Below are 72089 nucleotides of genomic sequence, written 5' to 3' on the forward strand. Positions count from 1 at the left end.
CTGATTTGTTTTTACATTTCAAATGCCTTATGGACAGAATTTGATTAAATGTTGTCATGAAAGTTGTATGTTTATGCCTTAGCTTTCTAACAAAATATGGTACACTTAATTCTGACATTCCTACTTCAAGTTATAAAATTTTTTTTGAAAGCTACCCAATTAGGTATTAACCAATCCAGTTTTGATACTTGTTTTTAGTCTAAAAAAACACATTAGATTCATATCTTTGCATGCTGATTCAAATTTAGGTGCTCTCTACAAAGTTTTAGCTATATTTCTCAAGGTTTAGTTGGTACTGGTCTTAAATCATTTCACTAAGTATAAAATTAGTTATGGTATAAGAAATATAAGTTGTTCTGAATGCAGTATTCCTATGACCAGTATAGGTTCATTTACATTTTACATACACCTAGCTACATATTCAGAATTGGTCACTTTATGAAAATTTTAGCTCTTCATCTCAACTTTTGTTTGATATATGTTAGGCCTAATTTAGACGACTATATAATGAGTTATGAAACTACCAACACAGGTTGCCCTGTTAAAACTTATTCTGTCAGGTATGCACTTTTAACTTCCATATTAAATTTCTTTGCTTTAACCCTTCTAAACACCACCACCATTCATATTATACATTTATACAACCAAAGAAACATTTTCAATAATCAAAACTAATCCTTAATTTTACATGTTCATGAGAAAATCAAAGAAAAATATAAAATTATACAAACACCAAAACTTTTGTATAATTCTTTCTATAAGTTTTAGGTACACTTGTTCTTTTTTCTTGCCTTTGTCCTTTGATATACCTTTCCCCTTCTGAATTTATTCTTTAAAAATAATAACAAGAGTTTTAATTCATTTAGTAATATAAAAATGATTAAAAGCATGGAAGAGTATATTTTTCTAACTTAATTTTCAATTTCTATCACTTACCACTTAAGCATCTAAACTTTTCTTTCTCTTTTCTTCTTTTTCTAATGTTTCTTTACTAGTTATTTCACTTATGAAAAGGTTTGCATGAATGGAAGTCTCATTTTCATGGAGAAATTGGGTAGAAATGGAAGAAAAGGAGAAAATTTATTTTATCATTTTATGGTGTAGTTTCGGCCAACATGAAGGAATTTGAAGACAATATTTTTCTTTCATGCTTTGTCATTTCTTTCATGCATATTCAGATAATGCATAGAGGGTTTAGGTGAAGAGGTAGAAAAATGGAGGACCAAACTTGAAATTGATTTTAAACTTTCTATATTCACACTTTATCCTACTAAACTCTTTATCATGTTTTAATTTAGTTTTTTAACTTTCAATATTCATAGATTGACCTATTAAAATTACACGTTTAACTTTTAAGTTCCATTTTATTTAAGTAAGTATGTCGGGTTTAATAAGTACAATAATCTAGTATATTGGAAAATCCTTAAACACCTTCCAAAAGTGACTTAATTCCAATGTATTTATCACAATGTTTACTTTATTTTTAGATATGTCCGTTTTCTTATTTGGACTTTCTGTAATTCAATTATTACAGCTTAAAGATATTAAATTATTATTATTATTGGTCATTTTTATTTTAGTTCTATATTTGCATGTATAACTATATATAAAATGCAAATTGAACCTCTAAATACAAGTTTTAGTGCTAGGCAAATTGTGTATCAAGCAACTATGGTTAAGCTAGCACCTCCCCTAATTAATTCAGTATTAAGTTAGCACCTCCCATAAAACTAACTATCCAAATATCTCATGGTTTTGGAATGTGATAGTAGCTGAGCTTCACAAACAGATGTAGTAAAAATATTTTCTTTATAAATGGGATTCTATGTTTATTTACGAATCCATTTGTATTCATTTAATTTTATAAACGAACGTCCATTTGTGAATCTATTTGTGTCTATTTAATATGTTCGTTTATAAATCTGTGTATGTTTGTTTAATTTTATAAATAGCTATACTTTTTTTTTCAAATCCATTTATATCCATAAAATTTTATAAATAAATTATATGTCTTTGCAAATATTTTCCTATCTATTTAATTTTATAAATAAATTACATGTCCATTTACAAATAGATATATGTCCATTTATTTTACAAATAAATTTTAAATCTATTTATATCTATTTAATTTTATAAATAGATTATATATTTATTTGCTAATCGGTTTGTGTGAATTTAAGTGCCTATTTAATTTTACAAACAAGTTATACATTCATTTTCAATTTATATGTATTTATTTTAATTTTATAAATAAATTATATATTCATTTGTATCAATTTAATTTTATGAATAGATTACACATTTAATTATAAATTATTTTGTATTTATTTAATTTTACAAACAATTACTAGTGCACTTACAAATTCATCAATGTCCTAACTGTGATTTAATCAAATTTTTTACTTTGAGAATTTCAGTGTAATATTATTAAACATTGATTTTTAATTTCAATCCTATTATTTCAGCCCCATTTTATAATTTTATATTATTATTAAAATGTTATCTCAATATTTATTTTAATTTTAACTAAACTTATTTTAAATATAAATTATAATTAAAAATAAATGAAAAAAAAAAAGTCCAACGTCCATCAAAGCATTCTCCTTCACAAAGCTTTCTCCTAGGGGTGTAAACGAACCGAGCCTAGCCGAGCTTTGAAGAGCTCAAGTTTGGTTCGTTAAAATTTTTTCGAGCTCGAGCTGAATTCGAGCTTTACTCATATCGAACTCGAGCCGAGTATTAAGAAGCTCAAGCTTGACTCGTTTAGCAAACGAGCTTAGACGAATCGAGCTTTTATTGAGTTGAGTCGAGCTTTAATCGAGCTGAGTCTCAAATAGTTCACGAGTAATTTAATTTATTTACATGTATAATGAGTTTTAGTTTAAAACTAATAAGTTTAAAACTAAAATAATTTTAGTTAAATAATTATATCTACAAATTAGCATGTAAACTTATAAAGATGAGTTTTTAAATCTCAATGATCCAAATGTATGCAAGTTTAAGAGTGTAACTAAACTATATAGAGCTAAATTTTAAAAAATTTAAATTTGGCTCATTAAAGTATATGCAGAGTTTGAGTTTATTTTTCTTATGATAGTAATTTCAGTTTGCTTAACGAGACTGTTCATGAGCCTATTCGCGAGCCTGCTCATGAACTCAGAAACGAGCCGAGCTCACAAGCCTTAACGAGCCGAATACTATGGAGCTCAAGTTTGGCTCATTTATCAAACGAGCCTAAAAATTAACTCGAGCTTGGCTCGTTTAGAAATCGAGTTGAGCTTTTATCGAATCAAACCTCAAATAGCTCACGAACAATTTGGTTCATTTACACCCTAACTCCTTCTCCAAGCTTTCTCCTTCATGCCATGTAAACAAAAGTTCTCGATTTGGGAGTTTAAAATCCTTGGCCAAAAGAATTTACACTTAATCTCATTGTCTAATCTCCCAACCGAATCAAGTCTCTCGCTGTCGGTCGCTTTTGTGCAACTCCCATCTGTGTGTGTGTGTGTGTGTGTATGTGCAATCTCTCACGAGCGTGGAGTTTACCTTTCCTGGTCGCCGCCGTCGCTGCCATTATTAAAGCAGTAATAATCACATATCCTATCCATTTGTCTCAATCGCAGATTTTCACCATCGCAGCTCACGAGCATGGATTGTACCTGTCCTTGTCTCCTTACAATTTTATTACAGCATCAAAGGTATTTAAATTCATACGATTGGTGATGTGGTTTACTCTATTTTACTCAATTTTTATATAAATTTTTACTTGTTTGTGTGATTTAGATTGCTTATTTATGTGCTTAGGGCTATGGGACTGTAGTTGATTTTATATGCATAGGGTTTTGGATTTTAAGAAATTTTCTAGTTGTTTTTGTGGCACTTGTAGTCGATTTTTTTGCAACTATCGGTCCTTGCATTTGAAATACTAAAACACCTATAGTTGATTATGTAGAGATTTTTACAATCAGTGATCCTTATTAATAGTGGACAGTGGCAGCAATTGTTTTCCTTCTCTGTGATAAATACTTTATCGCATGATGAGTTAGAAACTATCCTATTTGTGAAAATATCTCGCTGTTGCTGCTCAATTTTTTTATTCTTAGAGTTGCCAATTCATATTTTTGTTTGGTTGGATTTTGTTTATGTTACAGGAGCAAATTGTTCTTGATACGACAAGGTCAATTTGCTTTTTCCAATATTTAAATATCTTCGGATTGAAGGTAACTAATCTTTTCAATCATATTAAGCTCTTAAAACCATACTGCTTCGAAATTATTTACACTTGTTTTGTTATTTCATAGTTCCTTTCCCCATCTACTGTTGTTTTGTTCTTGAATTATTCTTTTAGTTCTCTCACTATTATAATTCTATTGAAGTAGTTAATTGTGATCTCTCACATAACGATTCCTCTAGATTACACTGCCTGAATCAGCTAGTTAATTAGAACATTATGCTTTATGTGATTTTACAGTTTTAAGCTAGTCAGAATGTGCTTAGCCATTTTAAAAAAATTCTTACTAGAATTTTTAGCAATTAATTAGATCTGTTAATTGACTTTTTTATCTTGGATTGCTGAGATCTGTTCTTTGTAATACAGAAGATCTATTTTAAATGAGTTTATGCTTGGTTGAAAAGAATGGAAAAAAGAAAAATGGGACAAGAAAATTAATTCAAATACTCTATATATACATTTCCATGCAAGCTTTCTGTGTGCATGCATTTTTGTAGAAATCCCAAATTAGCTGATTAAACATTTTCAACCAGAGCTCATGAGTCTTATAGCCGAATCCCCTACCTCAATAATCTACAATATCAAATCTATGCGGGTTATTGAGAGACATGTATTGGTTACTTGGGCCTTTTGTCTTGTACTAAGATATGTGATCTTTATCTCTATTTCCAGGAAAGAATTCTTGATTTGAGTTAGGATAATCCCAACTATAAAAACTATGAAGTTCTTCATGTCACTGCAACAATTTGCCGGAATAGTAATGGAAAAATCCATTACTAAAATAACAATATCCGTTATTAGTAATATTTAATAAAGGATTAATAATGAACACAAACCGTTATAAAAACCCTTGTTGCTAATCATTTTGTAATGAATTTCAGATCCGTTACTAAATCTATAATGGATTTGTAACAAATTAACCGTTATAAAATTGTATTTTATTTTTGTGAATTTTAATAACGGATATTTTTAATAACGGATTTGTAACGGATTATCCATTATAATTCTATTTTATATTTAACCAACAATAGTAATGGAATTTTTAGTAACGGAAAATTCATTACTAATCCGTTACTAATTGCCTTTTTCCACTCCTCCATACCCCTATTTGTACCTCTCATGATTACCTGTAAACTCACTCACTCAATACAACTCATGTATCAATAATTCAATACAATAACAAGAAACTATTCAATCCAGTAATAAGAAATCACTCAATTCATTCATAACAAACCATTTACAAGTATAAAACAATATAAATAGTAGAAAATAAATATTAAAGTAATTTGAAAATTGAAGGTAACAAGTACAATAAAGCGATGAAGAACTACAAATCTATAGCATCCTCATCATCACCATCAGCATCATCACGTCCTCTCACATTTGGCTAATCTAGAGGCGGTGCAGATGAAGTACTTTGATTAGTAGGAGCTGAAGGCTGGCTGGATGTGTTTCGAGTAATAATGTGCATAAGCATATCCTTCATTTGGTCCAGCTGAGAGGTAATACCCTCATCATTTTTGGAGAAAGTCATGCTGCTGATGCTCCTGTATGAGTCATCTAAAATCAGTAGCTTCATTCTTCCATCCTTCATTAGGCATAGTAGAGGTGAACGAAGAACTTCCAGGAGACTAGTTTGGGAAGAAAGTTAATGCTTGCGACTCGAGACTATAGTACAATTTCACTTCATCAACTAGAGGAGTGGGTTGCATTTTACTCCCATCAACTGACTTGAGTACGTGACGTTGTGTCTCAAGTTATCTCTACGGCACACCAATTGCCGGATTGAGAAAGTTTGAGTATTCTAGTCTATATACCAGATTTAAAAATTATTACTTCTTAAAAGCTAATATAAGTAATTAAGGATGCAGTTAAACAGACTTAGAGTTCTTTGATACTCTCTACGATCACAGTGTTTATTATGGTTGACAACATGATAATTAGGATAAGGACCACCACTTTCGCCACAGAAAACGGCGACAGTATCATCAACATTTGGCTAAACCAAAAAAGTTTCAGAAGCAAGAACATGCTCGTTCCCATAAGCTAAAGCAAAAGCCGAAACTTAGAAATGGCAAAACAGAGAAAACTATTGTTTGCTACAGATGTGGAAAAGTTGGTCACTACGCTAATAAGTGTCGAGTTAAGCAGCAAATTCAAGCTTTGAAGATAAAAGAAGATTAGAAAGAAGCGTTAGCAAAAGTACTTCTAAATGAGATCGACTCAGAACAAGAAGTCATGGCACTCAATGCCATAGATTATACGACAGAAGAAGAAGAAGAAAGTAGCACAGAAGAAGAAGAGCAAAAGGAGACTACTGAATGCGAAGGAAACTGTGACTACTATAAATCGCTATGCGCTATGAATGGCCTTTTGGTTCTCACCAAAGAAGACAATCTAATTCTGGACTTGATCGATAATATTGACAACCCAGAAAAGAAGAGAGAAAAGCTAGAAGCCTATATTAATATATATAGGGAAAAGGGTGGAACTTCTTCTCATAATCTGATGTGACTACTATAAATCGCTATGCGCCATGAATGGCCTTTTGGTTCTCACCAAAGAAGACAATCTAATTCTAGACTTGATCGATAATATTGACAACCCAGAAAAGAAGAGAGAAAAGCTAGAAGCCTATATTAATATATATAGGGAAAAGGGTGGAACTTCTTCTCATAATCTGATGGATAAAAAAATAGAAAGCAAGCAGTCTCCCTATGACTTGAAAGAGATTCTAGAAAGAGTTAAAAACTCGAAGAGATCAAACGAACCAACTCTAATAGAGTTGAAGGCAGAGCTCAACTCGGTTAAGACTGAGATTAAAGAGTTGAAAAAAAGGATAAATATCCTAAAACTGCTAAAAGAACAGCAATAATTCACCACAGAAGAACCTGAAGAAAATCATCCTGAAGATGTTGATAAAAGCATCAACAATCTTCATTATGTCAACATGATAGATAGGGTAATAACCTACAAGTGGCATACCAAGGTAACGATAGTCGTCCATAAGGAGTATATGTTTCAAACAATCGCACTAATAGATTCTAGAGCTGACCTTAACTGCATCAATGAGGGATTGGTCCCTTCGCGGTATTTCTCAAAGACAATCGAAGAATTAAACACAGCTAATGGCAGTAAAATGACGGTACGGTTCAAATTAAACAACACAATTATTTGCAATCAAGGTACTTGTTTCGAAATCCCATTCCTAATGGTAAAAGGATTATCTCATCTTGTTATTCTAGGAAATCCATTCCTGCATATGCTCTACCCCATTCAACAGATATCTGAAGAAGGAATCAGCACAGAGATAAATGGGAGAGTAATTACTTTCTATTTTATCTTGCAACCAAAGATAAAAGAAATTGATTTGTTAAAAAGCACTGTTAAAAATAAAACAAAGTTCATTAATTCCTTAAAACAGGAAGTCAACTATAAGAGTTCAGAAGAAAGGATAATGGATCCTAAAGTACAACAGAGGATAAAGGTAATCTAAGAAGAAATGCTAAACAACATTTGTGCAGAAAGTCCAGATGCATTTTGGGGAAGAAAGAAACTCGTGGTTAATTTGCCATATGAGCCTAATGTAACGACCCAGAAATCGGACCGCTACCGACGTTAGGATCCAGATCGACTTAAGGTCGCCGGGACCCGTAGCAAGCCTAACATACATCCTGTATACCTGCTAAATCCCATACATGATCAAACATATACATAAAAACTTTAAACTTTTTCTTTCATCTACCAAGCTTAACCTGTGCATGCACAAACTCATAACCATAAAACCCCACACTGGAGCCCTCATCAAATGCTCCAATGGGGCAACATATCATACATTAAGCTTGGTTTGCATAAAACATCATTAAAACATTTTATAGATCATGTGCAAAAGGGATTTACTTTACATACTAGGGTCAAGCACAATTCTAATCCTCAATATCATCATTACATTACGTGACTGTTCAACACTTTACATTACAACATTTTCATGTCCACATCTAACTATTACATAAACATGACTTTACTCTTACTGACATCTTGGTCTATCCCGTACCTGCACACCTGGGGGTTAAGGGAATGGGGTGAGCTAAAAAGCCCAGTGAGCAGAACCATAAAACATTATCATAAGTCATGCTTTCATGTAATGCATCACAACACATACAATTCACATCACGGATGGATTTGTCACCAATAACCGTCTAATTCCAATGTGCCCGGCCCTTGATGGAGCTCCGCAGGACTTCCTCTTAATCATCACACAATGCCAAGACGCGTGGACATGGGCAGCCCTGGACTTTCATTAATCATCATACATAAATAAATGCCAGGACGCGTGGACATGGGCAGCCTTGGACATTCATTAATCATCATACATATTGAGGACTAATGGGTCATCCAACATCCATCCACATCAACAACAAATAATGCAATGCATCATCTTCGTGAATTCTAATGCAATACAACCTAATATAAACATGGCATTCATGATGCATGAAACATGCTAAAAACTTTTATTATTTAAAACATGGTTTAGTTCTACTCACCTCTGGCTAGCTCTGAAAAGACATTGAAGCAGCTATCTCACTGTTGGGGTCCTCGGTTCCTCAGGTCCGAACCTACACAGGTAGACTCAAATGAGGGACCAAACATACATGAACATGACTTTAAACTACTCCCCAAAAACCCCCCTAAAACACCTTAAAACAATCACTGAAATCATGCAAAGGAAGGCTGAACAGGGCACTTTCGGCGGCAGGTTCGGCGGCCGAAAGTCCCTCAAGAGCCGAAACTCAGCCACTTTCGGCAGCACCTTCGGCGGCCGAAAGTGGTTCCAGAGCCGAAACTCGTGCAGGTTCGGCGGCACCTTCGGCGGCCGAAACTCCCTTCCAGAGCCGAAAGTCCAACTTTCGGGGGCAGGGTTCGGCAGCCGAAAGCTTGCCTCCACAAGCAGGTTCGGTGGCCGAAAGTCCTTCGGCTGCCGAACCTGAGTTCTCCCAAAGTGGCAGAACTCAGTCTCCTCATGCACATTTTGCCTACCAAACCATTTAAACATGCATTTAGCTATTCTACAACATGCATACACAAGCAATTAAGCATATAGGGGTCTCAAACTAACCTAAACCCCAACACAAACACATATAGCAACTCATACAACACACATTATCCATAAACTCAACATTAACCTAAACATGCATTCTACCCCATAACCCCTCAAAACTTGCTTAAAACATACAAGAAAGGTAGGATCTAAGCTTACCTCTTAAAGATCGAGAGGAGAGACGATCCTAACTTGGAGATGGGAGAAATCTAGCTCCTTGGGTCTTCAAGCTCCAAAACTTGATCTTAGCTTCAAAAATCTTCAAAACCAAGTTAAAACTTGTTAAGACTTGAAAGATTTGAGGAAAATCATCAAAACCAACCATGGGGGGGCATGGACTCACCGTTGGCCGAAAATAGGGGAGAAAACTTGCCCATTTTCGGCCATGGGGCCTTTTATAGGTGGCTGGCCAGGCCACCTTCGGAAGCCGAAGGTGACTCCAAAACTCATGCATGTTCGGCGGCCGAACCTGGATTTCCCTCTATGGTCTTTTTCATTCAAAACTCAATTTCTTTCTTACTTAAAACCATAAAATACATGAAAACATTTTATAAAAACATGATTTTACCCTTCTAGAGGTTTCCGACATCCGAGAATCCACCGGACGGTAGGAATTCCGATACCGGAGTCTAGCTGGGTATTACACCCGAGTTCAACGAAAGAGCCATCCCCACAAAAGCTCGACCAATAGCTTTGGGACCGAGACACTTAGAAATCTGTAAAAGAAAAATCTCTGAGTTGGAACAGAAAGGGTTAATAAGAAAGAGCAGTAGCCCTTGGAGATGTCCAGCGTTTTATGTTGAGAACGCTGCAGAACTAGAAAGAGGTGTCCCAAGATTAGTCATAAACTACAAGCCCTTAAATAAGGCGCTCAGATGGATTAGGTACCCATTGCCTAATAAGAGAGATCTGTTAAACAGACTCTTCGAGACAACTATATTCTCAAAATTCGACATGAAGTCTGGGTATTGGCAAATCCAGGTTGCTGAAGAAGATAAGTATAAAACAGCTTTTATTGTGCCTTTTGGGCATTACGAATGGAATGTCATGCCATTCGGCCTAAAAAATGCTCCTTCAGAATTCCAGAAGATAATGAATGAGATCTTCAATGCTTATTCGGCATTTTCTATAGTCTATATAGACGATGTTCTCATCTTCTCAAAGACTATAGATCAACATTTCAAGTATTTAAAAATGTTTGAAAAGATCGTTAAATTAAACGGTCTGGTAGTCTCAGCAAAAAAGATAAAAACTCTTTCAAACTGAGATACGTTTTTTAGGGCATAATATTACAAAGGGAACAATCATTCCCATCAATAGGGCAATAGAATTTGCTAGTAAATTTCCAGATGAAATCAAGGAAAAAATCCAGTTACAAAGGTTTTTAGGGAGTCTGAATTATGTAGCAGATTTTTATAAAGAAGCTCAAGATGCTAAACCTTTGTTTCAACGTCTAAAGAAAAACCCTCCTGAATGGTCTAAAGAGTGCACCATAGCAGTTAGATGAATTAAAGAAAGGGTAAAGACTCTTCCCTGTCTAGCAATACTACATCCAGAGTCTTTTAAGATAGTGGAAACTGATGCTTCAGATAAAGGGTATGGAGGAATCCTAAAACAAAGGATTAATGATAAAGAATCACTGGTTAGATTTACTAGTGGAATGTGGGTAGGACCAAGAGTAAATTACTCTACTGTAAAGAAAGAAATTCTTTCTATCGTCCTATGTGTCCAGAAGTTTGAATTTGATTTATTAAATCAGAAGTTCTTGATAAGAATCGATTGCAAAAGTGCTAAGGAAATACTCCTTAAAGATTTTAAAAACATCGCATCTAAGTAAATCTTTGCTAGATGGCAAGCCATTTTATCTATATTTGATTTTGATATTGAATTTATTAAAGGAGAAACAAATTCATTACCTGATTTCTTAACAAGAGAATTTCTTACAGGAAATGAGTTCAAGGACTTCGGTCAAAAGGCAGCATGAGGAATCATCACCTCCATCAGTTAAAGAATCGGATCGGGTTAGAGATGATACTTATAAAATAAGCATTAAACCTGTAAGTGATAAGGAGGTAAACTATCTCTACATTCCTATCAGCTATTATATTTTGAATCCTATTGAAAAGAGACATGAAGGCTTAAAGCCTTATGACATAGCTAATTATTACACTGAACATCATTCTGCAATCCCATTTATACCTAAGGCTTTTGATTATTATAAAGTCATATTAGCAGAAACTGGATCTGTAGAAATCGCACCTACAGAGAGAACTGGGCACCAATGGGCTTACAGTAAGTTCATTATTAAAAATATTATAACCAGTGAAGAATGGGGTGATTCTCTCTTTAAACAAAGAGAGTTGAGATATGGGAAGCCCATATGGTATAGTTATTTTGACTATATTCAGGCCTGGACCGGAGCGCTCTTGTACGAGAACAGACAAAGAAAGTTTAGCTGGTTCATTCAGTTTCAACTAGAAAAGGAAATTAAAGAATTTCCTCCCTGATTTCATGAATGGTTCTTCAACTGGGGACTGTTCCCAATTATTTTACCACATAAGGTAAGAACTGTTTATGAATAGTTTGCAGAGGTTAATAAATCTCTTTCTAATCCTCGATTGGATTTTACTCTACGGTGTAAAATACCTTGGATTGCTAGATGGGATTACATGCTTACCAATAAAGAACCCAAAAAATTTAATGAGTTTACCATTAATAATGTGCAGTGGTTAACTCGAAGGGTAATGATAAAATGGTAGGATAAGTTTTATTTTTTTGGTAATTTATCAGTTTTTTACCATAAAAGGTTAATCAATCTGGTTAAAAAACCAAAAGAACCTTTTGAAACAACTCACATGACCCAATTACTGAAAGAGTTATTTCACTCCATTCCAAAAGATGAGCTGAAGAAGCACCTGTCACGAGCCCTTGAAGATTTTGTCCTCGAATTTTGTCTTGGAAAATGGTATCTGACAGCATGTCTTCATCATTCGAGTCCTCGCTTTCTCTAGTGCGGTTGAATTTTGTCCTCGAGCACTCTCCTTTTTCTAGTGGCTTTGCTTTAGTGGTTGTAATGTCACTTAAATCCTTCAAGCCTATTATTAGATATTGCTATTATGATATTAAGTGGATGATTAACCAATTCAAAGACGAATTAGGCCAAGGAGCTTATGGATTTATGTTTAGAGAAAAGCTATCTGATGAAATTCTTGTAGCTGTTAAAGTCCTCAATAGCTCTAGAGAAATGGAAAGGATTTCTTCAATGAAATTGGAACTGTAAGTAAAATCCACCATGTCAATGTGGTTCGCTTGGTTGGATTTTGCACTAATGTGTTTTGAAGAGCACTTCAATTGTGTTTAAGAGTGAATCAACTCCTTTACCCTTCTTAGCCTCAATAAGGACCTTCAGATCCTCCACCAAGCCCTTCGCGTCCTAGAGCAGGTGATGATGGTTTAGATACACTTTGTGGTCTTGATTTTTTTCATATAGTTCAGCACAATTACATATAACAACTTACTTTACTATTATAATGAAGTGTTTCTTGATAATATTATATTAAATTTTTTTTCATATGTAATTTTGAATGTCCATGCCTTTGGAGTGTATTGCTTTGAGTGAGAGTGAGGATTTGCTTTCATCAATTGCACCAGAAATCTTGGCTAACTTATCAACTATTTGTTGCGGCGTTTGTCAGATTCTCATCTAAATTCTTCGATTATTGGTATTTCAGCTTCTCCAAGTGTGGGGTGCCATAGAAGGTGGGTTTATCAAATCTTTGGATTCCATATCTACTTGTGCGTGTAGGTTTAAGGCTTGTGCCATAGGGTTTCGCGTCAAATAGTCTCAAATTGATATTATTTATATTTTATAAAATAGCAAAACAAAGCTAGATTTACTTTTTCTTTTATATAGGTCTCATCCTAAAAAACGAGTTGATTAACGAGAGAAAATTTATCCTTAAATATTAAAAATTAGTCGTTAAAAATCATTAACGACCATTTTATTTGTTCGTTAAGTCATCTCAGAAGCTCTGTTATTAAAAATTTTTAACGATAATATTATACAATATTTGTTAATATTACTTACAGTATCATTATCAACGATACTGTAATTGATTGTTAAAATTATAATAATAATAATAAGTTTGTCTTTTATTAATAATAATTAATATACTCATAAAAAATTTAATAATGATAATGAAATTTATCGTTAAATTTTTAATAAAAAAATATTTTTTATATAATAATTTTAAAATAGTAATAATAATTGAAAATAATTAAATATTGATAATAATTGAATATTTAATTTGTACTCATTGTAAGTTTACATGATTTATAATTCATATTACTTTGCTAATTTATAATAACTTTAGGTGATATCTCATTTATTCTCTTTCTGGTGTGAGATTTAGAAAAACATATACACTTGCACTTTAATAATTAATACTCTTATTTTTAACGAGAATATTTTACAACAGTCACTAAAATTTAATATAACAACGATTCATTACATTATTAGTCATTATATATATATATATGTTATTAACGACAAAAACTTAAACTAGTCGTTATTTTTTTTGTCATTAAAAATTATATATTTCTTGTAGTGAAATATAGATTGGAGTTTCATATCACTTGTTTTTTTGAAAAAAAAAAATATAATCAACAATTAAAGATGATACTAAATATACTACCTACAGAAACTATTTCCATAATTTCAATGATGAAAATGATTTAAAAACTTTTTAAACTATACATATTAATCCATACTCAATATAGTATGCAAAATATAACATCTCAGAAAGTTCTAATTTTATAAATATTTATTTTCAATTTTTAATATTTTTTTGTTTCATTTATTAAATTCTTAAGACTAATGTTTAATTTAATTTTATTAATTCTAAAAATTTGAATTCCCTCAAAGTCCTTAAGATAGGATACTATTTATACCAATTATTCGATGGCTTGACATCTTTAATTAAAGTCGCTTATGCGTTTTAAACTTTTTTACTATTAGTCAATGTGATGCATTTAAGTTTAATGAATATCCCTGTTCTTACTCTCTTTCTCCCTTATTTTTTCTAAGATATGATAATTTTTCTTTTCTTGCTTTCTCAGCCTAGAATGGGACGCTTTCAACCGTTCCATTTTCCCCTCTTTTATAGCTCATGCATCTTTGCTACTCTCATTTCGAAGCCTAAAAATGGACTTAATCTCTTTTAATTACTATCGTATATCATGTGGATTATCAAAATAACAAATTTAGTTAAAAAGAGACAAAGAATTGATTGAGGTGGTTGAAGAGAACAGTAGCAAAAGAGGAGAAGTGTCACGATCCAACTTCATGGGCCGAATCAATACTAAAACTTTAGGCGGCATAAGACTCTCAAATCCAGTAAGTTTGAAATCAAAAAATTAAGAAATTAAACGAAGAGAGTTTCACCATAAACTAGACATACCGACGAAAAAAAATTCACTCAACCTGCATGTGAATAAAATTTAATAATTTGAGAAATTCAGTTCACCCTCACGATCCACGACATTATCAAATAATCAAAGTAAATATTTTTCAGTTAATTTTTCTTTAAAATATTAGAAATTAATAAAACCAATAGTTTAAACATAAAAAAATATACATAAAAAAATATACATAAATAAATAGTATAAAAATAAATTTATCAAATTCATAATTAATTTAATATTTTTAAAATTTAAAAAATTCTCCAAATCATAATATTAATAAAATAACATTTTAAATAAAATATTTTTTTAAAAAAAAAACAGGTTGTTACATTCTTTCCTATTAAAAAAATTTATTCTCGAATTTTAGCTTATTTAATTTATTAATTCATTATTATTATTATTTTAATATTTATATATATTTTTAAATAAAATATAAGAAGAAATAAAATAAGGTGAGTATGAATATTTATATCCGTTTGCAACAAAAATACATATTAATTTATATTAAAAATTATTGTAATATTTAATGCTTAGTGCTTTTTATTGTACATTCTAACATGATTTCTTGTAATCCCAACTCTTTTATTATTTATTTTCTACTACGTATCAAAATATGCCTTTCACCAAATCCTTCTTCAAAAATCAACTCCAAACTGTATTTATAATCTTTAGACTATCTTGTACCATCTAATAACTTATGACCACTGTCAATACTTAACACTCTTTCATCTTGTCCTAACCTAAATCTATAACCTCTATTATATTAAACATTAAAATTTTATTTTTTTTAATAGTATTTCTTGTTATCACAAGTTCGAAATATAGCTCATCCTTAGCTACCATTATTATATCGCCTCAATTGATAACTATTCCTTATACCTATTTTATATCAATAGTAGACTCTTTTATTTTTGAACTATTTCTTTAAAAAAAAACTTTTAATTATTTTTATAGTCAATATCATTTATAAACATACTACACGTACTATTCACCCACTCGTATTCATTTAACTAAATGATACATTCTCCCTCTATCTAAAATCACAAAACTATTTCTTATAAAACATGACAAAAATACAATAATTTTGATTCCTCATGAACTCCACTTTCATACTAAAAGTCTACGAAAATATTTTTTTTTTAAAAAAAGCAAATATTCTAAATTGAAAATAACTTTAACTTCACAATTCCATAAATTATATTCACATGCTCTATATCTATCTCAAATCCTTATATATTAACTGTATGTCCACCACTTTGTAATCTCAATTTTTTATCTCCACATTCGCATATTCCTGACATCAAATATTATATTTGCTCCAAATTAACTTTATCTCCGTCACATACATTTTATTTTTAAATATTTGAGCATCCTATAACTATTATAAATCATAAAAATTGACATATTAATATTACCTAAGCAACCACTACTTATCAACTAGCCTAATGAAATCTTCTAATCCTTTATGACATTTATAATGACTCCTTTTTACTCTAGTCAATTATTCATTAGCTAATCATTTTCAACCACTATCACTAAAAAAATTCAAAATACAGAGGATAGCTCAACTTAATTCACAGCTCTTTGTCTCCTGATAATTGATATTAGTCTTGTATTGTAACTTAATTAAAACCCCCAATTCAATGAATTCTCAATTCATGCATTTATAAGCCTTGCGTTATGATTATTGTAATATCTAATACTTTATTTCACTATGAGTCTTTTAGTTTTTTATTTATTTTTTTTATTTTTTTTCCTTCGCCTACTCTTATATTTAGCCCATAATTGAGCTACGACTAGTATTACCAGCATTTTTTACTTCAACTTAAAATTAGAACTCCTACCACACCAGAATTTTGACTAGTCTAACTAATACTCAGTATCCTCTATTTTAAAGTTTCTCTATTTTATTTATTTATTTATTTTTGCAAACTTAACACAAGGGATCAAAATATTTATAAAATATTAAGGTGTCGTATTTAGTATTAAATTTATAATCAAATGTTTTATGTCAAGAAACTTATAATTCTACTATGGTAACAATTCATTTCACATAATCATCTCATTTGGAATAATATTTTACAGCTTATCTACTTCTAAAAGACAACCACTCCCTGTGAACCTTTGATACTTGTGGTGATTCTAACCTCATTAATCTCTAACAAAATACTAAAACAGAAGCTATCTGCAGCATCCATTATAAAATATATGATGCACACAATTCTACATAATAATCCAATATTCATACCGTAATTTGCAACTTATAGTATAAACATTAGGACTATTATATGGGTTACTGTGATACATCCTAATAGGTCATCATTGCATTCTTATTATTATTGTTTTTCTTTTATTATTTTTTTCTCAAGCTACACAAATCCATATAGATTAATGTGTCATAACCAATGACTCCATTCATAAATTGTTAAAATACATCACTCCACACCAAGGCAGCTATACTGACAAAATGCATTTTAATGCACGAGTACTTCCAACCGGTACGCATAATATATGCTTTAATTTTAACTCATCATATAAGCCCTTAGTGTACATGTCATGCATAGATCGTAACAAATGTGTCAACTCAAATCTACATACCACATCATACCCAAAAACAATAGTTATACCCTATAAATACAAAACCATACTACCTAACGTGTAATGCTAAAACTTGAAGCAATGAATTACAAAAAAGATAGATGAATGAGGAACCTATACTCCGCATGTGACAGACTACACACAATTTTTGACAAGTGTCGAATTTATCAATTTAAAATTTACTTCCCTTTTCTTGATTGATAAGAACTTGTAGATAGGGTAAGTGAGTATTGATCCACATAAACCTTAATCTTGTTTAATTTAGATGACCAATTTGAAATAAAAGAGTAGTTTAATAGAAAAAGTGAGAAAAAGAGAGTTTTTTTGATGAAAGTGGTTTTGCCTTAGGCAAGCCAATAAAAAAATAAACTTAAAACAAAAATAATAAATAATGCAATTAAAATTTGAGAAACAAATAATTAATTAAAACTTTCAGCTGAAGGTAATCAAATTGAGATATTTTGCAATTGATCATTGGTTAGAAAAAAAATTCATGTTATTATCTATTGTTTGGTTATAGTGGTCAAACACGCGAATCCCACCAATTCTTTCTTATGAATAAATTAATCCGCTTCGCGCTTAAATTAATTCCTAGTTAACTAACAACTCCAACACGCATGTAGATTTAATTAGTCAACTGCATTAAGTGAGAAGAACCCAAACTTGATCAATAAAAACACACAATTTATTTAAATCAAATCTATCAATTTCTTAATATAAACAAATATGTTAATTGCTACTTGTTATTAACCCAATTAAATAATTACGAATCTAATTAGATTACTAGCAATATGTTGTCTTCCTAAGAGATTCAATGGGCCATTTGAATTCTCAAGAAAATAACAATGGAGGTGGTATTCCTCGAATTCAGAAATTAACAGAAAATAGAAATAAGATGAAAAGAATTGAAGCACATAACCTCACAACTTGAATAAAACTTCAATTTAAATTAACATTCAACTGAAAATAATTATTTAGTCTCTAAGGGCCATAATAAAATTAAGAAGAAAAGAAGAAGATGGAGATGGGGGTGGCAACAAGAGACGAGAGGAGGGAGAGAGGGAAAATATGATTTTTTGGATTTAATACTAGGAGCCTTTATATAGGCACAAAAAGATAAAACTTAATAGTTTAAAATAAAATATATTGCTCCTATTTTATCTCTATGCTAATCTGATTGAGTTTGATTCAACTTGATCCTACTTGAAGCTGATCTTATCCTTCTTAGGTGGCAAAATCTATCTTATTTCTCCATCGCCTTGGCTACATGTTTGGTTAAGGTTATAACCTCCCAATACAAAAATCCTTTCATTTTCTCAATTTCTGCTCACAAAATTGTCCAAAATTAAATTTACATTAAAATTAAATATTTATATCAAAATTATAGCAAAATCATGGAATTAAATGAGGAAAAAAATTGTGAGTTTGGTAACTCATCAGATTCCCCCACACTTGCACATTTGCTTGTCCTTAAGCATAAAAATTTAAAATAATAAATAAAACACATTCCTGTTCTCAACCAATATGAAATTTAATTTATCCAAAATAAAAAACCAAATTGTTATGCAATAGGATGATAGCAAAAATAGCTTAATTTCACCAAAGTTCACTTCAACAAGTTTCATGTTTAAAGCGTGTTTCTCAAGACATAAAGTTGGTCCTCAATTCAATTTCAAGCACATAAAATATTAAAATGTCATATAATATTAAACTGCCTTTTTGAAAGAATAGACTATTAGGAACTCTTGACTAGACCAATAAAATTCAAAAACTTGGGGGTTTATTATTATTATTATTATTATTTTTTACACTTCCTACTATATCTTTTCTGAAATTGATAAAGTGAACGTGAAACAAATGGTTACTGAGCTACTTGCCCCAAGTTATTCAGCTCAGGTGGCTACTAGCTCCACTCATGGTTATCTAATTAAAAAGCATGGGGCGAGTTTTTAAACGGTCCAAAAGGAGTGATACTCTCTCAAGCACCGATTTTTCCATACGGAATCATCTTAAGGGGTCACCGAGTATCGCACTACTTGGGTCATCGGATTGGTAACAATTAATCAAGTAACTAGAGGAATGAGTCATAGGAGTGCATTAATTTCTACTTTTTCTTTTTCTATATTTTTTCTTTAGCTTTTTGACTCCCCTTAATTTTCATATAAACATGTGGCCTAGACAATGTCTGTAAAGTTATTCTTAACAAGGGACAGCAATTTATTTACAGAACATGCATTTATTATCCAACTATTTAGGCAAGGACTATATTTCATGAGCTTTCAAAACAAGCCTTAAAAACAAGACTAATAAAATGAATAATGATCAACTTATTCTATTTAAGCTAGCATACAAATGATATAAGAACTTGAATTCTATGATAAAGGACATATCAATTTCTCATGGCAAGTAAGGAGCTCTAAAAAATTTTTATTTATTTATTATTATTATTTTTTTATTATTTTTTTGAATATAATGATGCTAATACTAGAAATCATAAAAAAAAATAAATAAATCTGAGAAATAATTTAGCAAGTGCAAGTGCTCAGAATCATAAAAATAGATCAAGTCATAGACAGGAGTCTTACCTTTCGTCTGTGAACAAGTCTAGTGTGTGGCTATGACCGGCGAGGAAAGCTCCAAAAAAGTTTTCTAAATTTTCGAATTGCCCAGAAGATCCAATATGCTCTAAAAATAATCAAATAAATTAATTAAAATTGAAAAATTAAAAGGAAACTTACTTGTGACTCTACAGGCTTGGGCAAGCCTATAACCTTGGGTTGCCTCCCAAGCAGCGCCCTTGTTTATTGTCCTAGGCTGGACAGTGACATGTTAGGTTTCATCTACTTCTCTCTTCATATTCATTCAACACCTAAATTAACTTCATTGCTTTTAAAGTATTCAAATTGGAGGTGATTATGATTGGAAGTGTGTTATTGCTTCCCAAAAATGCATATTTTAAATGAGGTGGAAGCATTTTTAACTCAAGTTCTGGTGCCTTGTGGCTCAAAGTATCCAATGAATGGATTGTTTATATGATTTCCTCATCGAGCTTCAATGTGCTATTGTTAGGGCAGTCCATTATCAAGTTTTCGGTTAAAACTACCTCCAACTTATCTTCCTTGCTTAATTCAAATGCTTCTTGAGCGAGAGGATCAACTACATCTATAATGCAAAGAGAAAAATTATCATTAGAATACTCCATTGCATCATAGACATTAAACTTTACCTCTTCTTCATCAAACTCCATTGAGAGCGTGCCTTCGTGCACGTCGATCTTCGTTCTAGCTATACTAAAGAATGGTCTTCCTAGCAATAAATCTGTAGAGTTGGATGAACTGTCATCTTTCATATCCAAGACAAAGAAGTTTGCTGGGAAGATTATTTTTCCCACTTGGACCAAAAAATCTTTCAATACACCTTTAGGATAGACTATTGATCTATCGACGAGTTGGAGTGTGATTCTTGTTTGTTTCAAAGGGTCTACATCCAAAGACAAATAAACTGATAGAGGCATAACATTTATGGAAGCTCCTAAATCACACGTTGCCTTCTTGATTTCAAGGTTTTCAACTTTACATGATATCGCAAACATGCCTTTGTCTTTACATTTTTGTGCAATTTTTCTTTGGAGTACAGCTGACACATTCTCCCCTACTTTAATCTTTTCGTGCCCATACAATTTTCTTTTATTAGTGCAAAGGTCTTTTAGAAATTTCGCATGCCTGGACATTTGCTTTATAGTTTCAAGAAGGGGTATGTTTACCTGGACTTTGCGAAAAATCTCCAAGATCTCTTTTTCTTCCTTTTCTCTTTTTGATTGAGCAAATCTTTCGGAAAAAGGTGGACGTATTACCTGCATTGGGGATTGTTCTTCCTCAGATTTCTGAGGTTGTTTCTCTTTTGGAATTTCTATTTCTGTTTCTGCCTTTAGGTCTGTCGTGCTCTCTTGGGCAAGCCTTTTCAGACTGGCAGATTCTAACTCCTTCCTACTTCGCAGCGTAATTGCACTTACATTCTGTTTTGGATTTGGCACGGTTTGGGAGCGCAGTTTCCCTTGAGATTTTAGCTTGCTCATTGATGCGACAAGTTGACTCATTTGATTCTCCAAATTCTCTATGCTCGATTTCGTTTCCTGTTGAAAAGCAAAAGTACTATTAGCAAGGGATTGAATAAGGTCTTCTAGAGATATACCTGATTTTGTAGCTTGATAGTTTGCTCCAGGCTGGAAGTTCTATTGTCCATTCCCATAGCTAAGGTTTGGATGATCTTTTCATCCCGGATTGTAAGTGCTTGAAAACGGGTCATACTTTCTTTGTTGTTCATTGAACCCTCCAATGGCATTTACCTGTTGCTCTCCTTCCTGAAGGATAGGACACATATCTGTGGGATGGTCGGCTTGTTTGCAAATATCACAAATTTGTACTTTATTCCCTGCAGCCAATTGTTGAATTGCAGCTGTTAGTTGTGAAATTTTAGAATATAAAGATGCAATACTTACCTCATTGGTATTTCTTGAAATGTCCTCTTCTTGACCATACTGCTAGAATTGGCGGCTAATTTGGAGATTAAAGTTTTACCTTCTTCAGGTTCTATTTCCGCAATGGCTCCTCCACTAGCAGCATCTATTATTCTTCATTATAATGGCAAAAGTCCTTCGTAGAAGTGAAGATTAAGCTATTTTGGGTAATTCCATGTTTTGGACAACTTGTAATTAATGTCTTATATCGTTTCCAATATTCATGTAAAGTTTCATTTTTTCTTTGTTTAATTCCATTTATTTCCTTTCTTATAGATGATGCTTTGGTCGCTGGAAAAAATCTTTCTAAGAATAATTTTCTAATTTGCGCCCAAGTGGTGATTGATCCTGGGGGCAAATAGTAGAGCGAATCCTTAGCGGATTCAATTATAATGAAAGAAAAAGCTACCAACCTTAGTTGTTCGTCAATTATACCTTGTGGTCTCATACTTGAACAAACCACATAAAACTCCTTTAGATGACGATGAGGGTCTTCATTCTCCAATCCTTGGAATTTTGGTAATATGAATCATACATGTTCGTAATTCCAAGGGTGCATTCAGTACTAGGTATGTGATGCAAAGGGGTTGCTCTTCAGCGGTAGCAGCTGCGGCCATATTGTCTCTTTGGTTTGTGTTAATTGGAGGCTCGATTGGTGTTAAATATGATGTCTCTACAGTGATGGTTGAGAGACTCCCGAATTGGCCTATTTTTGCAACTTGATCGCTTTTCTCAACCTTTTTGCAGTCTTCTTGATTTTTGGATCAAACTAAATTCTGGTATTTTCAGATCTGGTTATAAAAATAAAAACAAATTGTTAAAGGTCCCCGACAACGGTGCCAAAATTTGACGGGTGTCTAATCCGTCAATTTAAAATTTATTTTCCTTTTTTTTATTGATAAGAATTTGTAGATAGGGTAAGTGAGTATTGATCCACAGATATCTTAATCCTGTTTAATTTAGATGACCAATTTGAAACAGAAGAGTAGTTTAATACAAAAAGTAAGAAAAAAAAGAGTTTTTTGATGAAAATGGTTTTGCCTTGGGCAAGCCAAGAAAAATAAACTTAAAAGAAAAATAATAAATAATGCGATTGAAATTTGAGAAATAAATAATTAATTAAAACTTTCCGTTGAAGGTAATCAAATTGAGGTATTTTGCAATTGAACATTGGTTAGAAAAAAAATATTCTTGTTATTATCTATTGTTTGGTTATAGTGGTCAAACACGCGAATCCCACCAATTCTTCCTTATGAATAAATTAATCCGCTTCGCGCTTAAATTAATTCCTAGTTAACTAACAACCCCAACACGCATGTAGATTTAATTAGTCAACTGCGTTAAGAGAGAAGAACTCAAACTTGATCAATAAAAACCCACAATTTATTTAAATCAAATCTATCAATTTCTTAATATTAGTTATATTAATTCCTACTTATTATTAACCCAATTAAATAATTACGCATTTAATTAGATTATTAGCAATATGTTGTCTCTCCAAGAGATTCAGTGGACCCTTTGAATTCTCAAGAAAATAACAATGGAGTTGGTATTATTCAATTTTAGAAATTAACAGAAAATAGAAATAAGATGAAAAGAATTGAAGCACGTAATATCATAATTTGAATAAAACCTCAATTTAAATTAACCTTCAACCGAAAATAATTATTTAGCCTCTAAGGGTCATAATAAAATTAAGAAGAAAAGGAGAAGATGGAGAAAAAGATGGGAGCGACAGCAAGAGAGGAGAGGAGGGAGAGAGGGAAAATATGATTTTTTGGATTTAATAATAGGAGCCTTTATATAGGCACAAAAAGATAAAACTTAATAATTTAAAATAAAATCTACTACTCTTATCTTATCTCTATCTTAATCTTATTGAGTTTAATTCAACTTGATCTTACTTCAAACTGATCTTATCATTGCTTAGGTGGCAAAATCTAGCTTATCTCCTCATCGCCTTGAACTACAGATTTGGTTAAGGTTATAACCTTCCAGTACAAAAATCCTTTAATTTAGTCTTTTTTTTGTTCCTTTTCTCAATTTCTGCTCACAAATCTGTTCAAAATTAAATTTACATTAAAATTAAATATTTATATCAAAATTATAGTAAAATCATGGAATTAAATGAGGAAAAAAATTGTGAGTTTGGCAACTCATCAATCTTCCCATTGAATCTAGAGCCTAAGCTCTAATACCAACTTTGTCATGATCCAACCTTGTGAGCCGGATCAGCACTAGGACTTGAGCTGACATAAAGCCTCCAAAGCCCATAATAAACTTTAAATTATATTACACTCAATATTTGGCCTAAAACAAAGCTCAAAAATTAAGAAATTAAACTAATAGAGTTCCGCCGTAAATTGAATATACCAAGGAAAAGAAAACTTACTCAACCTGCATGTGAATAAAACTCAACAACTTTAGGAGTTCAGCTCACCCTCATAATCCACAACATACTCAAATAATCAAAATAAATATTTTTCATATCATTCTCTTTTAAAATATTAGAAATTCATAAAACCAACAGTTTAAATATAAAAAAACATGCATAAATAAATAGTATAAAAGAAATTTATCAAATTCATAGCTAATTTAATATTTTCAAAATTTAAAAAATTCTCTAAATCATAATATTAATAAAGTGACATTTTAAATAAAATATTTAAAAAAAAATTCAGGTTGTTACAAAAAGGAAAAGGGTGTTTTAGACTTTCCAAAGGGGAGGCAGGTGAAGAGAGGAGGAACTCAGGTCAATGATATATTGCGAGTTGTTTTTATTTTCACTTCTATATTTTCATGTCGAGAGTGTTTATTTATAAAATCCATATTAAATTATGAAACCTTTAATTTACAGGTTTAGCATTTTTATTCAAGAGGAGAGGTTTTACGTATATTAAATGGCGGTATCTTAGGGTTGCATTTTATTTTTAGTTGAATAGCTTGCCCTTAGGTTAAATGAGACTGAGATATTAGTGAATTGTTTTGTGCCAAACTCCCAGAGCCTCATTATGAGCTGTGCTAAATTTCGGGTTTGTTGTATGAATTACATTTTGAACTTGATTAGATAATTGGATTTTTAGGATTTGATGCTTTATACCATTTGTTGTATTTTTGTCCCTTGGACCATACTAGTTGACATTATAATCTCTAGGTTTTAACATTTTATATTATTTCGATTGGATAAATAATTTTTATATCCTTAAAATATGTTAAAACTAACATATATGTTCTTTTATTTTTAAAATGCAACAGTTTAATCTTTTTATTTTAATTTCATCATTTTAGAGTTCTCTCCATTTAATTTTTTCTTAATTATTTTTTAAATGATTAAAAATACCCTTAAGTGTATAATATTTTGTAATTACTTGATTATGTCAAAATTAATATTTATATCCTTTAATTTTAAAAAATAAATAATTTAATTTTTATATTTTAACTTTATCAAATTGAAAAAAATAATTTTTTTTTTAGAGATATTTAGTTTGATGGAGTTAAGACAAACAAATTGTAATATTGAATTTTAAAAATAGAGACATATGTATTAATTTTGATAAACTTTAGAGACATAAAATAATTTTTTTCATTGGAAAAAAAGAGAAAAATAAAAAAATATCTAAACACCACATAATTTTAGCTTTCGAATTATATCCATCGGCTTTATCTTTTAAGGTGAGAGAAAATAATATTGAATTTTAAAAATAGAAACATATGTATTAATTTTGATATATTTTAGCGATATAAAATAATTTTTTTATTAAAAAAAAGAAAAATAAAAAAATATCTAAACGCCATGTAGTTTTGGCTTTCAGATTATATTAATGAATTTTAGCTTTCAAGGAGAGAGAAAAGAAAAGGCAAAAAAAAATCGAGATATTTACTTTAGACTTTCTCACAAATAAGTTGTCGTTTAAAAAAGCCACGTCGTTTCAAGAAATGCCAAAGATGAGCTCTTGACCATGCATCTTAATTAGGGATCTATCCACAACTGTAAAATCGCAAAATAAAAAGGTTTTATCCGGAAATTCTTCCTTTACTTTTCGACACCGATAGAGTCTACGGTCAACTCGTTTTTCCACTGTCTGACACCTTTCCATAGTTGGTGACATCACCGGTCGTCTCCGATTAGGACTCTTCCAACGCATGCTACCATGTCGTCCATAGAATCACAACAATCTCTTCTTTTCTACCAAAGTATCTTTCTTTAAGTTATTACCTCCTTTACCAACATTTTTTCCTTTCACTAACATTATAGAAACATCATTATCTAATTCATGATTGACTACATTAACTTCTCTTTATTTCTGAACCCTTAGTACAATAGCATATGACAATAGGTAGGGGATCCATAATTAAAATTTAGTTTTCAATATTATCAAATGAGTCATTAAATCCCATCAAGAACTGCATCACTTTCTCCTCCTTCTCCCTGTCAGCAATAACTTTAGAAGCATGACAATCATAAGTCTTTAAAACTATCAATTCAGCCCATAGTCTTTTAATTTTGTAAACAGCTATTAACATAACTCCTTGACGGAAAGAACTAATTTCTCTTCTGATCTAGTACATCAAAGGCCCATTACTCTCACCAAAACTTTGTTTCATATCTTCCTTCAATTCTTTTTCACTATTAGTATACAAAAGGACTTCTGCAAGTTCATTAGATACAGAATGAAGAATGTAGGGACAAACCATGCTTTTTACCCTCATCCACTTCTGAAACTCTCTCATTCCTTCAATAAGAATCTGTATACTACCATTTATACGAAGTTATCTTTAGCCCTTAAAGCCAAAGTCATAGATATGCTCCATGTAAGATAATATGGTATAGTAAGAGGTGCAAAAACTAACACTATACCTAGATTATCATAACTGTGCAAACTCTAATTCAATCTGCAACAGATCTCGCCTCTCCTTTATTAGATAACGATGAGCTCTATCATCAATCTCTGTAAAAATCGTAGCTTCCCTTGTTGCTATGGACTTAAAAACCACCGATCTCAAAAAAACATGAAATTCTCAAAAAGGAGCTATAACCCCTTTCGGGGCTTTAATATCATGTATAAAAATAAGGAACAACAAATATGTTGGCTGAAAAAAAATCAACTTTAGTGATAGATTGATTGACTATATATACACGTCCTAGAAATTCAAAATACATGTAAAGAAGAAAGCCAACTTTTTCCCACCTGAGTAACCGACTTCGAAGGAGTTGTTCTTCATGTGCAAAGCACACGTATCACTAACTCTACCAGCACCATTTTAATAACTTAACAATATATATATTATATAATAAAAGTCATTTCCGAATTGCTACAATCTATGAAAAGGACAATTGAGAACAGTGTTTTCTCCTTTTTGCCCTTTGCTTTGCTTTAGTCTTACTCTCATGTGGCTTTAAAGTCTTTTTGGCAAGGGTATTCACTGCATGCTCATTTGAACTTGAAATTCCTAAAATGCCTTTTTATGCACCCATGAATGTTGCCTCTTACCCGGTTCAATGTCGCTTCTCGCTCGATAAAATCTCTTGCCTGTTACCTATTTTCCTCTTCTCCCTGTCAATGGGTTGCCATCCGCTGCTACTCTGGCTGCCTCGTCGTTGCTCCCATGGGATGATGTCGTCTGTGCGAGCGTCTGTCCACCAGCGTTCTCCTTCGTACTGTCTTACCTCTGAAACTCTTTCTTTTTCGCCGCCATAGCCTTCAGCTCGGCACTGTTTCTCTCTTCTCTCCGTTGATGCACTGCTGTTTGTTACTGCTCTGGTCACCTCGTTGTTTCTCCCATGGGACAATGCCATTTGTGAGAGCGCCTATCCACGGAACTCCATTTCTGTTGTTTGCTTCTCCTTCATGTCCTCTTGTTGTTTTCCCCTCTGAAACCCCTATTTTTTTTAGTCAAAAAATTCTTGCATCATGTGTGGTGAGCGGTGTAGTTGGACTTCCTTTTGGTTTTAACGGCCATATATTCTCATGTATGTACCTATGTTCGCATTGACTGAACATTTCATCTATTCTGCAAATGTCATCATACACCGGTTATTCTGTTTCGAGAGAAAGATCCTTTATCATTGACCACTGTAGGGGAACCAAAGCGACTGAGCAATGTTTTCTGATTTCTGGCCATTTCGAATGGTGAGTTTTCGACGACCCGACTCCTTTGTCCTTTTGAATCCAATATGTAGGCATTCATGAGAGTTGATTTGGTTTTTTTTTTGGCATGTTTATACAATGAGATTGATTGATTTCTTTTGTTTGTTAATCGTCAGTGCTTTGTGATGCTCTCCTTGATACTATTTAGACCCCTTTTAGTTATGTCATATTTTCTTTCAAATAGTGGTCTCTAAATTGTTGGTATTTGAAGGTGCAACTCTTATAAGTACAGGTTACCTAACATTACTTGGTCATTCTGAAGGATTTTATTTTATACAAACTGCTAAGACTGTCCAAACACTTATTAGTCATCAGGGTAGAAGTGGTGGGGGCTTTTGATTTATATGAGGTTCCTTCCCCTATTTATCACATTAGATTCTGTTTCTTCTATGTTTATAATTGATCACTATTCTTGGTATTATGCTTTAGTTATGCTGAGAAAGTGTTGGGGTCTATCAGGCACAAAGATATATATATATATATATATATATATATATATATATATATATATATATATATATATATATATATATATATGTTAGAAAATTACTTGCTAAATAGGTGGACATAACCAGCTATTTCCCTGTTATCACATTAGATTCTGTTTCGTATATGTCTGTAATTGATCACTATTCTTGGTATTATGCTTTAGTTATGCTGAATGAGAGAGAAAAAAGGATCAGAGAAATGAAAAGAGTGAACGACTCGGCTTCTGATTAGTTTGAGTGAGATTCCAAATGATCAAGGACATGTACTCTTTGTTGGATTTGATGCATTTAGATTTGATTTGGATTTTGCGTTCTTCTTCGACAGCGATAACTTCTCCAGTTGAGCTCTCAACCTCGAGACATGGGTAAGACACAATCCTCTTTCATCTTTTTATTTATTCAAATTTCTCTCTCTCTCTCTATTGTATTTTTATTATTGAAGCACTCGCATATGAGGTTCCTCACTTTTCATCCATCATTGATTCAGATGCCAATGCTTTTAAATGATTGGGGGCTTCAGGGGTGGAGGATGTAATGCAATAGCATAGCAATGGACTTAGAGATCTTGAAAAGCTGAAAAAGCAACTATATATGTATATTTTTTCTCTTCTTTATCTACTTTCCCTACAGGTATGCAATCTCTAGAAGACATCTATAGATTGCTTGCAATCACTGAAAGATATGGATTCAATTATATGAGATTTGGTTAGATTCATATTTTCACTAAAAGATATCTATATATTTCTAGCGTCACTACTTTAAATACTTATTTTCAGTTATCTTGACCATGCTCGAGTCTTTTCTCGATGGGCTTCCATTTTTGCATGATTTGAGCTTATAGGTTCTCTCTTAGTGGAACTGTAATACCTCTTACACTGTCAAGGTGTAGGCAGAGTAAGGATTGTCACAAACTATATTTTCTTAGATATTTCAAAACTAAATCATTTTCTTTATGTATAATTACTAAGTTATTAGGTAGTTCATGTAAATTTCATAAATTGAGTAAAGTAAATATGAGATTTTAAACCAAAATTTTGGCAAAGTTTCCTCTGTTTTATCATCATTTCAAACTGTAGTACATATAAAAAACACATTTATAATTATACTATCAATTGTCATTTGATATCTTACTATTTTTTAATTTAGCACGCATTTCATAACAAAATCATTCCTTATTTTTTTCTATGAATATCATCATATGCAAGCGCTTAGCTCTTTTTCTTTATCCATATATGATTACATTATTTTAACTTACATAACCTTCATAATCCACTCTATTTAATATGTACATGCCAAAATATAATTGTACTATAAAACAGAGACTCAAAACAACTAACTATGATGATGGTCTTGATGTCTGATGTAGATCTCTGACAACCTCTACGGTGTTTACTTTATATACAACCTACATGAGGTAAAAACTAACACGCTGAGCTAATATTCAGTGGGTGATTGCATACAAATAATAAAATAAAGTAAGCATACTCATGTATATAGATAATTAAGTAAACAATTACAAGCATGTAAAGTGTAATTAACATGATACAAAGCATACTTATCAAACTTCTTAGTATAAGATAGAAGTGCCGTATGTATCCTTGTGCATAATAAGAATTTCATTCAAGTTCAATAAAAACATCTTCTTTTACCACTATTGTAAATTTTATATTTATAGCAAATCATCATAGCTTAGTGCATGCAATAGATGCAAACATATTATCATTCACTGATAATTTCATAAAATTGAGCATCAATCTTAATTAGATTCTCAGCCTTTATAAACACATAGTAGGGTCAACTAGGTAGACAAAAAGTTATAATGGTGAGCACGTGGTGTCAAACGGTAGGCTCAAAGGCAAAAACTGTGATAGTAGGGTTTCATGGCCATGCTTATGAGGTGCCTGTTATGTAATCTCAAATATTGATCATGTATCGATAGTAGTACTACAAACCCTATATGTTTATATGGCATGTTATACCTTTAAGCTAACCTCGACTCCTATTAAGTTTACTAGGACCAAGTATCATTAATTCAATGTATCAATTGTTCAACGTAAATGCATGTCATTTGAAACTATTTGAAATCATGTTCAAAGTACATATATCATATGTCAAGGTTAACAAGATGAGAAACTTATGGCAAATAGTGTAAAACTTTGTCGACTTAGCATTCCAGTATTGCGTTAAGTCAATTTACTTCTTACATTTCATAGCACTAACAAGTAAGGAATGACAAGTTTTACTTAAATCATTATGTACAAATAAGTTTTATTATTAAGAAAGCACGTGAAAAAATCAAGTATGACAAGCAAGAACGTGCGTAATTCTTACCTATTAAGCAAGCATGTTAATTTTTATACATTCCAATTCAAGAGAATTGCATTCTGCCATATATTGCATCAACTTTTCAAGCAGTTTAAAGTTATAATTTGACTTCAATTTCTTTATAACAAATGTATATTTATGTCTCATATATAATTCATGCAAATATGATCATCTTAAGTTATGAATTTTTACTTACAAGCTGCTCAATAAGATCTTAATTAGTCCAGTATTGGTACTTATTTATAGTATCACAAAACATATCAGAGGCATACATTTTCATACAAATTCAAACTTAAGTGTCTTCTACAAAATTTTAGGTATACGTTCTTAACTAATTTCATTGAGTACATAATTAGTTATGGTATAATCAATACACTCTGTTCCGGATGCTCTATCACTGTGTCCTGTCTAGTTTAGGTTCACTTGCAATTTACATCATCTTACCTATAGATTCAGAATTTGGTCAATTCATGAAAGTTTTAGCTCTGTCTCAGCTTTTATTTGATATATTTTAAGCCTAATTTCAATAACTATACAATGAGTTATGAAATTGCTAACACATGCTACCCTATTAAAACTTATCCTGTCAGGTTTGCACTTTTAGCTCTTATGTTAAATTTCTTTACTTTAAACTTTTCAAACACCATTTCGACATTCATATTACATATTTATACAATCAAAGTAATATTTTCAGTAAGTAAAATCAATCTCTAATTTCACATATTCATGAGGAAATCAAAGAAAAACATAAAATCATACAAACACCAAATCTTTCTTGAATTTTTCTTTCTTTTCCACTTCTACTCTCTAGCTATCTCCTTTTTCTTTGATGTTCCTTTATCTAGGTCAATTTATATCTTAGAAAATGATTGAATAAATTGTAAATTAATGCTTTATAATTCAAATTCATGCATGAAGAAGTGAAGATATTATTTCCTATACATTTCTAAGCTCATCTTTGATTTTCAAGCTTGGTGCATATAGAACCCTAAACTTTTCTTCTTCAATTCCTTCAATATATGGCTCTTTATTAGCTCTTGATCTTAGAGTGAATTTTAGTTAAAGAAAGAAGTTGATTTGGTGAGAGTTTAGTTTGGATTTGGTGGAAGAAAAAAAAAGATTTTTGTTTTCAAATGGTATAAGCTACAACCATAAGGTGGGTGGAAGAAGACAACCCATTTTTCATTTACTTTTTCATTTCTTTAATGCTTAGTTAGGTGACACATGGAGGATTTAGGTGAAGAGGTGGAAAAAATAAAGCACTAAACTAAATTTTATCTTTAAACTTTCCATATTCACACTTTAACCTACTAAACTCTTTATCATGTTTCAATTTAGTTTTCAAACTTTCAATCTTCATAGATTGACCTATTAAATTATACTTTTAGCATTTAGAAGTCCTTTTCACTTAAGTAAGCATGCCAAATTTTAACAAGCACCTCAAGCAAGCACATCGGGAAACCCTAAGCACCTCCCGAAAGTGACTCGTTTCTGACTCGCTAATCACACTCTCTACTTTATTTCTGTATATGTCCATTTCTTTATTTGAGTTTTCTATGATTCAGTTATTTGCAGCTTAAAGTTATGCTAACAGCTCCCCTAAATAGCTCGGAGTGAGCTAGCATCTCTCCTAATGCCACTTGCTCTAATAGTGAAATAACCTAACTCATATCTAGTGATGTCACTATTCTTAACTATTGGTTTTAGGATGTTACAGGAACACCCAACCTATGGTAGAAATATGAAAGGTCCTTTAGTTTGGTTAGCAATAGTCCATTCCTCTATTAGTTGGTTGTTCTATCTTGCTATCACTACAAGAAACACGACTTTTCCAGCGCTTTTATTAAGGTGGTTTGTTCATTCCCTGTAAAATAGTTTATATGATAAAATCAATGAATTTTTATGAGGCAGTTTAATCATATGCCCCTATATAGAGACAGATGGATGAGAAAATAGGTCAAAAAGTTCCCTATTTTTAAAATAATAAAACCACCCACTCCCTACCGCTTCTCTCTATCGTTCTCTACTCTTTTCTTTTTGAGAATTCCTACTCGCTTGTTACTCTCAAAGCAAAGTGATTCGACCCGTAAAGGAGGGACACCACCATCTTCAGAGAGACGCCACACTTTTAGAGACGTTCTCCTCTCATTCACTTGGCTAGAGGATATAGAAGATGTGTGGATGAAAACGGTGTCGCTTAAGCTGCCATGGTGTTGAAAAGGAATTTTGAGACGCACAATAGCTTTTTGAAAAGGAAATTTTAAGACTTGGACCAGACTTAACTTCTGCTGTTGATGTCCGTTGGAGGCTCACAATAGCTTTTTGAAAAGGAAATTTTGAGACGCACAAGGTCGGCTTACAAAGTTCAAGGTAAAAATTCCATTGTTTAGGGGTTCAATTTTGCATTTTTATTATTTTATGGATTTTTTTTATAATTTTCTATATTAGAGTTTTTCCTATTATAAATAGCCCCTCTCTTGGCTATTGAAGACATTTTTCAATTTTCGAGAATTCAATAAGAGATTTCGGCTTCCGGCCTTTCGTTTTCTAAATTTCATCTTAACCAAACGTTATTAGTTAAAACTCCCGACGGAGTCTAATCAGTCCTGTTTCAGTTGGTACCAGAGCGAAGTTCATCCATGGCCAACCACTAAGAGGCGCTACTGGCTGCAGTTGAGGCATCTTTGCCAGAATTAAGGGAGATGATTGGACAACTAGTCCTACAATGAGGTAACAACCAACTCGCCGCGACCGAACACTCACAGCACATTCCAAATCCTATGGTCGCAAAATCTATAGTTGCAAATCCTCCATAGGATCAACACAAAGGTTACAAGATAAAGATAAACCTTCAAAACTTTTCTGATTCGTTGGATGTAGAATCTAACCTTGATTGGTTAACAGAGGTTGATGGGTTTTTCGAAGTTATAAACGTGGAAGAGGATCAAAAGGTTTTAATTGTGGCTTACAAATTAAAGGGTGGTGCAGCAGCATGGTGGAATTTTATTTAAAAAGAACGCTATCGCAGGAGGCTGGAACCTATACGAAACTGGCTATTGATGAAGCAAATGATTGAACAACTATTTTTGCCTAGTGATCACGCCCAAGTTTTGTATAACCAATATCATGATTGTATTCAAGGGAGTCAAAGGGTAGATGAATATACAGAGGAGTTTTTTAGGTTGTAGGCGAGGTGCGATAACTGTGAGAATGAAGCCCAGCAGGTTGCTCATTATCAGAGGGGACTAAATCACGAAATTCATTATATGATGGGAGTAGCTACGATTTCACTTTGGAAGATGCCATTGAGATAGAAAAAAGAGCGGAAGAACATGTTGAATGGCAGCCTCAACAACAGTCAAATCAAAATTTTAATTACAGAAATTCTGGTTCGATAGGAACTCAACAGTATAGAGATAATTACAGCTGACAGACTTCTAAGGATGAAAATTCTAGCAATCGTTAGAATACCGTGGAAGAAAGAAGAGACAATAAGGGAAAAGCAGTCATCAATACATTAGACAAAAGAAGCAAAATCAATCCTTATTAGAAACCAACCAGAGACATGTTGTCATTGCAGGTAACCTAGCCATAGATCGAATAATTGTTCAGAATGCAGAGGAGTGAATAATGATCACCGACATGTTAATGGGTTGAGAAAGTGGTTGAATCTGAGGAGGAAGTGGATGATGACGATGGGTTTATTACTGGTTCAGAAGATGGAGAGGTCACCTATGTGGTAAAGAAAACTCTATGATCGACGAAACAAGAGGATGAGATGCAAAGAAGAAAGATTTTCCAAGCAAAGTATCGAGTGGGAGAAGCGATTTGTAGGCTAATTATCGATAGTTGCAGTTATGAGAATCTGATAACTAAATAATTGGTGGAGAAGCTGCAGTTGCCTAAATAGCCTCACCCTTCACCATACAAAGTTGGGTGGATTAAGGAAGGTCCGACAATTAAAGTCAACAGAATTTGCAGCGTGCCTATTTCGATCGGTAAATCTTACACTGAACTAATTAATTGTAATGTTATGGATATGGATTGCTGTGAAATTTTGTTAGACTATCCTTGGCAGTTTGATGTTGATGCTTTGCATAAGGGGAGGGAGCATTGAAACATGTTTACATGGAATCGGAAGAAGATTACTATTTTGCCTTCTAGTTCTGCAAAACATTCTAAAGTGGAAGGAAAAACTGTAGCTGATATCTCTACGGGGTGCAAAGGCTATCAGACGCAGTTGAGAAATCTGGAGGCACACTGGGTTTATTGGTGAGAGCAAAAGATGAAGTGGAGGATGCACCATTTTTACCACCACCTATCAAAGAGCTGCTGAAGGAGTTTCCTAGGGTAGTGGAGGAACCTTCAAAGCTTCCACCTTTGCGGGATATTCAACATCGAATTGATCTTATTCCTGGATCAAAATTATCGAATCTACCTCATTATAAGATGAGTCCAAAGGAGAGCGAAATCTTCCAAGAACAATTGAAGAGTTATTGAAGAAGAGGCACATTCGAGAGAGCATTATTCTTGCAGAGTCCCTGTCTTATTAGTTCCAAAGAAAGATGGAAATTGGAGAATGTGCGTGGATAACAGAGCCATCAACAAAATTATAGTTCAGTATCGATTTCCTATTTCTCGACTGGATGACATGCTGGATCAGTTATCAGGGTCTAAAGTCTTCTCTAAGGTCGACCTTAAAAGTGGCTATCACCAAGTTCGGATTAAGAAGGGAGATGAATGGAAGACAACCGTTAAAACTAATGAAGGTTTGTACGAGTGGCTGGTTATGCCGTTTGGTTTGACGAATGCACCTAGCACGTTCATGCGACTTATAAACTAGGTTTTGTGTCCTTTCTTACGCAAATTTATAGTTATTTATTCTGATGATATTTTTATTTTAGTCACAGGGAAGAACATTTACAGCACATCCATAAAGTCATGACAGCCTTGAAAGAAAGTGAGTTTGTTAATTTAAAAAAATGCATCTATATGACGAAGCACATTCTGTTTTTTAGATTTGTTGTCAATGCAAAAGGGATGTATGTTGATGAGAAAAAGGTAGAAGCAATACAGAACTGGCCCATTCCCAAAAATATTTCAAAAGTCTGCAGCTTTCATAGACTTGTTACTTTCTATCGGCAGTTTATTAGAAATTTTAGTAATATCGTTACCCCTATCACAGATTATTTGAAGAAAGAGAGAATGCAGAAATTTACTTGGACTGACACTGCCAACAAAAGTTTGGAGGAGATTAAATATAAGCTTACTTCTGCTCCTATTCTTACTCTACCTGATTTTGATAAACTGATTGAGTTTGAATGTGATGCTTGTGAAGTTGGGATTGGCAGTGTGTCATCGCAGTCTAATAGGCCTATTGCCTTCTTTAGTGAGAATTTGAATGATGCTAGGAAAAAGTGGTTTACTTATGAGCAGAAATTATATGCAGTGTTCCAAGTCTTTAAAACTTGAAAATAGTATCTGATGGGATGAAAGTTTATTATTTACATAGATAATCAATCTTTGATTCACCTTAAGACTAAAAAATATGTGAATAAGATACATACTCGATAAGCAGCTTATTTTGGACCTTTTCATTATGTCATCAAATATGAGGTTGGCCATGGTAATATGGTAGCAGACGCTTTGAGTAGGAGGCTGATTTATTGATTGCAGTTAGTCAAGAGGTTGTGAATTTTGAATTTCTAAAGGATTTGTATATTGTAGATGATGATTTTACTGATATATGGGCGAAGGTCCAGGCTCGCCATCCTGCTGATGGATTTTGATACATGATGGCTTTCTTTTTAATGAGAACAGATTATGCATTCCTCGCTCTTCTCTGTGGAAAAAATTAATTCGAGAGGTCCATGAAGGAGGTTTGAGTCGTCATTTGAGGCGTGATAAGTCTATTGCTAGTTTAGAGGAGCGTTTTTATTAGCCACAATTGAAAAAGAATATAGGTTGGATGGTTTAGAAGTACCCGGTTTGTCAAACTCAGAAGGGTCATTCGCAGAATATGGGCTTATACACTTCATTGCTATTCTAGAATATCCTTGGGATGACTTGTCTATAGATTTTGTTCTTGGTCTTCTACGTACTCAATGTGGATTTGATTCCATTTTTATTGTTGTTGACAGGTTCTCCAAAATGGTGCATTTTGTTCCTTGCAAGAAAACTAACTATGCTTCTCATATTGCAAAATTGTTTTTCGAGGAGATTGTTCGTTTACATAGCATTCTTATGACCATTACTTTTGATAGAGATTTGAAGTTTCTAGCTCACTTTTGGGTGACTTTATGGAAGTGTTTTGGGACTGAACTTCGATATAATAGTGTTGCCCATCTCCAAATTGATGACCAAACTGAAATGGTGAATCGCACTCTTGGCAATCTTCTATGTTGCATCTGCAATGATAAGAAAACTGCTTGAGATCTTGTTCTTGCCCAAGCAGAATTTGCTTACAACAATTTTGTCCACAACTCTATAAAAATGTCACCCTTTGTAGTTGTGTACAAGAAAATTCCAGTGCATACAGTTGACCTTATTGCCCTTCCTATAGGTTTTCATAATAGTATTACAACAAACAACTTGGCAAATCAGCATGTCAACGGTTTCAAACAGGTACAACATTGCCTTACGGAATCCAATGACAGGTATAAAGCTATAGCTGATAAACATAGGCATTTCAAGTCCTTCAATGTCGGTGATCAAGTTATGGTGTATTTACGCAAGGAACGTAGTGGAGGTTAGAAAAAGATTGACCCAAAAAAGATTGGTCCATTTCGGATTATTCAGAAGATTAATGACAATGCCTATATCCTTAACCTCCCAGATTATATGAAAATTCCAAGACATTTAACGTAGCGGATTTATTTCAGTACTACACTGCTGATGACAACTCGAGGTTGAGTTCTTTACAAGTGAAAGGAAATGATGCGAAGCAATTAGCTTAGATCTTATCGCAGACTTGGACCGAGCTTAACTTCTGCTGCTGATATCCGTTGAAGGCCCATAATAGCTTTTTGAAAAGTGAATTTCGAGGTGCATAACTTTCAAAAGTGTGACCCATAATACATTTTCGGAAAGGAAATTTTGAGACCCACAACTTTCAAAAGTGTGACGAGAGCCGCAGGCCTGCTATAAAGTTCGAGGCGAAAATTCTATCACTTAGGGGGTCAATTTTGCATTTTTATTATTTTTTGGATATTTTCATAATTTTTCATATTAGGATTTTTTCTATTATAAATAGCATTTTTCTTGGCCGTTGGAAATACTTGTCAATTTTCGAGAATTGAATAAGAGATTTCAGCTTGTAGTCTTTCGTTTTCTAAATTTCGTCTTAGCCAACTGTTATTGATTATAACTCCTGACAGAGTCTAATCCGTCCTGTTTCAATATATGTCTCCACCCTCACCGGTCTTTATGAAAATCTTGAGTTTTGCTGAAATAGTGCATCAATTAATAAAGCAGTTCTTTCTTTTTTTTTATTACCATTTGCTTCCTCTTTTTTCAAATACTTAAAGCTAACCATTAACTAGCACCCATCCTTCTTTTATCACCACTATATTGCTTTGTCCTTGCACTTAAAAGAAAAGAAAAGCTCTTACAATTATTTTATATTTGATGAATTTCAGCTAAAATGGGTGATTTTGATATGTGAGTTGACTAAGTTCCTCCATTTTCCTTTCCATTTTCTTTCATACTTCATAATAGCTACTTGTATTATTAATATTTATATATATTAATGTGAAAGAAGCTCCCTCCCCAAGATACTTTAGTTGCTTTTTTTTGTGTGATTATTTTAGATGATGGAACCAAGCAGCTGGTAGAATTTCAGTGTAGAGTTGGCATTTTTATGCTGGAAAGGCCATTTCAATGATGGCCATGTCATTTGTTTCTCTTGTAAAGGTTTGATTACCTGCGCTTATGAAAAAGTAATGTGTCTCCATAAATATAAATAATGTAGTTGAAAGATTATCAGTTAGAACGGCCTCTATAAAATTCATAGTGACGATTTTAATCATCCCAATAAACTGTCGCTAGCAAATCACTTATCCCGGCGTTTGATAAAATCGCCTCTACAAAGTAGAGATGGTGTCATTAGCGGTGGTTCTAAAGACTGCCCCTATCACCTGTGGGGGCGGTTAAAACAGCAAATAAAACCGCTAGGAAAAGTGAATTATATTGTAGTGTATTTACCTATGTATTTCATTTATTAATGACTCAATTTACATAACTAATTGATATTTACTGTAGTTGTCTGATATTTATTTGTATTGCATTTGGCTTTTATTTTCATTAGGTGATTTTGGCAACTGGATCTTTTGTTTTTTTTTTTCCTACTTTTATATAGATTCCCTCTCTTCTTTATTCATTTATCAAATTGGCTTGACCATTATTTAAAGAACTTTTCTTTGGCTCTCGTGGGCTTTTTCATGGTAATTTCAACTTGGTGGCTATTTGTTTATGTTTTGCAATTACTTCTTTCTAGATATTATCTTATTTGTGTATTACAAAATGAAAATTTCATTACATGTTCCTTTTCCAAATGAATTCTTATTTTCTACTCTTTTTGTCAGTACGTAAGACCCTTAGTGTCTTCAAAATGCTTTACTCGATCTATGGCCATTTGGAGTTCTTGGCAAGAAGAATAAAGAAGGGTGTGAACTGCATTGATGGGGTCAATGCATTTTATATAAGGTCCCAGACACATTAGCAATAGAGGTTTTGGAGCAAATGAAGACATCAGGAAGATGAGATCCATGTGATATTAGTTAATGAGTTAGCCAATGTTGATGGGTTATTATTTGGGTTGCCTACCCGATTGGTTCTACAGCATTTTTTTATACACATATGAGCTTTGGATGGAATAAAGGGTTGCAGGAGTTCCTGTGCGTCCTATATTTATTTTCTCTTAAGACTTTTTTTATATTAGTCGAGTATATTACTATATGGGACTGGTTTTATTTAAGTGTACTATAAGATAGTTTATGATTACATTTACTCATTGATTGCTTTCTCAGATTTAAATGTATTCATGGAACACCAATTTGAGTCTTTTATATATGTAAGTCTTTTAAGTTAACTATAATTTCACACATATAATTTATATAAACTTTACATTTTAGCTGCAATTGGCCTATTGTGATTTTTTCTTTCTTTGTGAAAATTACAATTATTTCTAAGATATTTTAATAGAAGACTGCAATTTATGTTAGAACTCTATTTTCTTCTTTGTGCTTAATTTTTAAACCACTTTTATACCTTAACTGCTTGCATACTTGCACCTTTTTAGATACTTTAAGTGTTATACAAATATTGAGATTTTTATATTTTTTAAATTTACAAAGTTTATATCGGTTTTTTTCACTCAAAATAAAAAAAAATAGAAATTGCATTGATTTATTATTTTATAGTTGTCTATAATGCATCATTTAATTGTATTTTATAATAGTTGTATGAATTTTTTTCGGTAAAAGATAAATGGAGCCTTCAGTTTGATTTAATCAATTATACATATACCAAATAATAAATGAGAACTAAATTGGTGCGAGTCACGGATATTTTCCGTAATTCTTTTGATGGCACATTTTAATGAATAATGTATAGTGAATTTTCATTAATATGGTTCAAGTTGCAAAATTATAATTAATTATTATTCTTTTATCTAAAAATAATTAAGTAAAATTAAAAAATAAAAATAAAAAGTGTTTAAAAATATAAAAAGATAAATGAACTTTTAAAATGTTAGATTTTTTTTTTTATCAATTTATTTGCTAAATTTTTTCAATTTTCATTTATTTTTAGATTGTTTTCAAAATGCAATCTAGTAACTGAATGTTGCTGTACTGTGGCATTTGTAAAATATAGACATGACTGATTCCAATCCATTTATACCCATGTGATGGTATCTCATAATCATGATATTATTAAGTTATCACTGTTATCTACTCTGCTCCAAATTTAATCAAATTTTTTGAGGACACTATTTTGTTCTGATGTTATGTGAAGTGTATATTTATTCTTCCCGTTTTAAATCATCATAACCGTCAATAATTATTTTTTATTAAAAATTTTAATTTATTATATATATTTAAATATATAAATATTGTAATTTTTAATAAAAATATGTATATTACTAAAATGATGTTTTAAAAGAATTATTTTCAATATACAATATATTTTTAACAAATTTATTACATTAATAAATTGAAATCCGCCTTCGTACTATAGATCATATTCTTTTAAATATATCTTAAATCTCTATCTTTTGGTTGATTTAATTTTATGTATATTTTATTAATTTATAATATATGTAAATTTTTTTACATATTTACCAAAATTATACAATTGAAGTTTCCTTTTTTACATCTTAAATATATATTTCATTAGCCTAGCTAATCCATCACAAATAATTTTATATGAGAAAAGAGATAGAAAAAGTGAGAAGTTTCCTTTCAGGACCACACATTGTTCATGATTTCCTTAGTTGTATCAATTACATATATAACTGAATTAGGAATTTCACATGTGTATATGCATAAATAGAGACTAGTACGTTACAACACCAATTCTAGGCTTATAAAAAAAGAAGTATTTGCAGGACAGGAAAGAATTTTGATTCAATCAATTAAAGGCCTAACAATATCCTGTCGGAGGACCAATATCTTGTGTCATTCAGAAATAGAATCTTGAGAAATTTAGTGGCAAACAATAATAAATAAATAAATAAGTAAATAGTTTTTGGGGATTTACATATATAAATTTTTGGGTTTCTAATTTAGGTTCTTTTTAAAATTTTATTTTATTTAAAAATAATAAATAAATGTACCTATTTATAATATAAAATTATTATTTTATTAATAAATTTTGAACAACAATCTTTTTTCCAAAAAAAAATATTTTTTAGTTTAAATCAAAGGTTATCTATTTATTTAGAGAAAGAAAAATCTGATCTAATAGCTTAGAAATTTATTTGAACTTTTTTATTTTTGTAATATGATATTTTTCTTAATAATAAATTCTAAACATTAATAATTACACGAGCTAATCAATGTGTTTTAAAAAACTAATTTTTTTATTAGCTCTAGGTAATCATTATTTATTGTTTTTTTAGATTTTCTATTAATTTTTTATACGATTATCATAATAAATTAAATTTAATTTAATTCTTTAAATATTTATTGCAAAATGGCATGAAATTGGGCAGAGCCTCAAAGATTAAGAACCTTCCTAGGGCTAACTATGCATGGGAGGCTATTTACTAATGTTATGGGTAGAAGAGAGGGTTTTAAAAAAATAAAGCAAGTAATTTAATAAAATATCTATGATATTTTATTATTGTGACATTTTTAAATCTTTTATTTTTAGGATTTGAATTTTTAAAGCTTGGGTAGATTTTGAGTTGGGAAATCTTTTCTTTGAGTTGAAGAACCTGAAGGTCTCCCTGGAATCTACTGTGCGAGGTAGTCTATCCTCTTTTTTATTCTTCTTTGGAGCTTACATGCATGAGAAGAAATGTAATGATCTATTGCATGTGATTTTTAAGTTTGATTTGGAGATTGGTGTTGGATAATTTTTGATTAAATTCTTTCTTTACATAGATCTTTGCGTATCTCGTAATATATATTAGTTTTAGTATTACTTTAAGACTTGTACGAGATAGTTGAACTGTTTTAATTATTTTTTATCGTAGTTTTAAAAAATTTTAGGAGATTTGATGTATGAAAAAAAAATCAAGCTTTGGCACTATACTAAAATAACACCAAACCTGCACTTTCAAGGCTATTAGTTTTAGTTACCACACAGTTTTAAATGTTGAATTTTGAACCTATTCTAAGACTTTAGTTCACTGAAGGTGCTACTAAAAATTCTCTGCCCATCCTTTTTCAATTCTTTTCTCTTATATACTTGGGATAGTTTTAAATTTGTGAAAATTCATATTTGATCCCTCATTTAGATTTATGTATGTAGGACCAAATTTAGGAGATCAACCAGACTAATAGTGGGATAACTGACAATGAGATGTTTTTGTGTTTATAAGAAGTAAGCAGAACCAAATTAAATTTTAATTAAAGTCAAATGATTTGAATTAAGCATACTCATGCATCATAAATGTCATTAGGACTATAATCGAACCAAGTCAAGCCGAGTTTTGATAAGTTCAGGCTCGATTATAAAATAAATTTAAAAGTTCGAGTTCGAGTTCGAGCTCGAGCTTGAGCTCGACTCAAACTTCATTTATAAGCTCGAGCTCGATTCATAAAATAAATATTAAACTCAAGCTCAGTTCGAGCTCGATTCGTAATAAACTCATTTATCACATAAACGAGTCAACTCAAACTCCACTTAAAAGCTCGAATTTGAACTCGATTATATTATAAACAAGCTCAATATAATTCAAATTCATTTAAATTATAAATAAATTTAAATTAAAAATAAAATTTAAATTATAAGGTCATTAAGAGACTTTTAAATTTAATTTTTTTATTTAATTAAAGTCTCTCAGACCCAAAACTAATGAAAAAGTATGTAGAAGGGTTGTCATTTTATAGAGAAGCCACAATTCTCCATATCCCTTCAATTTTCGATGTGGGATTGGTGTTGGCGAACGAGCATGTTCATGAGCTTGTTCGCAAGCCTACTCGCGAGCTTGCTTGCGAACAAGTTCACGAGTCAGCTCGTGAGCCTGTTCATAAACTTGAAAACGAGCCAAATACTGCTAAGTTCAAGTTCAGCTCGCTTATTAAACGACTCTAAAAAGTGAGTTAAAGCTCGACTCCTTTTCTCTATAAAAGGTGAGCCCGATCGAGTTTTTATCGAGCTGAGCCTCGAGTAGCTCACGAACAGTTTGGTTCGTTTACACCCCTAAATACCATGAATTATTTCAAGATGTTTGTATTAGAATCACAAATATGTTGAATTGTATTTTTCTATCTATAAATGATAGATGGATATTGGATGGTCCATTAACCCTTATGATATGCTTATGTTATATATATGATATATGACAGATGTGTAAGTTTCGATCAAGGTATACTTCTATACCCCTAGTACCACATTAAGAGAAAGACCATATTGGCCCATTCTACACCCTAGCATTATACATATATATTTATGTTTTGAGAGGAAATCTTGAGAAGCACCTATTATGGGCAGGGCATATGACTGAATTACCTAGGGGGCTACGGGTCATAACTCCATAATAATGTGAATTGTTTGTGATGGGTTAAATTCATATAAGCATATGTTTTTATTAAATAGATATTATGTATGTTTCTATTTACTAGGTTATTCAAATAATTAATTTTTTCCGTAATCTCCCAGATTTGCAAGTTTTAGAGTTCATAGTGGAGGACTCCAGGTATAAGCTTATCTTTTTATGTTTTGTCTTTGTTTATAGTTATAGTGAACATGTGATTAGATGATGTTTTAGTGAGTTGTGCTTTATTGTTAAATATATCATTAAACACCTAAAATATTTTAAATTTGTTCGTTAGACACCTATTCTAAAATCATGACCTCGTGAGCACCTAAACTATTAAAAAACGTTATAACTAAATACAATTTTGTCCAGTCGTCAAGGAACATGAAGCCACACACAGAAGAGCAAGTAAAAAACAAAATAAGTTCAATGTATTGAGGTGGTTCTATCTCCATCTCTGAGATCAATCTTCTCTCTAGTAACAACCTTTTTTTTCTTTGACTTATAATCCCTTTATAGGCCTTTCTTATTCAGTTAGCTTGGTTAAATTAGCAAAGTTTTTCTATTGATTTTTTCATTGTAAACAGAAACCCTAGAGTTATAAAATGAAAAATTTGCTATATAGTCCATGTGTATAAAAAAACTCACTAGTTGATTTCTTAGCTACACTAAAACGTCGTTGAGGTATTAAAAAACTACTAACTAGTTCTTCCATTAGTTTTCTTTGTTAAGTATTTTACTATTTAGTCTCTATAATATGAAAAAATTCACTAGTTAGTCCCTCAGTTTTGTAAAAAGTCTACTAACTAGTCCCACCATATTGAGGGCATTTTAGACTTTTTTTACAATACTTAACATCTAAAAATAATGAAAGGACTAATTAATAGACTTTTTAAAATCTTAAAAACATTATAATGGATTTTTCAAAATCAAGGGACTAAATAGTACTTTTTCCTATAAAATTTGGAGATTTTTTAGAAAACACTATCTTAATAGAGGGAAACTATGGGAATTTTGTTTATCCTGCGTGCCATTGCAAAAAAGCCCACAATGAGAATATCTTGGACAAAGATGAACCTTGGTGGAACGTTTTTCAACTGTAGATATTATGGGGTATGTTGCCGAATTTCTAAAGTTTTATTTCCATTCATTTGTTAATAGGTGCTATAATATATATAATAATATTGGAGTTTTGATTTTTTTTTTTTAAATTATGGCTTTATTGGTTTGTATGTATCAAGTGTTGTTGCTTTTGGGTTCTTTTCCTAATATGATCCTCTTATTCATGTCCATTTGAAGAATGTTGTATTGGGTTTGTTGTCAAGGTTTAAAGTACAGAAAGATGAAAGGAAATTAACCATATTAAGATGCAGAACAGTTGGTGAAGTTGGTGTATGGAGCAAGTTTGTTAACCATATTAAGATGCAGAACAGTTGGGAAGTTGGTGTATGGAGCAAGTTTGTTGATTGTTTTCATAGCTTGAATTTTGTTTTATAACTAAAATTTTATGATGGAAGATTTTGCTTTGATTATAATGGTTTAATAGGATATAAAGTGTTGTGTTTTGTAGTAACATAATGTTGACGGAAGTTCGTAAGTGGTAAAAATTTAGTAAATGTGTTTAGTTGAATTGATCTTGTCCTATATTTTGCTACTATTGAATGCGGATTGACAAATAAATTGAAATTGCAGCCTTTACTTATGCAGCAACACCATAAGTAAAAACTAGCACAATCTATTCTCAAATCACAAGACAAAAAGATGAGAAGCCAAATTCTTATTGAGAAGCAACAAATTATGACTAAAATTACAATTGTATTAATAGTAGTACTAAACACCAATACATAAGGCCAAAATATTGTCATATTGTCATACTATTGCACAATTTTAAAAAGGTGGCATATCAGCAAACTATTACAAAAGTCCAAAAAGCTATCTAACAACTTAATATCATACTTAAATAACTAAAAAGTGTAAAAAGCTTAATAGAAATCCTCAATGTTTGGATATAATTGAAAATTCTAAAATATATCGGTGTTGTTGATGCATCATGGGCCTGCAACATTGTTGTTTTGAGTCTAGTTGCATAATCCAAAGGTTGAGCTATTTTGATATGAATTTCTAGCAGACCTTGTCACAAAGTATTCATTTCTTGTTTATTGCAATTGCTGTTAAGTTATTATTACCTTGCCCTTCCATCTTAGACTTGATGGTTTGAAACCCAAGATCCCTAGTAACTTCAGCTGACCTCTTCAATGGTTGTTGTTAACTCTACTATGAAACAAATCTACTACTTGTCATTGTAGTTTGTATTATCATAAGAACTTGGTTAAACATGTAACTAAAAATTAATTAAATAAATAATTAAGATAAAAACTTACTTGCATTGATAATTGAAAACCCCTTATTAACATTAACATAACATCTATGGCCAGTGAATTTGTATTTTTTTTTTCTATTAGAGATTACTTTCATCACTATACCTTATTGGTCTTTTACCCCTTGCATTTCTTCTCCTTCTTATATATAGACATTTATCAATACCTCTGTCATAATTAATTGAGCCTAAATTTATAAAATTCTTATATCCTTGAAGTATCTCTCCCTTTTTGGGAACCTTTAAATCCTCTCCCTTTACTTGCACTTTGATTAGGCATAATGTTGGGTTAATTAGGAGGTTCTTGAACAACATGTGGCATAACAACAGGTTAATTCATCAGTTAAATCACTTGGGATTGTGGTAATATTTTTGTTATGAAATATACATATATTGTATAAAAAAAATTTACAACTAATATTAAATAAGATTCAGCTTTAAGACTATACTTGAGTAAATTATCCCTTCAATTAGCAATATTGTTTGTTGTATTCTCTGCTTTTGCAAATAACACAAGATATTTTTAGCCCCTCTCTAGATAATTTACTTGTCTTTTCCCTAACTTCATCATTGTCCTTCCTCCTCTACTTATTTGGTCTACCAAATTGTTTGATTATCATAAGAGGCTCTATTGCATGATTGTCATTATTTTCTCATAGTTGCATACCTCTCACAAATTACATAGTAAAACTACAAGATTTCAAATATAACTCTTTACTATCAAACTTGAAAATGTAATCTTTAGGATTTAAATTCTTGTGAAACATGCATCATATTGCATGTGGACAAGAAATGTCTTTAATATCCCAAGACCTATATGTACAGATCAACCTAGTTAAATTAACTATATGATCATACTATCCATGTGTGACCTCAAAGCCAGTCTCTCCATTCCATTCAATCTTTACACTTGTTAGCAGTTCTTGTATTCTTCTCGTAATTGTCCATTGCAATTAGACTTATGTCATTGACCCAAGTGTCAGCAAATGCTTCCATTGTCTTTATCCGATTCATGATATTAATTTTTATATCTTTCAATATTGAGATAATTGACTTATAGCACTTAAGATCCAATAATTGAAAGTTTCACACATATTATTCTTAACCACAACACACTTAGAATGTGAACTATGGTAGACCTTTACTCAATCCTCAATTGGATAGCAAATCAAATCTTCATATATCTCAATTCCCAACTTAGATAATCCCTTTAACAACCTAAAAATGATTTCCTTCTTCCCTCACCTCGCCATTTCTTATCCCAAGCTTGGTATATGTGCCTGCTACACCTCCTATGCTCAGCATCTAGGAGTTCTTCTTTTATTGCTAGAATTAGGCCCTGCAAACAAATAACAAAATGGAAGTTATTAATGCAGTTATATTAATTAAATAAATAAAATAATAGTTAAATTTAATATTGAGTATATACCTTCTTCATGTTAGTCACAATGGTAAGCTCATTTTTAATGCCTAATTCTAAATCGTAATTTAAAACTTTAATAAATCACTTTCGAGTCACTTTAGTTTCTAAGTCAACTACTACCTAAGCAATTGGAAATACCTAGTATAACCATCTTTGGAAATAGCTACCAAATAATGACCTGTATATGGTCCTTCTAAAGAGTATCCATCCAATCCAATTATTTTCCTACATCTAATCTTGAATCCTTCCTTTATTGAATTGATACAAAAATAAAATCCATTAAATAATCTTTTTCTAAACTCAGATTGTGTGTCAATCTTAATAAAACATGTGCTAGGATTTGACATCTTTAATACTTCAACATAGTCATGTAACTTGGTATACTAAACTTTGTACTCCTTATTACTTTCCTAAGAATTTTTAAATTTATTCTCCTATAGCTTATTTTCCCTACATAATAACCCAATTCCTTTGTACAAAATTTTGTAATTCCCACAATTTTATATTAAGCTGTGAAATAATTTTGTTTTCAAAATACTTTACAATGAAATTTGAGTTATATAGTTTATTTTTGTTTGTCCTATAACACCTATGAATAGAGTTGTGTGACTTAACAATAAAGTTATTTGATTATATCTCTAAGCTAACAAATAATAGCTAAGGACAAAACCTCCTTGCATGTACCCTACCCTTTTAGGCTCATTAAGTCTTAGCTTTAATGACACACCCTATTTACTGCGTATATACTAACTACACTTCTAGATTGATTAGCATTCTCAAAAATCATATCTAGCTCCCATACTAAAATTTAACAGCCTAAATCATACAGTGAGTCCTTTGACTTTTTCTTCTAGGTGGTTGTTTTGCTTCCTCATCATTAGAGTCATAGCAACTCAAGAAGGTACAAATGGAGTCATCAAAGATGTGCTCATTTTTGTCAATCCCTCCAAATCCAACTTCGACATCTACTTCACCTAAATCGAATCCTTCAAGGGGCAAATTTGGGATTGTTATCCCAACCTTACACTTCTTTAAGGGGCAAATCTTCACTCTCACTCAAAGGAATACACGCCAAAGGCATGAAGAAGAATTCTAAAAATTTTGATTCAAAAGTTCCCTCTTACAAGTGTTTCTTATCCTTATATGGTAAGGAGAAAAAATAAAACCCTGAGACGCTCTTCTTATACTTGGCCGAACCACACATAAGGCCCAAACTCAATCACACACTAAAATAACACATCAAACTCATAAATGATAAAACATAAGCCTAAAATATGGCCCAACACTCTAAAACTTAGAAGATAAATTATGGCCAGAATACAAGTCTAAATAAAACCAAAATGAAGCAAGTATTTAAATAATAAAATATAACAAGCCCATCATGACAAAGCTGAATCTTCATAAAAGTCTTTTTTGATCTTCATTTTAGGCTTTTCCTTGTGTAGCTTTGGCTTATAGGCTTGATTAGGCTCCCTAAGCCCATAATTGCAAGTGTTGCACCAAATCTGCATCATATGAATTGAAGCATGCCCCAAGTGTATTTGGATCATATGAATATGATTTTAAACTCCTTTTAGACCCATTTGAATGATATAAAGTTGCTCCACACTATTGTTGGAAATCTGTCCTATTGGATCCATATCATTCTCTCCTTCTTTAGAAAAGATTCATCCTCAAATCTTGCTCATGTTCATGTCAGGAATGGAAGCTTTAGGAACCAATGCATCTTCAAAGACCTACTCTTAAATAGGTGAAAATAGCATGAAACTTTCATCATGGATATTTTCATCAACAACTTGCACATCAAGAACAAATGAACTAGATATAACAATGTTAATCATATAAAGATCCTGTGGATATGACCCATTCTCCTCTACAACTTCCAAAACAGCCTCATTCGTCGCCTTCACCTCATCAATCATGTCCTTCCCATGTCCACCACCAATCACAATCTCTTCTATAAGCTCATTGATGGAATTTTCAGCAATAACTACATTAACTTCATGCATTACAACTTCCTCTTCAATTTCAATCTCTGTGGAAGTTGATATTGGAAATTTAGTCTTTGCTTTGATACCAACTGATGCGGAACCTGGGATCAACTCGTGATCAAAAATTCCATCACACAACTTGACAATGAGTGAAGTAAAGATATCTTCCATAAGGTTGCTCTACCACACCCCTAACCAACCAATGTGATTAGAAACATAGATAATCAAGTGATTCCAGCTTCGAGAACACCACAAGAAATTCTTGATAAGTTAATTAAGCATAGAGAAAATCCATATTAGAACGCCACTAGGTTGAACCTTGATAAGTTGCTAAATAATAGAGAAGAACCAAAACATTATTCATAATATATCTCTCTTCCTTCCTTGCACTAGTCTTGCCAACCTATTGTTCAAATTCCTATAATAGTGTGAAGGGATGAATTTATGGCGTATCAACTCTTCATCTCAGACTTGAGGCCTATTGGAATTAAGAGTTCTTTGAGACATTCTTGTAGAAGTGAAAGCCTATGAGACTTTCAAACTTTCCATAGCTTTGGTCATCCTCTCAAGAGTCCTATAAAGCCTTCCAAACTCACCACCGACTAACTCCTTAAAGAGCTTATAATCATTAGCCATGTTCGGTTTACTTTTATCAGTATTTTCTACTATATTTTTGTCTTTACTTATCCTGCCTTAAATCAATAAAGAACAAAGAGAATTAGCAAATATGATGTTAGAACTAAAAGCACTTAAGTGTTTGTACTCTTACCACTCTTTTGTTGATTCTTCAATTGCACTTTAGAATTTAAGGTCAACCAACCAACAATAAGGTTTGTTTAAAGAAATAAAGAAGAAAACCTAAAGAAACAATGAAGCACGCAAAAATTAGAAAGAAAACATTGACAATTTGGAAAGTAACACACGAATAAGGTTTTGTTTTACTTGAAAATTATCACCTACAGTATAAATACAAACAAACAATAGTCTAGCAATGTCAAGGAGCAAACATAAGCTTAAACTAAAAACAGAAACGTAGAATTCAAATGGAAACGAATCTGGACAAAAAGTTTGAATTTAATTCACTTCAAAACAAATTAAATATGGATCTATTTAAATCTATCCTAAAAGGCAAGTATCAAAACCCCAGTAATAGAATCAGAAAATTAAAATTTCACTCAACAATAACACTATGGCCGAATTTTCTGATCTTAAAAGAAAGATTTGATATCAAATTAATTTAGGTGCAATTGCCCTAAATTTGCACTTTAGGAAAATATGCAGAATTTCTTTTATTTTTCAATCTAAATTCAAAACAATTCGAATTTCAAAATTAATTCTCATAATTTCGGCCAACAATAAGGAAAAAAATTTAAGGCAGCAAATCAAGATTTAAAATTTCGGCAAAAAAAAAATCAGGAAGAATATTTCACAAATTTCGGCCAAACATCAAGAATTAAGGTAATGAAAATTTCGATCAAACAAATTAGGAAAGGAGAGCCAAACGTATATGATTTTCGGCCAAATAGAAAATTATGCCAATTAAGAAGATTTTCGGCCAACCTAAAAAATAAAATAGAATAGATTTAGGTAAAATTTAAATTAATCAAAAGAAGCAGGAATGGTCACAAAGAAAATCCCAACCGAATTCTCCAAGGAAGAGGAAGGAAGAAAACTCAAATACCCTAGAATCTAAGATAAATCAAAATTTATCTCACTTTAGCTCTGATACCAATTGACGTGGAATCCTATAGTACAAGCCTCAAACCCACACGTACAAGTAGATATGAAATCCAAAAATTTGATAAACTCACCTCCTATAGCACCCTCACACTTAGATAAGCTGAAAAATCAATGATAGAAGGATTTAGATGAGAATCCGACAAACGTCACAATGAATTAGTTGATAAGTTAGCCAACATTCTTAATGCAATTGATGAAAGCAAATCCTTACTCTCTCTTAAAGCAATACACGCCAGATGTAATACCCGGCTACACTCCGGTATCGGAATTCCTACCGTCTGGTGGAATCTCGGATGTCGGAAGCCTCTAGAAGGGTAAAATCATATTTTTATAAAATGTTTTAATGTATCTTATGGTTTTAAGCAAAAAGGAAATTGAGTTTTAAATGAAAAAGACCAAGGAGACATTTTCAGGTTCGGCCGCCGAACCTCAAGTTCAGCCGCCGAACGTGGGATGGTTAAGGGGGGCAAGTTAGGCTGCCGAAAGTTTCAAAGGTTCGGCCGCCGAACCTCATGTTCGGCCGCCGAACTTGCATGAGTTTTGGAGGCACTTTAGGCTGCCGAAAGGTGGTCTGCCAGCCCTGTAACGACCCGGAAACCGGACCGCTACCGGCGCTAGGATTCAGGTCGGCTTAAGGCCGCCAGAACCCGTAGCAAGCCAAACATACATCCTGTGAACCTGTTTGATCCCATACATGGTCAACAACATACATAAAAATTTGAAACTTTCTTTCATTCATACATTTCATTGCCAAGCCTAGCCTGTGCATGCACAAACATAACATAAACCTCTCATTGGAGTCCTCGTCAAATACTCCAATGGGGTAACATAACATAACATAGGCTTGGGTTACATAGGCATCATAAAAACATTATATCTCATACAAGACCATGTGTACAGGGAATACAAAAGACTCTAGTCAAGCACACTATTAAACTTTCATTACATTACATATCATACTTTTACATTACAAACAAACCATGTCCACAGCTAAGCTATTACATAAACTTCTCTTACTCTGCTGACTTCTCTATCTACTCTGCACCTGCAAGACTGGGGTTAGGGGAGAGGGGGTGAGCTATAAAGCCCAATGAGCAGAAACTAAAAACATTGATTTTATTTTTTTTCCTTTATTCTTATTCATTATTTATTATTCATTTTATTTTATTATTCTTATTATTATCATTATTATTATTATTTATTTTATTTTATTTCTACATATTATTTAACTTTTTTTTTTCTTCTTTATGCTTTCATGAAATGCAACACATCACAGCTAATCACATAAAGGATGGTATTGTCACCATTAGTCCTCTTCCTTTCCAAAGTGCCGGGACGTAGAATGGGTCAACCGGTCTTTCTCTTACATAACACATCATAACATAACATTCCAATATGCCGGGACGTAGAATGGGTCAACCGGTCTTTCTCTTTCTTTGTGCCAGGGACGTAGAATGGGTACAACCTGGACTTTCATACATAACATGCCATATCTCATCATAACATATCGAGGACTATGGATCATCCAATCAACCATCCACATCAACATCAATTTATGCAATGCAGCATATTCGTGAATTCTAATGCAAACATCCTGAAATATTGCATGGCATTAGTGATGCATGGGCAATGCTTTATGATTCATTCATTTATTTATTTACTTTACTTTAAAACTTAAGGGGTTGTTCCACTCACCTGACGACTGAAGCTTAACAACTCAAAGGTAGCTATCTCACTGCCGGGGGTCTCGGTTCCTCGGGTCCGAACCTACACAGGTGGACTTAAATGAGGTACCAAACAAACATAAACAAGACTCTAAACATACCCCCAAAAACATCCTAAAAACACCTCAAAACACCCCTAGAAAACATGCAAGAAAAGGCGGGACAGGACACTTTCGGCGGCACCTTCGGCGGCCGGAAGTCCCTCCAGAGCCGAAAGTTAGGCAGGTTCGGCGGCACCTTCGGCGGCCGAAACTCCCAGACAGAGGCGAAACTCATGCATGTTCGGCGGCACCTTCGGCGGCCGAAAGTCTCGGACAGAGCCAAAACTCCAACTTTCGGGGGCAAGCTTCGGCAGCCTAAAGCTGCCTCCCAAGCCATGTTCGGCGGCCGAAACTCCCTTCGGCTGCCAAACCTGGTTTCTGCCAAGGGCAGAAACTTGGCTCCTATTGCCTCCAAGTTTCCCAAACTTCCTAATCATGCATAAAACTCTTCTACAACACTCATACACAAGCATACAAGCTCCTAGGGGCCTCAAACTAACTTAAACCCCAACTACAACACACAAGCAAGCCACATTGCTCAAGAACATACATCAAACCCATAAACTCAACTTAAAGCCTATCATGCATTTCTACCCCTTAGATCTACTTAAAACTCACTTAAAACATGCTAAAGGCTTAAGATCGACTCTTACCTCTTGAAGATCGAGAGAGAGACGACCTAGACTTGGAGATCCACGAAAATGAGCTCCTGAGTTCCCAAAGCTCCAAAACTTGTTTCAAAAGTTCAAAACCTTCAATGCAAGCTTAAAACTTAAGAAAAATGGTGGGGATTTGAAGGAAGAACACTAGATTGGGAAGAGGGAGGTCGGAAGCTAGCTGTGGCCGAAAATGGGAGAAAGCTCGCCCATTTCGGCTAAGTGCCCCTTTTATAGTGGCTGGCCAGACCACGTTCGGGGGCCGAAAGTGCCTCCGCACGCATGCCATGTTCGGCGGCCGAACTTGACTTTCGGCGGCCGAACCTGAACTTCCCTCACTCATGCTTTCGGCGGCCTAACGTGCCTCCAAAACGCATGCATGTTCGGCGGCCGAACTTGACTTTCGGCGGCCGAACCTGGGTTTTCCTCCAAAGACTTTTCATGCAAAAACTCATTTAATTTTCATACTTAAAACCATGAAATGCTTTAAAACATTTTATGAAAACATGTTTCTACCCTACTAGAGGCTTCCGACATCCGAGATTCCACCGGACGGTAGGAATTCCGATACCAGAGTCTAGCCGGGTATTACATTCTTCCCCCCTTAAGAACATTCGTCCCCGAATGTTCACCAAACAACACATAACATGGCAAACATATAACATACATATATATAGCACATCAACACATAGGGATCTAACCTTAAAAGAGATGAGGGTACTGCTGGAGCATAGACTCCCGTGTCTCCCAAGTGCACTCTTCCAAGTTGTGGTGGTTCCACAGGACTTTCACCATCGGGATTTCCTTATTTCTTAACTTTCTGATCTGGGTGTCTATGATCCGTACTGGCTGTTCAACATAGGTGAGATCCTCTTGGACCTCCACATCAGGCTCACTAAGAACCTTGCTTGGATCTGACACAAACTTTCTCAACATCGAAACATGGAAAACCGGATGGATTCTTGCCATTGAAGCGGGTAAATCCAGCTTGTACAACACATTCCCAATCTTTTGCAAGATTTCAAAGGGTCCGATGTATCGTGGGGCTAGTTTACCTTTCTTCCCGAAGCGAACCACTCCCTTCATTGGAGACACCTTCAGCAATACCAGATCCCCCTCCTGAAACTCTAACTGTCTCCTGCGGACGTCTGCATAACTCTTCTGTCTGCTTGCAGCAGTCTTGATTCTCTCTCTGATTATAGGTACCACCCTGCTGGTAATTTCTACTAGCTCAGGCCCTGCCAAGACCTTCTCTCCAACTTCCTCCCAGCAAACAGGTGATCTGCACTTCCTTCCGTACAAAGCTTCATATGGAGCCATCCCGATGCTAGCATGATGGCTGTTGTTGTAGGCAAACTCCACCAAAGATAGATGCTGCCTCCAAGAACCGCCAAAGTCCAGCACACACATCCTGAGCATATCCTCTATAGTCTGGATGGTCCTTTCTGACTGTCCATCAGTCTGGGGGTGGAAGGCAGTACTGAAATCCAACCTAGTACCCATGGCATTCTGCAGACTCCGCCAAAACCTAGAGGTGAACTGGGGCCCTCTATCTGACACTATAGAAACAGGAACCCCATGCAGCCTGACGATCTCATCCACATATACCTGCGCCAACTTGTCCACAGAGTAGCCACTCCTGACAGGAATGAAGTGAGCAGATTTGGTGAGTCTGTCCACTATCACCCATATGGAGTCCACTCTGTTGGACGTCGCCGGTAACCCTACTACGAAGTCCATAGCTATATTTTCCCATTTCCATTCTGGAATAGGTAGCGGGTTAAGCATTCCAGCCGGCTTCTGATGTTCCAGCTTCACCCTCTGACACACTTCGCAGGCTGACACGAACTGTGCCACTTCTTTCTTCATCGCTGGCCACCAATAAACTTTCTTCAAATCTTGATACATCTTGGTGGCTCCGGGGTGAATGCTGTATCTTGCATTATGAGCCTCTCTCATAATGTCTCCTTTTAGCCCTATGTCATCTGGTACACATAATCGACTCCCATAGCGGAGGATCCCCTTACTGTCGAATCTGAACTCACTACCATTGCCTGACTGAACAGTCCTGGCAATCTTCACTAACTCCGGGTCCTCATGCTGTTTCTGAGCCACCTGCTCCAGAAACACGGGTACTACTCTCATCTGGGCCACCAAGGCACCTGTACCAGACAACTCCATCTGTAGACCTTCCTCAATAAGCTTGTAGAACTCCTTCACCACTGGCCTCCTCTCTGCCGATATGTGGAATAAGCTACCGAGTGATTTCCGGCTTAGGGCGTCTGCCACGACATTCGCCTTACCCGGATGATACTGAATCTTGCAATCATAGTCACTCAGCAGCTCTACCCATCTCCTCTGTCTCAAGTTCAAATCTCTTTGACTCAGGATGTACTGCAGGCTCTTATGATCTGTAAAGATCTCACATTTTACCCCATAGAGGTAGTGCCTCCACATCTTGAGTGCAAAGATTACTGCTGCCATCTCCAGGTCGTGTGTGGGGTAATTCAACTCATGCTTCTTCAGCTGCCTAGAAGCATAAGCAATCACCCTCTCATTCTGCATCAGTACACAACCCAGTCCCACACGGGACGCATCAAAAAAGACTGTAAAGTCCTCATCACTAGATGGCAGAGCTAAAACTGGTGCTGAAGTCAACCTCTTCTTAAGCTCTTCAAAACTCTCTTCGCACTGGTCGGTCCACAGAAACTTCTGATTCTTCCTGGTTAACCTGGTCAGAGGAGCTGCTATCTTTGAGAAGTCCTGAACGAACCTCCTGTAGTAACCTGCCAAACCCAAGAAACTTCTAATCTCTGTCACTGAAGTGGGTCTAGGCCAGTTAGCCACAGTTTCTGTCTTCTTGGGGTCCACCTCAATACCATTCTCTGACACTACATGCCCCAAGAACGAAATGCTCCTCAGCCAGAACTCATATTTAGAGAACTTGGCATACAAGCCATGTTCCCTCAAAGTCTGCAAGACCAACCGCAGATGATGGGCATGCTCTTCTGCATTCCTGGAATACACTAAGATATCATCTATGAAGACAATAACGAAGTGATCCAGGTATTGGCTAAATACTCTGTTCATGAGATCCATGAATGCTGCAGGGGCGTTTGTTAACCCGAACGGCATCACTAGGAACTCATAATGCCCATATCTGGTCCTGAAAGCTGTCTTTGGGACGTCTTCATCTCTGATCCTCAGCTGATGATACCCAGATCTCAGATCTATCTTGGAGAAACAACCTGCTCCTGCTAGCTGGTCGAATAGATCATCGATCCTAGGCAACGGGTACTTGTTCTTGGTAGTGACCTTGTTCAACTGTCTGTAGTCGATACAAAGTCTGAGGGATCCATCCTTCTTTTTCACGAACAACACTGGAGCACCCCAAGGTGAGGTACTCGGTCGGATGAAACCCTTATCTACCAGCTCTTGTAACTGTTCCTTAAGCTCCTTCAGCTCTGCTGGCGCCATCCTGTAGGGAGGGATAGAGATCGGTCTAGTTCCTGGCATCAATTCTATCTCGAACTCTATCTCCCTAGGAGGCGGTAAACCTGGCAGCTCGTCTGGGAAAACATCTAAGAACTCTCTAACCACAGGCACCGAGGCGGGCTCTCTGACATCTCTGTCTAGCTCTCTCACATGAGCTAGATAACCCTGACAACCCCTCCTGAGCAGCCTACGAGCCTGTAGGGCTGATATCAAACCTCTAGGTGTACTCCCCCTGTCTCCTCTAAAGACAACCTCTGACCCATCCTGACATCTGAACTTAACTACCTTGTCTCTGCAATCCAAGGTAGCACCATGGGTAGATAGCCAATCCATCCCTAGAATGACGTCAAAATCTGTCAAGTCTAGAACCACTAGGTCGGCGGATAGGCATCTTCCCTCTATGAAAACTGGACTGTACTGGCAGACTGACTCTGCCACTGACGGGTCACACTTGGGTCCACTGACCCATAGGGGACACTCTAACCCAGAGACCATCAAACCCAACCTCTCGACCGCTCTCGGAGAAACAAAAGAATGGGATGCACCCGGGTCCATTAAGGCATAAACATCTGAACAACCAATGATGATATTACCTGACACCACGGTGTTGGATGCATTCGCCTCTTGCTGCGTCATCGTGAAGATCCGTGCTGGAGCTGACGGACCTTCCCCTCTGTAACCTGTTGAAGAAGAGGCTGACCCTCTCCCTCGGCCTCTGCCACTAGCCTGTGTCGCGACTGCAGCTGCTGGCTGTGCCACACTACCCGAAGCTGTCTGCTGGGGCTGTGCTGTAGGAACTGCTCTCGGACACTCCCAAGACATGTGTCCCTCTTGCCCACACCTGTAGCAGGCTGTCGTCCCAAACCGGCATACCCCCCGGTGTAGCTTACCACACCTCGCACAAACTGCGTTATCAGCACCAGAGCTTGAGCCACCTCCTAATCCCAGACCTGATTTGATCTTGCTCCAGAACTTATTCTTCTTTGTCTTCCTGGTGGTATTATTCCACCTCTTACTTCCTGAACTCAAGGATGAAGGGTCAATCCTTCCCCCACCTGGGGTCTTGGAACCAGAAGGTTGTGCCACTGACTGCTTGACTTTTCCCTCTATTACGGCACTAGCCTCCATTCTCCTGGCCATGTCTATAATGGCATGGAAACTTTCTCTATCAGCTGACTGAATCAAAGAGGAATACCTGGAATTGAGCCTCATGATATACCTCCTCGACTTCTTCGGATCCGTGTCCAGATGTTGCCCAGCAAACGGCAACAACTCTAAGAATCTATCGGTGTACTCATCGACACCCATCTCATCTGTTTGCTTCAGCTGTTCAAACTCAATCATCTTCAGCTCCCTGGAACTGTCAGGGAAAGCCCATCCTGCGAACTCATTTGCAAACTCCTCCCATGACAGACTGTCCACCCTTGGTTTCACATAGTTCTTGAACCACTCTCGTGCCTTCTTGCATTTCAGAGTGAAACCAGCCATCTGAATGGCTCTACTGTCATCCGCCCCTATCTCATCTGTAATTGTTTTGACCTTCTCCAGGTACACAAACGGATCATCACCTGTATCAAACTGGGGAGCACCCAACTTTATGTAGTCAGTCATCTTGACTTTGCTCCCTCCAGATGAGCTAGGCTGAGGTCTTAGGGTTTCTGGAACTGTGGGTTCTGCTGGTGGTGGTGGTGCAACATCCCTTGGGATAGGGTTTGCTGTGCCTGGATAGGAGGGTTGAGGTGGGTACATAGGGTATTGTGGATACTGTGGGTGGAAAGGTGGGTATGGCATGTGAGAAGGGTAAGGATTAAAACTGGGGTAATCCGATGTACCTCCCATCGAATACCCGGGGTATGGTGAAAATGGTGGGTACTGGGGTGGTGGAACAAACCCCGAGGCCTGAGTGCCTCCCTGAGACTCACCCATGCCTTCTTCTGGCATGCTCACACCAAGATTACCATCCCTCCTCTGATCCACATCCATCTCTTCTCCCACATCCACTGACCTGCCTCCTTGAACCGTTCCTCTTACTGATCTGTTTCTACCCAGATCCAGAGACCTTCTAGGGTCTCCCACTGCTCTGTCCCTGTTGGACCTACTTGACATTGCCCTTGGCAATGCTGGAGGACGGGCGCTCGTGCCCTCATCCTCCAGTGGTACTCTAGTCAATCTAGCCGATCGACAAGTTCCTCGCATTCTGTTTACTGAAAAACAGCACAGATAACAAAACATTAGCATCAAATGGTTCATGTGGAAACACATGAACCCATATCATATACACATTATATTCATAGCATATCTCATGGCATACATACCTTCATTCTAGACAGGACTCTACATCCTATCCTAGTGGACATGATTTCCTATTGTGCTTGACTTTCTATAACATCTATGAGCCCGACACACTAGGTCCGACCATATGAACCTAGGGCTCTGATACCACTCTGTAACGACCCGGAAATCGGACCGCTACCGGCGCTAGGATTCAGGTCGGCTTAAGGCCGCCAGAACCCGTAGCAAGCCAAACATACATCCTGTGAACCTGTTTGATCCCATACATGGTCAACAACATACATAAAAATTTGAAACTTTCTTTCATTCATACATTTCATTGCCAAGCCTAGCCTGTGCATGCACAAACATAACATAAACCTCTCATTGGAGTCCTCGTCAAATACTCCAATGGGGTAACATAACATAACATAGGCTTGGGTTACATAGGCATCATAAAAACATTATATCTCATACAAGACCATGTGTACAGGGAATACAAAAGACTCTAGTCAAGCACACTATTAAACTTTCATTACATTACATATCATACTTTTACATTACAAACAAACCATGTCCACAGCTAAGCTATTACATAAACTTCTCTTACTCTGCTGACTTCTCTATCTACTCTGCACCTGCAAGACTGGGGTTAGGGGAGAGGGGGTGAGCTATAAAGCCCAATGAGCAGAAACTAAAAACATTGATTTTATTTTTTTTCCTTTATTCTTATTCATTATTTATTATTCATTTTATTTTATTATTCTTTTTATTATCATTATTATTATTATTTATTTTATTTTATTTCTACATATTATTTAACTTTTTTTTTTCTTCTTTATGCTTTCATGAAATGCAACACATCACAGCTAATCACATAAAGGATGGTATTGTCACCATTAGTCCTCTTCCTTTCCAAAGTGCCGGGACGTAGAATGGGTCAACCGGTCTTTCTCTTACATAACACATCATAACATAACATTCCAATATGCCGGGACGTAGAATGGGTCAACCGGTCTTTCTCTTTCTTTGTGCCAGGGACGTAGAATGGGTACAACCTGGACTTTCATACATAACATGCCATATCTCATCATAACATATCGAGGACTATGGATCATCCAATCAACCATCCACATCAACATCAATTTATGCAATGCAGCATATTCGTGAATTCTAATGCAAACATCCTGAAATATTGCATGGCATTAGTGATGCATGGGCAATGCTTTATGATTCATTCATTTATTTATTTACTTTACTTTAAAACTTAAGGGGTTGTTCCACTCACCTGACGACTGAAGCTTAACAACTCAAAGGTAGCTATCTCACTGCCGGGGGTCTCGGTTCCTCGGGTCCAAACCTACACAGGTGGACTTAAATGAGGTACCAAACAAACATAAACAAGACTCTAAACATACCCCCAAAAACCTCCTAAAAACACCTCAAAACACCCCTAGAAAACATGCAAGAAAAGGCTGGACAGGACACTTTCGGCGGCACCTTCGGCGGCCGGAAGTCCCTCCAGAGCCGAAAGTCAGGCAGGTTCGGCGGCACCTTCGGCGGCCGAAAGTCTCGGACAGAGCCGAAACTCCAACTTTCGGGGGCAAGCTTCGGCAGCCTAAAGCTGCCTCCCAAGCCATGTTCGGCGGCCGAAACTCCCTTCGGCTGCCGAACCTGGTTTCTGCCAAGGGCAGAAACTTGGCTCCTCTTGCCTCCAAGTTTCCCAAACTTCCTAATCATGCATAAAACTCTTCTACAACACTCATACACAAGCATACAAGCTCCTAGGGGCCTCAAACTAACTTAAACCCCAACTACAACACACAAGCAAGCCACATTGCTCAAGAACATACATCAAACCCATAAACTCAACTTAAAGCCTATCATGCATTTCTACCCCTTAGATCTACTTAAAACTCACTTAAAACATGCTAAAGGCTTAAGATCGACTCTTACCTCTTGAAGATCGAGAGAGAGACGACCTAGACTTGGAGATCCACGAAAATGAGCTCCTAAGTTCCCAAAGCTCCAAAACTTGTTTCAAAAGTTCAAAACCTTCAATGCAAGCTTAAAACTTAAGAAAAATGGTGGGGATTTGAAGGAAGAACACTAGATTGGGAAGAGGGAGGTCGGAAGCTAGCTGTGGCCGAAAATGGGAGAAAGCTCGCCCATTTCGGCTAAGTGCCCCTTTTATAGTGGCTGGCCAGACCACGTTCGGGGGCCGAAAGTGCCTCCGCACGCATGCCATGTTCGGGGGCCGAAAGTGCCTCCGCACGCATGCCATGTTCGGCGGCCGAACCTGAACTTCCCTCACTCATGCTTTCGGGGGCCTAACGTGCCTCCAAAACGCATGCATGTTCGGCGGCCGAACTTGACTTTCGGCGGCCGAACCTGGGTTTTCCTCCAAAGACTTTTCATGCAAAAACTCATTTAATTTTCATACTTAAAACCATGAAATGCTTTAAAACATTTTATGAAAACATGTTTCTACCCTACTAGAGGCTTCCGACATCCGAGATTCCACCGGACGGTAGGAATTCTGATACCAGAGTCTAGCCGGGTATTACAAGCCCCTATATATGAGCTCCATGGCCGAAACGGGCGAGTTTTCTCCCCATTTTCGGCCACGGTGAGTTCTTGCTCTCCCATGGTTCATTTTAGATGTTTTTCCTTCGATCTTTCATGTTTTAACAAGCTTTATGTTGATTTGAAGATATTTGAACAAAAGAGCAAGTTTTGAAAACTTGGAGACCAAAGAGCGGATTTCTCCCCATCTCCGAGTTGGATCGTCTCTCCTCTCGTTCTACAAGAGGTAAGAGTAGATCTATAGTTCCTTTCATGTTTTAAGTAAGTTTTATGAAGTTTCTTGGGGTAGAAATGCATGTATAGGTTTATATGGAGTTTATGGGTTTACTGTGCGTTTATGAACAATGTATGTTGGATATGCATGTTTGATGTGTTGTAGATGGGGTTTAGGATAGTTTGAAGCCCCTAGGAGCTTGCATGCTTGAGTATGCATGTTGTAGAATAGGAAAATGCATGATTGAATGAGTTGAGAGGCGTTTATGCATGTTGAGCTGAGTTTCTGCCCTTTTGGGAAGAACTTAGGTTCGGCAACCGAAGGCTCTTTCGATCGCCGAACCTGCCTTTGGTAGCATGTATCAGCTGCCGAACCCTGCCCCCGAAAGTGTACTTTCGGCTCTGGAAGGGAGTTTCGGCCGCCGAAGGTGCCGCCGAACATGCATGAGTTTCGTCTCTAGAGGGAACCTTCGGCCGCCGAAAGTGCCGCCGAAGGTGCATGACTTTCGGCTCTGGAGGGCCTTTCGGCCGCCGAACCTGCCGCCGAAAGTGCCCTGTTCAGCCCTCCTTTGCATGATTTATGTGATTGTTTTAAGGTATTTTAGGGGGTTTTTGGGGGAGTATTTTAGAGTCATGTTTATGTATGTTAGGTCCCTCATTTGAGTCCGCCTGTGTAGGTTCGGACCCGAGGAACCGAGGACCCCAGCAGTGAGTTCAGCTGCTTCTGTGTCTGTTAGAGCTTCAGCCAGAGGTGAGTGGAATACCTTATTTCGTTTCAAAGTAAATAAATAAATTCTGAGCATGATACACGCATCATGAATGCCATGAGATATACTAGGGTGCTTGCATTAGAATTCACGAATATATTGCATTGCATAATATGTTGTTGATGTGGATGAATGTTGGATGATCCTTTAGCCGCACTACGTTATGATATGATGTGATACGGTATGGAAGACCAGTGAGGCCCATTCTATGCCCCTGGCATATTGGAATGTTATGTTATGAATGTAATGTAAGAGAAAGACCAGTGAGGCTTAGTCTACGCCCCTGGCACTATTGGAATGAATAGTGGGCTATTGGTGACAAGTTCATCCTTGATGTGAATTGTTTGTGATATGTTGCATTTCATGAAAGCATGAAATTTAAATTGAATGTTTAATTATTCTGCTCACTTGGCTTTATAGCTCACTCCTCTCCCTTAACCCCTAGGTTTGCAGGTATAGGGTAGACCAGGAAGTCAGCAGGAGTAGAGTTTTGTTTTATGTAATAGCTATCTGTGGACATGAATATGTTGTAATGTAAAAGTAAAGTGTTGAAATGTTATGTGATGATGCTTATGGAAGTTTAGAGTTGTGCTTGACCATAGTATGTTGTCAATCCCTTTTTAGTACATGATCTCAAATGTTTTATGATGATTATTGAAAACCAAACTTAATGTATGTATGTTACCTCATTGGAGCATTGTTGAGGACTCCAGTGTGGGTTGATCATTATGATTATGTTTAGTGCATGCACAGGTTGAGTTTGGTGAATGAATGAAAAGAAAAGTTCAAAATTTTATGTATGTGTTGATCATGTATGGGATTAAGCAAGTTTACAGGATGAATGTTTGGCTTGCTACGGGTCCCGGCGGCCTTAAGCCGATCTGGATCCTAGCGCCGGTAGCGGTCCGATTTTCGGGTCGTTACAGATTGGTTTCAGAGCCCTAGGTTCATATGGTGTCGGGCTCATAGATGTTCTAGAAGGTCAAGCACAATAGAAAAGATCATGTCCACTAGGATAGGATGAAGAGTCCTGTCTTGAATAATGATGTGAAATGCCATGATTTTGTGCATGTGCATTAATGTTATGCTTTGATATGTGAAGTATGTGATGCGGGTTCATGTGTTTGCACATGAACCATTTGATGCTAATGTTCTATGTGATGTATGCTGTTTTTCAGAAAACAGGATGAGAAGAACTCGTCGATCTGCACGATTGACTGGAGTACCACCCCAGGACAAGAGCACTGATGCCCGTCCTCCTGCATTGCCTAGGGCAATGTCAAGTAGGTCCAGCATAGAAAGAGCAGTAAGAGACCCTAGAAGGTCTTTGGATCTGGGTAGAAGCAGATCAGTGAGGGGAACAGTACAAGGGGATATGTCAGAGGATGTGAGGGATTAGATGGATGTGGATCAGAGGAGGGATGGCAATCTCGGAGTAAGTATGTCGGAAGAGGGAATGGGAGAGTCCCAAGGAGGCACTCAGGCCTCGGGATTTGTTCAGCCACCTTACTACCCACCCTTTTCACATAATCCCGGGTATTCGATGGGAGGTACATCGGATTACTCCAGTTTTAACCCTTATCACTCTCAGATGCCATACCCACCTTTCTACCCACCGTACCCACAGTACCCTATGTATCCACCCCCACCCTACCATCCAGGTACAACAAACCCTACCCCAGGGGATGCTGCACCTCCTCAACCACCAGCAGCATCTACTATCCCAGAAACCCAAATGCCTAAACCTAGCTCATCTGGGGGGAGCAAGGTCAAGATGACCGATTATATGAAGCTGGGTGCTCCCCAGTTTGAAACCGGTGATGACCCGTTTGTGTACCTTGAGAGGGTCAAGACAATTACAGATGAGATAGGAGCTGATGACAGTAGAGCCATTCAAATGGCTGGGTTCACACTAAAATGCAAGAAGGCCCGAGAGTGGTTTAAGAACTATGTGAACCCGAGGTTGGACAGCCTATCATGGGAGGAGTTTGCAAATGAGTTTGCAGGATGGGCTTTCCCTGACAGTTCAAGAGAATTGAAGATGATTGAGTTCGAGCAGCTGAGGCAGACGGATGAGATGAGTGTGGATGAGTTCACAGACAGGTTTTTGGAGCTGTTGCCGTTTGCCGGGCAAAATCTGGATACAGATCAGAAAAAGTCAAGGAGGTATATCATGAAACTCCATTCCAGGTATTCCTTCTTGATTCAGTCAGCCGAGAGGGAGAGTTTCCATGCCATAGTGGATATGGCTCGGAGGATGGAGGCTAGTGCAATAATCGAGGGGAAAGTTAAACAGTCAGTGGCACAGCCTTCTGGTTCCAAGACCCCTGGTGGGGGCAAGTTGGACCCTTTTTCTCTGAGTTCAGCTAGTAAGAGGTGGAGCAGTACCACCAAAAAGCCAAAGAAGAACAAGTTCTAGAGCAAGATCAAGTCAGGTCTGGGATTGGGAAGTGGCTCGAGCTCAGGTGCAGATAATGCAGTATGTAGGAAGTGTGGGTAGCCGCACAAGGGTGTATGTCTGGTTGGGACGACAGCCTGCTTCAGATGTGGGCAGGAGGGACACATGGCTCGGGAGTGTCCTAGAGCAGCTTTTGTGGCACAGTCTCAGTAGACAGCTTCTGGTAGTGTGGCTCAGCCAGTAGCTCCAGCCGCGACTCAGGCTAGTGGCAGAGGCAGAGGAAGAGGGGCAGCCTCTTCTTCAGCGGGCTTTAGGGGTGAAGGTCCATCCGCTCCAGCACGGATCTTCACCATGACTCAGCAGGAGGCGAACACATCCAACACCGTGGTGTCAGGTAATCTCATCATTGGTTGTTCAGATGTGTATGCATTAATGGACCCTGGTGCATCTCATTCTTTCATTGCTCCGAGGGCTGTCGAGAGGTTGGGATTGATGGTCTCTGGGTTAGAGTGTCCCTTATGGGTCAGTGGACCCAAGTGTGACTCGTCAGTGGCAGAGTCAGTCTGCCTGTGTAGTCCAGTTTTTGTGGAGGGAAGATGCCTTTCCGCCGACCTTGTGGTTCTAGATTTGACAGATTTTGACGTCATTCTAGGGATGGATTGGCTATCTACCCATGGTGCTACCTTGGATTGCAGAGACAAGGTAGTCAGGTTCAGATGTCAGGATGGGTCAGAGGTTGTCTTCATAGGAGACAGGAGGGGTACACCTAGAGGTTTGATATCAGCCCTACAGGCTCGTAGGCTGCTCATGAGGGGTTGTCAGGGTTTTCTAGCTCATGTGAGAGAGCTGGACAGTCATGTCAAAGAGCCCGCCTCAGTGCCAGTAGTCAAAGAGTTCTTAGATGTTTTCCCAGACGAGCTGCCAGGTTTACCACCTGCTAGGGAGATAGAGTTTGAAATTGAACTGATGCCTGGAACTAGACCGATCTTTATCCCTCCCTACAGGATGGCGCCAGCAGAATTGAAAGAGCTTAAGGAGCAGTTGCAAGAGTTGGTAGATAGAGGCTTCATCCGACCGAGTACCTCACCTTGGGGTGCTCCAGTGCTATTTGTGAAAAAGAAGGATGGATCTCTCAGACTTTGTATCGACTACAGGCAGTTGAACAAGGTCACTACCAAGAATAAGTACCCGTTGCCAAGGATCGACGATCTATTCCACCAACTAGCAGGAGCAGGTTATTTCTCCAAGATAGATCTGAGATCAGGGTACCATCAGCTAAGGATAAGGGAAGAGGATGTGCCGAAGACGGCGTTCAGGACCAGATATGGGCATTATGAGTTCCTTGTGATGCCGTTCGGGTTAACCAATGCCCTGCAGCATTCATGGATCTCATGAACAGAGTGTTTAGCCAGTACCTGGATCACTTTGTTATTGTCTTCATAGATGATATCTTAGTGTATTCCAGGAATGCAGAGGAGCATGCCCATCATCTGAAGTTAGTTCTGCAGATCTTGAGGGAACAAGGCTTGTATGCCAAGTTCTCCAAGTGTGAGTTCTGGCTGAGGAGCATCTCTTTCTTGGGACATGTGGTGTCAGAAAATGGAATCGAGGTAGACCCCAAGAAAGTGGAAGCTGTAGCTAACTGGCCTAGACCCATTACGGTGACAGAGATCAAGAGTTTTTTGGGTTTGGCAGGTTACTACAGGAGGTTCGTTCAGGACTTCTCTAAGATTGCGGCTCCCATGACCAGATTAACTAAGAAGAACCAAAGGTTTGTGTGGACCGACCAGTGTTAAGAGAGCTTTGAGGAGCTAAAGAAAAGGTTGACGTCGGCACCGGTGTTAGCTCTGCCATCTAGTAATGAAGACTTCTCAGTGTATTGTGATGCGTCCTGTGTGGGACTGGGTTGTGTGCTGATGCAGAATGAAAGGGTGATCGCTTATGCTTTTAGGCAGCTAAAGAAGCATGAGCTGAATTACCCTATACATGACCTGGAAATGGCGGCAGTAATCTTTGCACTCAAGATGTGGAGGCATTACCTTTATGGGGTAAAATGTGAGATCTTCACAGATCATAAGAGCCTGCAGTACATCCTGAGTCAGAGAGAGCTGAATCTGAGGCAGAGGAGATGGGTAAAACTGCTTAGTGACTATGATTACAAGATTTAGTACCATCCGGGTAAGGCGAATGTGGTAGCAGACGCCTTAAGCCGGAAATCACTTGGCAGTTTGTCCCATATTTCAGCAGAGAGGAGGCTAGTGGTGAGGCAGTTCTTCGAGCTCATGAACGAAGGTCTACAGTTGGAGTTGTCTGGTACAGGTGCTTTGATTGCCCATATGAGAGTGGCACCCGTGTTTCTGGAGCAGGTGGCTCAGAAACAGCATGAGGACCCAGAGTTAGTGAAGATTGCCAGGACTGTTCAGTCAGGCAAGGATAGTGAGTTCAGATTCGACAGCAAGGGGATCCTCCGCTATGGGAGCAGACTATGTGTACTAGATGACATAGAGCTAAAGGGAGACATTATGAGAGAGGCTCATAATGCCAGATACAGTGTTCACCCTGGAGCTACCAAGATGTATCAAGATCTAAAGAAGGTTTATTGGTGGCCAGCTATGAAAAGAGAAGTGGCACAGTTTGTGTCAGCCTGCGAAGTGTGTTAGAGGGTGAAGCTGGAACATCAGAAGCTGGCTGGAATGCTTAACCCACTACCTATTCCAGAGTGGAAATGGGAGAATATAGCTATGGACTTCGTGGTGGGGCTATCGGCGACGTCCAACAGATTGGACTCCATATGGGTGATTGTGGACAGACTCACCAAATCTGCTCACTTCATCCCTGTCAGGAGTGGCTATTCTGTGGACAAGTTGGCGCAGGTGTATATTGATGAGGTTGTCAGGCTGCATGGGGTTCCTGTTTCAATAGTGTCTGATCGAGGGCCCCAGTTCACCTCCAGGTTTTGGCAGAGTCTGCAGAACGCTATGGGTGCCAAGTTGGATTTTAGCACTGCTATCCATCCACAGACGGACGGACAATCAGAGAGGACCATACAGACAATAGAGGATATGCTCAGAATGTGTGTGCTAGATTTTGGCAGTTCTTGGAGGCAACATCTACCCTTGGTGGAGTTTGCCTACAATAACAGCCATCATGCTAGCATAGGGATGGCTCCATATGAAGCTTTGTATGGAAGGAAGTGCAGATCACCTCTTTGCTGGGAAGAAGTTGGAGAAAAGGCCTTGGCAGGGCTTGAGCTTGTAGAGATCACCAGCAGAGTGGTGCCCATAATCAGAGAAAGGATCAAGACTGCTGCAAGCAGACAGAAGAGTTATGCAGACATCCACAGGAGGCAAGTAGAGTTCTCAGAGGGGGATTTGGTATTGCTCAAGGTGTCTCCAATGAAAAGGGTGATTCGGTTCGGGAAGAAAGGTAAGCTAGCTCCACGGTACATCGGACCCTTTGAGATCTTGCAGAAGATTGGGAATGTATCGTACAAGCTGGATTTACCTGCTTCAATGGAAAGAATCCATCCGGTTTTCCATATTTCAATGTTGAGGAAATTCGTGTCAGAACCGGGCAAGGTCCTTAGTGAACCTAATGTGGAGATCCAAGAGGATCTCACTTATGTTGAGCAGCCAAAATGGATCCTAGACACCCAGATCAGAAAGCTAAGGAACAAGGAAATCCCGATGGTAAAAGTCCTTTGGAATCACCACAACATCGAAGAGTGTACCTGGGAGACACGGGAGTCCATGCTCCGACAATATCCTCATCTCTTCTAAGGTGAGTTTTATGTGCTTTGTATGAATGTTTATGTTTTATGCTATGCCATGTGTTTGTTTGGTGAACATTCGGGGACGAATGTTCTTAAGGGGGGGAGAATGTAATACCTGGCTAGACTCCGGTATCGAAATTCCTACCGTCCGGTGGAATCTCGGAAGTCGGAAGCCTCTAGAAGGGTAAAATCATGTTTTTATAAAATATTTTAATGTATCTTATGGTTTTAAGCAAAAAGGAAATTGCGTTTTAAATGAAAAAGAACAAGGAGACATTTCCAGGTTCGGCCGCCGAACCTCAAGTTCGGCCGCCGAACCTCAAGTTCGGCCGCCGAACGTGGGATGGTTTATGGGGGCAAGTTAGGCTTCCGAAAGTTTCAAAGGTTCGGTCGCCGAACCTTATGTTCGGCAGCCGAACCTCATGTTCGGCCGCCGAACCTCATGTTCGGCCGCCGAACTTGCATGAGTTTTGGAGGCACTTTAGGCTGCCGAAAGGTGATCTGCCAGCCCCTATATACGAGCTCCATGGCCGAAACGGGCGAGTTTTCCCCCCATTTTCGACCACGATGAGTTCTTGCTCTCCCATGGTTCATTTTAGACGTTTTTCCTTCGATCTTTCATGTTTTAACAAGCTTTATGTTGATTTGAAGATATTTGAACAAAAGAGCAAGTTTTGGAAACTTGGAGACCAAAGAGCGGATTTCTCCCCATCTCCGAGTTAGATCGTCTCTCCTCTCGTTCTACAAGAGGTAAGAGTAGATCCATAGTTCCTTTCATATTTTAAGTAAGTTTTATAAAGTTTCTTGGGGTAGAAATGCATGTGTAGGTTTATGTGGAGTTTATGGGTTTACTGTGCGTTTATGAACAATGTATGTTGGATATGCATGTTTGATGTGTTGTAGATGGGGTTTAGGATAGTTTGAAGCCCCTAGGAGCTTGCATGCTTGAGTATGCATGTTGTAGAATAGGAAAATGCATGATTGAATGAGTTGAGAGGCGTTTATGCATGTTGAGCTGAGTTTCTGCCCTTTTGGGAAGAACTCAGGTTCGGCAGCCGAAGGCCCTTTCGGCCACCGAACCTGCCTTTGGTAGCATGTATCAGCTGCCGAACCTGCCCCCGAAAGTGGACTTTCGGCTCTGGAAGGGAGTTTCGGCCGCCGAAGGTGCCGCCGAACATGCATGAGTTTCGTCTCTAGAGGGAACCTTCGGCCGCCGAAAGTGCCGCCGAAGGTGCATGACTTTCGGCTCTGGAGGGCCTTTCGGCCGCCGAACCTGCCGCCGAAAGTGCCCTGTTCAGCCCTCCTTTGCATGATTTATGTGATTGTTTTAAGGTATTTTAGGGGGTTTTTGGGGAGTATTTTAGAGTCATGTTTATGTATGTTAGGTCCCTCATTTGAGTCCGCCTGTGTAGGCTCGGACCCGAGGAACCGAGGACCCCAGCAGTGAGTTCAGCTGCTTCTGTGTCTGTTAGAGCTTCAGCCAGAGGTGAGTGGAATACCTTATTTCGTTTCAAAGTAAATAAATAAATTCTGAGCATGATACACGCATCATGAATGCCATGAGATATACTAGGGTGCTTGCATTAGAATTCACGAATATATTGCATTGCATAATATGTTGTTGATGTGGATGAATGTTGGATGATCCTTTAGCCGCACTACGTTATGATATGATGTGGTACGGTATGGAAGACCAGTGAGGCCCATTCTATGCCCCTGGCATATTGGAATGTTATGTTATGAATGTAATGTAAGAGAAAGACCAGTGAGGCCCAGTCTACGCCCCTGGCACTATTGGAATGAGTAGTGGGCTATTGGTGACAAGTTCATCCTTGATGTGAATTGTTTGTGATATGTTGCATTTCATGAAAGCATGAAATTTAAATTGAATGTTTAATTATTCTGCTCACTGGGCTTTATAGCTCACCCCTCTCCCTTAACCCCCAGGTTTGCAGGTACAGGGTAGACCAGGAAGTCAGCAGGAGTAGAGTTTTGTTTTATGTAATAGCTAGCTGTGGACATGAATATGTTGTAATGTAAAAGTAAAGTATTGAAATGTTATGTGATGATGCTTATGGAAGTTTAGAGTTGTGCTTGACCATAGTATGTTGTCAATCCCTTTTTAGTACATGATCTCAAATGTTTTATGATGATTATTGAAAACCAAACTTAATGTATGTATGTTACCTCATTGGAGCATTGTTGAGTAGGGATGGCAACGGATCGGGTATTTTTGGATACCCGATCCGACCGAACCCTAATAGAACGGATTTGGGTAGTTATAATCGGGTTTGGGATGGGTTCGGATTTTAAAAATAATACCCGTTACGGGTTCGGATCGGATTCGGGTTTTATGTACAGGGTACCCACTACCCAAACCCGTTTATATAAATAATTAATTTAATATAAAAAATATATTTGACAATAATATTTATAAATTTTTTTATATATTTTTATTTAAAAATTTAAATTTAAATAATCTTTAGAAATATTAGATTTTTTAAATGAAAATTATTAATGAAAAATATTTTTTATATAAATTATTAATTAAAATATATAA

At 35.8% G+C, this 72089-nt stretch overlaps 1 protein-coding gene and 1 long non-coding RNA gene across 3 annotated transcripts; both read left to right on the plus strand.

Annotated features, from left to right (window-relative positions):
- Nucleotides 1-3342: 3342 nt before the first annotated feature.
- On the plus strand, nt 3343-11836 carry LOC110613258. Its single transcript, XM_021754300.2, has 3 exons — nt 3343-3698; nt 4152-4220; nt 11276-11836. Exons 1-3 carry the CDS (start codon nt 3516-3518, stop codon nt 11834-11836), a joined length of 813 nt encoding a protein of 270 aa, XP_021609992.1. The 5' UTR covers nt 3343-3515.
- Nucleotides 11837-27323: 15487 nt separating this feature from the next.
- Nucleotides 27324-39875, plus strand: LOC110612827. Of its 2 annotated transcripts, XR_006350415.1 has the most exons (4): nt 27324-28037; nt 28708-28908; nt 29031-29136; nt 39451-39875. It is a non-coding gene; the product is annotated as an uncharacterized LOC110612827 (long non-coding RNA). The 2 variants fall into 2 exon arrangements; XR_002487516.2 differs by lacking the exon at nt 39451-39875 and having other exon boundaries at nt 27325-28037; nt 29031-29319.
- Nucleotides 39876-72089: the final 32214 nt, after the last annotated feature.

Source organism: Manihot esculenta, chromosome 4 (genome assembly GCF_001659605.2).
Source record: "Manihot esculenta cultivar AM560-2 chromosome 4, M.esculenta_v8, whole genome shotgun sequence".
Classification (NCBI taxonomy): Eukaryota; Viridiplantae; Streptophyta; class Magnoliopsida; order Malpighiales; family Euphorbiaceae; genus Manihot; species Manihot esculenta.

Excerpts from the sequence above, each read along its gene's own strand:
- LOC110613258 (XM_021754300.2), top strand. The coding sequence starts at position 3,516 with ATGTGCAATCTCTCACGAGCGTGGAGTTTACCTTTCCTGGTCGCCGCC. Across the intron at positions 3,699-4,151 it reads ATTTTATTACAGCATCAAAG|GAGCAAATTGTTCTTGATAC; the intron begins GTATTTAAATTC and ends TTTATGTTACAG. Across the intron at positions 4,221-11,275 it reads TAAATATCTTCGGATTGAAG|GAAATGAGTTCAAGGACTTC; the intron begins GTAACTAATCTT and ends AATTTCTTACAG.